Raw genomic sequence first — 72,089 nt, forward strand, 5'->3', positions numbered from 1 at the left:
AGCTTATAGGGTTTTTGTTTTCGCAGTAATCTAGGAGCCCACGGCCCCTCCATCATCCCCGCCGTCGTCCCCGTCACCGCCCCCTCCGACATCGAGGTGAGACTAGCCAAATCCTCTTTTAGAAAGATAATTAAACGATATTTCGGGTTGACTGTAAGTCTGTCGAGTCTCCACCATATATGAGAGGACGAAGAATCCCGACTGTTGTTGTGGGGGTAGCTTCTCCTTCGTTCCCGTGTGCTAGAAAATTTGGTGTAATGCACTCGAGAACGAAAGGAGGAGCTACCATACCATCACCGACGGTCGCAAATGTCAGAGAGGAATCAGTGAGGGAGAGTTCCACCATATATATATGAGAGGACGAAGAATCCCGACTGTTGTCGTGGGGGTCGCTTCTCCTTTGTTCCCGTGTGCTAGACATTTTGGTGTAATGCACTCGGGGACAAATGGAGGAGCGACCATCACCAACGGTCGAATGTATACAGCACGTGAGCTGAGAGTTTTCAAGAAAAGACTCGACAAACCGATAGTCAACCCGTGATGAATAATAATGATCTAACTTAGGTTTTTAGTACATATATTTAATTGTAGACGTTTAATATTTGAATTATGAACATAGGAAATGTCGTACTCGGACGACGAAAGTCTCCCGGGGGAGTGCGACTGGTGCCACGACGACCGAGGTCAGTGCGGCAGGCCTCTGGACGAAGATCGGCGCTTCAGTATTAAGCTGGAGGAGACCTTCGATGTTGAAACGGTACGCAAGGACGACAAGTGTTATTTTTTTCGTAATTAAGCACGACTTCAACTATTTCAACGTGTACTTTTCATCTTTTACAATTCGGCTAGCTTATCCCACGCCATGCAAGACGCTACGTCTTGGAGAGGATGGGTTTTAAAGACCATGAAAGTATGGAAACAAAGAAAATTCACCTAAGGACCCATCATGATATAGATTTTGAAGTAAATCATTATAATTCTGAGAGCGTAACCCATTTTGGTTGCAAAAATTGGGAAGCACTTTGCAAGATGTATGGTTTTGATGAGGGTATGCTTGTCACCATGGATCTTGGTGATCCTGGCATCGAGCAAGACAATATGGACATTTGGGTCCTTGTTGATACGCCTCCAGTTGTACCGCTATGTGAGTTTCTCAAACATAGTTATTAGCTTATTTATATTGTTCATTTCAAAATAGTTGACAGCTTATTTTGATTGTTCAAACAATGTGCGGAACATGGTAGACAGAACCTACTACCCCGATGGCTCTGAGTTAACTTATAAGGAGAAAACTCATCTGGTCGGATTTTGTACTGATCTTGAGAATTACAATATCTATTGTAAAACTCCTCCACGTTATGGTCAATACGTGCCACTAGTGCACGTGTTGAACTACGGTAACTACTATGGAGATACCCTGGTAAGATTTCTTACTATTACGGCATCCGTGCATCTTTTGCATACTTCTAAAACTAGTACATCATTGCTAACAATGAAGTTATTACTATGTTTTTCAACAGATAATCCCAGAGGATTGTGCGCCTCATTTGATGTATCAGAATGGTAGGCTTGATGTTTTGAACATACAACCAGGTCATCCTACGAATCTCAACTGTCCATACCGGATTTCTAAAAGAAGTGGAGACATGCAAATCAAAGAATGGAAAAAATGTATGGACAGTCGCAAGGAGGTTCTTGGAAGCAAAAGGAAGCGAAGCGCAAAAATTGGAGACAGGATGATCTCCATTCTCCATAATGGAGAGTCAGGGTCTATATTGTTTTATGCTATTTTACCTTAAAGAGGGTATTTCGGTCCTACCTAATATTGATGATCATGTGCTAAGAACAATTAAGTAGGGTTGGTTCGATGACTATGAGGATGATGATCGTATGACTGGTTATTAATAACGAGTAGAAGTTGTATGATGATGATTAGTAGGACTTGTTATTATATATGATGATGCATGATGCGCGCATGAAGAGTTATTATATATCAGTGGGTGAAATGAACATGGATTGGATTGAAGTGAAGGTAACATGCATGTGGTGCATGTCGAAAGTAGTACAATCCAAACTTGATCAAGTTAGGATTAGTACTACTTTCGACATGCACCACATGTTGCCTTCACTTCAATCTAAGCCATGTTTAGGCATAGCAGTACGTAGCGTTGGTAAACCAAGCACGAAGATATAAGAGAGGACACTTCTCTCTAATAGCTACCTAATAACAACCTAAATTAACCCCCAAAACCCCTAAATCAGCCCCTTTAAAAAAACAAAAACCTCAGCTCCAGTCAGATGCTGACGCGTGGATGCCTATTGGTCCCGGTTGGTGTCACCAACCGGGACCAAAGGCCCCCCGGCCTGGGCTGGCCGCAGCGGCCACGTGGAGGCTCATCTGTCTCGGTTCGTGTAAGAACCGGGACTAAAGGGTTAGGGCATTAGTAACGACCCTTTAGTCTCGGTTCAAAAACCGGGACAAAAGGCCCTTACCAACCGGGACAATAGGCCCTTTTTCTACTAGTGTAAAACAATGGAGCGAACCTGATAAACGACTCTTTCATGAGGAGAATTTTCCTGCCGCAGTGTCACATTGCGCACAACACCATTGGCACAGAAGATATGAACTGCCAACCCATTCCCACAATAGGAAAGGACTTTTGTTATTACATCCTAAAACCATGGATCCATTATTAGCATCTTTTTTAAAGGAACCGTTTCAATTAGATATTTTGATAGCTAGTATCTAGATACGATGATAAATTGTTGTTAGAGCACTGCTATGTCTCTTGGAGCATCATCAGGGTGGGACAAGTTACCTCTCCACCTTGGACTGTGATAACCTTAGGAATTAATCCAGTCGCAGCATGTCCTACAAAAAAATCCATTTCAGTTTAGAAACGTGAAATGTACTTAATGTTGGCAAACTGAATATAACATTGGTCTGAACTAAACTAACATGTAACATCCTACAAATATAATTTCAAAGCTCCAGTTATACTTCTGGAGGGAATAAAAACACAATATGAATGATTGCAATGAAATAACGCCTATACGGTATTTTAATATTTTTAATACATCCATAAAAAAGCTCTGTTTTATGACAAACATGTGGCTACCCTTACTACTTGCCATGATGGCATGAGCTCTAAGTGCAAGCAAGAACATATACCTGCTACTGCCATCTGTCGCTGCTTCTTGCTGGCCATGGAGCTCGGCGGCCATACCCTCGTCTGCTTGACTGGATGTGTTCCATGCTCTACAGGTGGTGGTGGTGGTAGTGGTAGCGGTGATGGCAGTGCTGGTGGCGCATGGGGGCTCCCAACGCCTAGGCGCAATCCCAACGTGGAGCTCGAGGGCAGAGCAGGTGCCAGCAAAGCAGCGGCGCCAGTAGGATATGGCGCCGGAAAGATAGTTGGCGGCAGGGTGCCATCCGTGGTGTTCTTTCGCGGGCGGCCACGCTTCCTCTTGGGTGGCTTAGAGCTCACACCCATGGCGTGCACGTGCGCAGCGCCGGCCGCGGGCCCCGACGGGCGTGGTGCGGAGTAGGAAGCTCCACCTTGGTGGCCAGCGGTCAGGCGGGCGCCAACGATGGGTTGTAGCTGAGGCTGGAGTGGGCTCCTGCTCATGCCTGCGCCATACTTCGTCTCACCCGCTCCAGACGACATGGCTCCTTTCATTTCGCCTCAGAAGAACGACACCAACACAAACACACAAGCAAACAAACAGAAAGCTCCACTCCGAGTGACCGTGCAAACTACTCCATCCCTAAAACATGAGAAATACTAGTGATTAAAACAACAAATAGCCTCCAGATTCCGCATGTATTTCCATGAACCACTCAAAAATTGAACAAACCTACGCAAGAAGATTAACTTCAAAGATTTTCTTTTTAAATTGAAGTCTACAACAAAAGAAGAGCCACAAGAGGACTCAGAGGACAAAAGAATATGCATAATCCCATTGCTTATATAGGGCGCGGGGGGGGGGGGGAGCGGGGGGAGGGATGAGTTTTCAAGGAGGACCCTACAAAGACATAGAATTCACATGAACTACTCACAATAATCTTTCGTCACTTTTGTGGTCTTGACATTACATTTTATGCTTATCATGTTCTGAGAAGATATTTTGTTTTCGATCTATTACGTGGTATTTTATTTTCCGGATGCCTACATATGTATCAACTAGGTGTATCCTTAGTAAATTTTCGAATTTTCTTGAGTGTTTATCTTGGATATGTTCAGATGATGTGCTTTTTTTCTGCCTAATTTTTCCCCATTTAATGTGTGCCATTTTTTATATTTATAATCACTTTATTTTCATTTTTGGCATGTTTGGATTTTAGTTATTGTCACACCATCTTTGGATTATTTTTCTTTCTATTTTCACTTTTTCTTATGTCATATTCGGATTTTTATTTATTCATATTTCATCTTTGGACCTTTCATTTGATGTTATTACATTCATGGAATTTCATGTAATGTTATGCCATTTTGGAATTCATCTAATGATATGCCATTTATAAATTTTCATTTAATGATAATGCCATTTATAAATTTTATTTAATGTTATGCCATCTTTGGGATTCATTTAATGATATTCCATTTATAAATTTCATTTCATGCTATGTGATCTTTGGAATTTCATTTAATATTATGATTTATTTGGATTTTAATTATTCTCGGGCCATCTTTGGAAAAATATTAAATTGTTATTGTTGTGCCATATTTGGATTTTATTTATTGATATGCCATATTTTGTTTTTCCACTTAATGTTATGCCATCTATGGAATTTCATTCAATGTTGTGCCATCTATGGATTTCATTTATTGTTATGCCATATTTGGAATTCATTTTATGATATGCCATTTATAAATTTTAATTTAATGTTCTACCATCTTTGGAATTTCATTAATATTATGCCATGTTTGATTTTTATCTACTATTATCTCATCTTAGGATTTTCATTTAATTTCATATAGTCTTTTTTTGCGGGTGAATGTCATATTGTCTTTTGGTTTTCACTTCTTACGATCCCATCTTCAGATTTTCATTCAATGGTTGTGCCATCTTTGGATTTCAATGTATCCATGTTTTCAGTCTATCGAGCTTTTCAAATGAATCATCTTTGGATATACAATGGGTATGGGTAGGTTGGAGTGGTTTGGTAAAGTCTGCACTCGCGCCAATGTTAGAGATGAGATGGTTTGGGTTACAAATGATCAGATTTTTTCATAGTAATTGCATCTTCGTTGACTAAAATACACGGTATTGGTAAGACGACACTAAAAATTGCAAAACAGGCTAGGAGAACACAAGTGTAGCAGAAATTTTGCAGGAAAAACTCCAAGGAAAAATACAGTTAGGGGCCTAGGGTCCTTTCACACACCAAATCTTGGTCTTTGTTGAGGTGCTCACTGGAAGAGAAGCGAAGCCTCCACCATTGCCAAAATTAGGGAAGTACCATCACCAATGAGGCTTTGAGAGACCAAGAATAGGCACACCACAAGAAATTATGCACATGTCACTATGACACACTTGTTGGGAAACAACCCATATTAACCTGGATCAGGACCCACTGCATCTCATGGATGATATAGTGGAATATTACTAGATCCATCTTCTTTAAACCACCACCCCTATCCAAATACATGATTGTTTTTTTCACTTGCTAGACTCTTAGAGGCAAAAAAATCCATTAACAAATGGAAAAAAATCTCGTTGCCCGGAGTAGACGATGAGACGAGGAGGCAATCAGATCTTCAACATCTATGATGCGGAAGAACCGAGGCAAAATTATCAGACACCCTAATTGCTTCCATGCTACAACACAAAACCTAATGATTCCTCCCTATATTTGCAAGAAGAGATATATGGTCCCCCCTCCTTCGGTCGCCACAAGGTCAATGCTAGGGATAGAACCAGTATCTCGGTGGAATTCACCAAGGGGTCTATTCCTTATCAAATTTTCTCTAGGGAGCAAAAGAGTGAACCCGGGTTTTCATGACTAGAAATGGATGAAGGACGGCACGACATGATCTCACCCAATGGATCGCAGGTGCAATTGGTTGTATCGTCAACATCGACATTCCAAGTTTTAAAATATTGAAAACAATGGACGGAAACCCATAAAATGCAAGAATTAGATTGCGTATGTTTTCTAGTGCTCTAGAAAACCCTCTATGATAGAACTATTTCACTTATTCATCATGCTCCAATTTACTCTTGAACACCTCTATGAAAGGCCATCACAATAAAGATTGTATGAACACAAAGATGAAAAAAAAATAGGAGAGAACTCACCGAGTTTGTGGTTGTTAAAGAGACTAGAGGCAGCGTCCTTTAACTCCATAATATGTTCATCATTGATCTGATCCACCATGGGATTAACCATCTTAGACTCAAATACATAATCATCACCAAGTTGATCCTCCATGAACTCATTAATCAGATCTCCGCGACTATCTGCCATGTGGTTGTCCACCCTGTGCTCGCAACCATGGTTGTAGGTTGGCCTACTTTGCACTAACATAATAAACTAAGAGAGTGGGTCCTCTGAAAATTCGATGAAGAAGTGACTTCACTACAACTTTGATAGCAGTCAAGGTCATGTCATGGATAGGCACGAGATGGAGATATTACATAGAGAAGGAAAAGTTTGTGATGAGGCTTGAGGGGAGAGGCTAGGTTTGACGAAGCATCGAGGGATAAGGGGCGAGGCTTTTTATAGTGCTTGGTATGCGGTGGTGTCAATTAATTAGAAATACTAAATATATGACACGGTCCTATGGTTGTAAGGCGGAATCCAACACGAGTTTTGTGTCGACTCCCCAATGGGTAGTTGGGTCTGACATTGCGTCATGTGCGTGATAAGTTTCACGGCTGTTGGTAATATACCAATTTGGGCCCTTCCTCACAGCACTCACGGCCCAAGCAAGTCAACCGAACTCATGATCCAGTTCCTCGAGGAGTCCTGGCCCAAAAATATAAATGACCAAAAGAACTACCTTTGAAGACCATCAATAAAGGAGAAACCAAGGCGTGCCAAGCCAAGAGATCATAAGAGGAAGGTAAGGACCAATCGAATGAAGGTGAAGTCGTATCCGACTAGGATACACAAGGGAGGAAGGCGTCCGAACCGACCCAGGGATGGGTATAAAACACCAGAGTGCCAAGACTAGGAGGGACAACTTCTACTTTTACATCCAGGAGGATGGAGTCGAAGGCCTAGTTTAGACCCAGATTAGAACCAATCTTGGACACACCCCGTCGAATCGGCCACCAAAATTTCTAGTGACTTAGTGTACAAGTTGTTGGACCCCCACATTACACTCGTTGATATCTACAATTCCAAACAAGAAGGACTAGGGTTGTTACTTGAGACGTCTCCAATGTATCTACAATTTTTTATTGTTTCATGCTATTATATTATCAATCTTGTATACTTCATATGCCATTTTATATCATTTTGGGAACAAACCTATTAACTCAGTGCCCAGTGATAAGAGGAAGCGAGGAAGACCAGCATCGGGTGAGGGACACCTTGCACTATGCTTTGGGCAACATTCCTTGCAAGTATTTGGGCATCCCTCTGGCAATCAAGCAGCTCAAGCGGGGAGACTGGCAGCCCTTAATCGACCAGGCAAGGAAGTTCATACCAGCCTGGCAAAGAGGACTCATCCAAAGGCCAGGCCGTTTGGTGCTGGTTAAGTCAGTGGTTGCGGCGAGACCTATACATCAGCTAATGGTTCTCAATGCACCATACTGGGTTTTTGAGGAGATTGATGCATGGATGAGATCCTTCTTTTGGGCAGGAAAGGACAAAGTGAATGGAGGGCAATGCCTCGTCGCTTGGAGTATGATCTGTCGTCCAACGTGTTATGGTGGACTTGGAATCAAAAACCTCAAGCTGCAGGCACTTGCTCTTAGAGTAAGGTGGGAGTGGTTGAGGAGGACGGACCCGGAGAGGCCGTGGCAGGGCATCCCGTTCTTGATTGATGCTGATGCTCGGGAGGTGTTCAATAGCTTGGTGCACATCACAGTCGGCAGTGGGGAGCGAGTCCTCTTCTGGAAAGATAGATGGATCAATGGCACAACGGTGGCTGACATTGCACCGGCCATCTTGCCCTTGGTTCCGACAAGAGTGCAGAACATGAGAACTGTGTGCCAGGCTTTGACCAATGACCAATGGGAACAAGACATACTCGGCGAACCACCATTCATGGCCCTGATCCAGCTCATGCATCTTCGTGCGGCAATTGCTGGAGTCCAGAGGGACCATCTTGAGCCGGACGTCTTCACTTGGCCATGCGATAGTTCTGGCACGTACACGGCCAGATTGGTGTACCAAAGGCTTTGTCTCGGCCTCATGAGATCGCCAACATATGAGTGCATCTGGAGGAGTGGGGCCATTCTCAAATGCAAAATCTTCGCTTGGCTGGCAACTCAATATAGGTTGTGGACTTCTGACAGGAGGGCGAGGCATGGGTTGCAGGACGACACAGCTACCTGCTTTCTATGTCTCCAAGAGGAAGACACCGTCGATCACATTATGGTGCATTGTAGCCACGCTAAGGAAGTTTGGCACCTCTGCTTTACCAAGGTTGGAATCGGCGTACCCTACCCGAACCAAACTGATACCTTTACCTTTTGGTGGCTTCTGGCGAGGAAGAGCGTTATTGCAAAGCATAGGAGAGGATTTGACACGCTGGTCATAGCCACAGCTTGGTCCATTTGGAAACAATGCAATGCGCGGGTGTTCGGTCGCTTTGGGCAGCAAAGGACACCTCAACTCTTGGTGGACCAAATCATAGCGGAGCTGAAGGATTGGAAAACCGCGGGAGTTGGTAGATTAGAACCTTTTGTGAGAGAGTAGTTTAGGTAATTCTGTGTGGTGTTGGTGTCACTAGCCGGTTGTTCGCACCCGTGTCTAGACTCTTGTAATTATGTTGCTCCCTTCTATAAAAACTAGCGGGGTCACCCGCGCATTTGCGCGGCTAGGTTTAGTAGTGTTGTTTTGTTTCTGTTTCCTCATATACGATTACAATTCGACATTAGTAGGATGTTAGGTATTACAATTATAGCCGGAATACATATTGAGAAAAAAAAGTTATTCAGATTGTTTACTATCTAGTCATTTGTGTCCATAGATTTTAATTTTACTTAGGTCACCACTACACAACATATGATGTACCATTCAAATTATAGGAAATCGTTGCAGACGATATGGATATCTTCAGGAAAAGTATCTGGAATTTGGTGGGAGTACCTCTTTTCATTGAGTGTACATATTAGTTAGCTTATAAGGCATGTTTCTTCATGCACAAAGCTACATTTTCTTGATTTTTATCTTCCACTTCTCTACATTTGTTAGTGTCTAGCTTCAAACAATAGTTTGCAGAGAAAATTTACATCGAGAATAACATCAAAACTTTGATATTTTGTAGATTAAAAGGTCTAAGACAATGTATGATTCACCATGCACACAATTAGAGTATCATAATGTTTTCTATTTTTCTCTTCTAAATCTCTGAATCCATTGGTGTCTATATTTCTATCAACGCCCTCTTTAGAAATTTAACGCTAACAACGATATCTAAACATTGTTCGAATTCTTTTTTATTTTCTCCTTCTTTGTGCTCCATATTCGTTTTATTGCAGTTGCGAATCTTGCTTTGTGAATACTCTTGCCTCAAAATGCTTCCACGTATGTTGATTTTTTTTGTGAGAGATGCGCATCTTGATTTTATCTATCATCATTTATATTTCTGGGCCATCTAAGGCATTATAATTTTATCTATCATCAGTTATATTTATTGTCCATCTAAGGCATTCACCAAAATAGCTAAATATTCTCACACATTCCATCTCGCTAATTTCTTGCTAATTGTGCTTATCTGGGAATATACCCAGATTAAAATATTTATCAGGCTTGCCATGCTCTGTTGCTTCCAATTTATTCCCGCACCCGCTTCATCATTTTGATTTGTGTGATAAGTTTACTGATGAAGGAATGGCATCATGTAGCTATTCTTATGATTGTACTTGTAGTAATTTGGAATTCACTCAATTTCTCATAGTAATATTTGCCGACTTGTACTAAATGTACTGATGGATTTATATGCTTCTTTTAAAAATAAATATTTAAGATATAATAGAGAAGATTTGTCTTGGAAATAAAACTGTTATTCTTCGTCATACAGACTTGATATATTCAAGTAGGGTTATTTCATAGGTATTATGCTTCTATTTTTGGACTATATGTAGACTGTATATCACAACTGGATTATTATTATTATTTGTTATTATCGAATTTAAAGGTTTAAATAATATAGTTATAATGTCTTACTTTACGCTAATACAACTGCTATAGACTCTCTTGAACCTTTAGAGAAGGTGTGAGGGTGCCAAATTCCTTACCTTGTACGTAAAAATTTGTAATTATTTCTAGGGACAGTATTGTGCTAGCTCGTGTGCATGCATGTGATATAGTAGTAGTTAATTACTCCAACATGGTGGATTGAGAGAAAAAAAGTAGGCTTTTGGCACTCGATACTTGCCTCCTATGCTTGACTAGTTTGTAAATTCAAGTTAAAATTGATCTGGCACAAAATGTCACGCCATGTAGGCAAAAAAGGGCCCCACATGTCATAAGCGTGCTCAAAAGAGGCTTATCCGCCGATCGGTGGTTTTTGCAAAATGTTTACGAGACATGATGCAATTTGTCAAGAAACTGTAACCTAGTGTTTTCTAAAAACCTAGCCCTCAAAGTGGTGGTTCTGTGCAATTTACTCTACTTTTCAGCCATCAAATCGATCAACATGTGTCATCATGTACGTGCATACCCGATGTAATAAGCTAGCTTGGGACGTACCTAGGGCGACGTATTATCTTGTACAATCCGCTCACTGTGCCTCCACTCCCTAGGGCGACGCAGGCAGAGCCAAGGCACGGTGGCTACGAACGGACCTTGCCCCAGACCTCAATGGATGCTGGCATGGGGTGTAGCCGGCGCGCGTTGGCGACGACGGTCGATGTGGGCAGCCGCGGGTTGTTGATGTCACACAGACTACGTACCTCTAAAAGAGCAAACTCGAACAGGAAAATACCGCAGCCGTGACGTCCTAGGGATCCGCCGCCTCTTGGGGATCCGTGACGGCGGCGCCCTGGTGATCTGCGACGGCGGTGTCCTCCGGATCCGCGATGGCAGTGTCCTGATGATCCGCGACGACGTCGGCGATCGGCGACGTCCTTGGAGATTGACGGCAGCGGCAGCGGCGATGCATATAATCCTAGACAAATGATCTCGCCAGGGAGAGGAGTGGCGGCGTGGGTTTTTTTCCTTTCGAGGGCCGCGTGGTCATAGGCGTCTCCTTTTTTTGAAGGCAAATCAAGGGTCGTTCTTGTTTTTGAAAGTCTAATCAAGGTATTCTTTATTTTTATAGCCAAATCAATCCGTGTCCTTGATTTTGGAAACCTAATCAAGACGATTCTTTATTTTTTATAGCCAAATCAAGATGAAATGGAGTAATTTCTTTTGGCCCAAATCAACGCATCATTCTTTTCTAGGAGTAAATATTAAAGAAGTGGTGGCCTAAAGTTTTTAGGGGAGTTTGGTTTTCTAATGAGAGGGAAAAAATCGAATGGAAGGGAGTGGTGGGATGTGAGGCAAAAAAAACCCGCGGGTACCGGCCTACCAACTCTCCTTTAGAGTAGAGAAAATACATTTAAATAGGAAAACAATATAAATAATTTTCACATTGTGATACGTGATTACGTGAGGGTGTGGCTTCGACGGTTGTGTTTTTTCCAAGTGAAGCCAAGTATGGGAGGGGATCGGTGGGAGAAATAAATCAGAGAGGGGGGTGATCTATTTGGAAGGTGATCTCATGTATATGGTATTATTTCTGAATTCTTAATTACAAAATATTTACATGATTGAATTGAATTAACACCGGCCAAAGCAAGCACGAATAAATGGAAGGAGTGTCGGACGAGATATTTACATGATTGAATTGAATCAACACCTGCCAAAGCAAGCATGGATAAATGGAAGGAGTGTCAGACGTGATTCGGTTTTAAGTGCTAAGAAGAAGAAAATAACGTGGGAGGGGCGGTGGGAGGTGGGACGAGAAAAAACCAGACGAAAAAAACCAGACGAAAGTGGTGGGACTATTCAACCAACTCGTCCATTAAGAATAGAGAAATCAATCAGGCCACGCAAATCAATAGAAAACTGATGTTGCGTGCTTCCGTGTGTCTCTGGAAACTCAGGCTGTATTTTTCCTTGCTGTGCACGCACGCGGCCGACTTGGATACACCAGTTTAGGCCCGTTTAATTTATTTATTTTTGAAATTCAAAAGGCAGGTTCAATTCTAGTGCGCAGGTTGTCTTTCCGTGCGTGTACCATTGATGATGATATGCATAGACGTGACAACTCCTTTTGATATGTGCAAAAAAGACAAAAAAAAGTGCGTGGAACGCTATTTAGAAATACTAAAATTTGTCTTTTTGGCGGAGCCAAAATAAAAATTATTTACTCGCAAAACATTGGGCGGCGCACATATTTTGCGTAGATGTACGCGTGATATTTTTTAAAAAAATTGTTGGCATTTTGAAACCCATTTTAGAAAAGTGGATACCCAGGTTCAGGTCGTCCTGACTCATTTTCAAAAATATACTTTAGCTATGTGTAAAAAATCATAATTTTCTTGATCCACCTAATAATAGTTTTATGCATAACTTATTTTGTATTTAGCAATTTAAGTTATACGTGGTGTTTGCACTAACTTTTTCATTTGTTATACTTATTTCTTATTACTGTATACCAACATACAGACATATAGTTGTTTTCTATAAATCAAAAGCTAATTTATTTATAAAGATATTTTTAGTCGAGGCCAATCAGTTACCAAGTAGATGCTTTATGTATTTGTTATTTTAGGAAACTTACGGATATATATACATGCTGATATCAACGTGACACCTGTGCATCCACTTCCAACATTGTGGGCCCACATGCTGGCCCGACCTCGAGCATGTATTTTGACTATAAATCTTATGTATGCGTATGTTTGTAGAAAAATTGGAATTTCTTTTGTAAATAGAAAAATATTTGGTGTAAGATATAGCAATTGTTATAATATATTTTTTTATCTTAGTACAATCTCTCTAACTTAGTATGAGACATTTTTTGACACTGTCATGGACTCGGAAAACATCTTATGAAAAGTTACACAGAGAATACTAAGCAATTATTCCAATATTTTCTTAATCTATATGTATCATTATTTGTCTATTCCTGTCGTAGTGATCAAATTTCCTAATTTAGTGTCGACATAATAGTTGGACATAACGATGTTATTAAAAAACGCAAATAGCTGTTTATCGCTAGACATGGTCTATATGCAGTGCATCGATATGTCCATAGGCCCGCTCATGTTTTTCTAATTGGGTGGCCCTTTTCTTAATTTGCTTGTGGGCAGGGGCACGTGTACTCTGTCTCCGTATTTGACTTGTTTAATTTTCTTTCAACCGGACTCTTTCTATCAATAGGTTCAATACGCTGACCTGTCAACAATAGCATGTTACGCAAAATCTTTTAAATCTCAGTCATTATTATTCTAATCGAACGGTCGAAATAATATTAGCATATGTGGACAAACGTGACGGCTTATTTGTCTTCTCTCTTAATTATATAATAGATAGATAGATATGAATGGCGTACTCTTAAAAAAAACAAGCAATCTCCTGGTCACCTTGGGTCCCACGTCCATGCATGTGGCGTAGATGGTTGCCTGGTCGAAGTGGATTTGCGCCTGGGCTGGATAGAGTCGCACTCGCGGCGCCGCGTGGTTGAAGCTGGCTGCTCCAGCGCATGGGATCGGCGCGCGCCTGCTGTGGATCGTGCACGCGCCGCCGGTACGACATTGAGCCGCGAAGAGGCCACAGGAATCTGACCTGCTCGCGGGATCGACTCTGGGAAGACTCGGGCGCTCTAGAGCACCGATCTGGCATGCTCGATGGCTCGTACAGGTTAGCCCTCCCGTGATTGATGCATGCGGCTGGTGCAGACGTAATGCTCGGTGCAGCCAGTGGCGTCTCGCCAATGTCGACGTCTGGCTTGGAAGATCGCCCTCCTGGGACGAATCTTGGCGCCGCCATGCGTGTCTGGTCGAGTGTGCAGACCGCCGTGCGTGGTTGATTTCGCAGTCAATGTCCACGAAGCCTTGGTTGAAGGCCAGTACCGACGTTGCGCGTGTAGCTTGTACCAACACGGCGATTGGTCTCATTTGGGTAGCTAAAAGTACTACGGGATGGAATTACAAAATTGATCTAATCTATACCATGGAACCGATCCAATCATTGATCGGTCCGGTGCCGCGCCCCTTGAGAGAGGAGATTAATCTCCCGGGGGCGGCGCGCTGCACATTACACTGTTCTTTTACATGTACATGATAACTTCAGACATTTTGCTTATCTCTCTCTCTATCTCTTTTTTCGCTTTATTTTCAAGTTGTGTCCCCCAGCGTGCGTCTCAAATGTATAGTTGGCTTAGAAGACGGATTCAACTATTCTCGCAGAGAAAATAAGAGAAGAAGACGAAGTTGGCATTAAGCATCAGTACGATTTCATCGGAACTCATCAGCTAAACATTGTGCAGCAACAGAGGCACAAACTCCAGCTAATATTGATCTGACGTGCGTACAATTTCAGAGAGAATGGGAGAAACGTTGATGATCATATGCTAGCATATGAATGAAATGACACATGACTGGTCGACAGTCTATGTAGCAGCAGATATTGCTCTGCTCAAGCAGTTGTGTGAGATACAGATTGATTTCCTTAGATGGGAAACTAATTCTACATGCAAACTGGATGTATCAAACAAAGCATAAGACATACAAGTGATATGATACCTGCGCGTCCTTTGAAAGAAGAGGAATTAACCACGTGGGGATCTAGAGTTCTGGCAAATGTTGCAAAATTCCTTTGTTCCAAATAAAGAGTAGCATAGTTTTGTGCTACTGGTTACCCTTGAGAGTGGCATTATTACGTTTTTACTGATCAGATGTGTGCAATATGACCATATATGAAAATTTCATAAATATATTATCGCAGAGTATCATCATATTACAAAAGCATATGGGTAGCTAAGCTGGAGATAGGATAAAAAGCTGAGCATTTGGATCTAGTAGAGAAAACCTAAGCACTTGGAGCGAGCTATTAACCGAAAAGTTAAATGACCAGGAGCAGAAAGCTAAGCATTGGGAACGAGCTAAGAGCGGAAAGCTAAGCATTTGGAGCGAAAAGCAAAGCATTTGGAAATACTAGAAAAGAGTAACCATTTGAAGCTAGGAGCGAAAAGGTTGGAATTTAAGCTGGCTCTTATTTGGAACAAAGAATCTGGTGTTGAATCTTTGAGTGGCACTCTAGTTTGGTGGGCATCCTGAATCACTTGATGATCCATTCAGACCACCTCTTGGAGCCTATTTTTCGTCCTTTTTCTAGTCGGCTAGAAACGTTCCAATGACCACCTGCGAACAAAAAAATCGAAGTATTAAGACAAAGCACAAGGTTCACACTAGCACTAGATCTGTATTTCATAAAGCTGTGTCATTTTCCAAATAAGCTACATATAAAGAGAAACACATAATGATTTAAATTAATATGTATAGAATGTAAATTATATGGCAGAATTGTGGTTTCACAGCAAATGTAGGAAGCACATATAGCTGTTAACTACTTCAACAAACAGAGCAACATGTAGTGAGAGCTATTAACAAACTATGATATAAAGATCTTTATCTTGTAGAAACATGTTACTCCCAGTGAAAGATGGTAACCTGAATAGGTGAAGCTGCAATCAAAGGTCCTGCTGACCCACCGCCGAAGACACGGCCATCGGGACTGGCAAAGGAAATACCCAATCCACCCTTTCGAGTGCTCAGTCCATTAGTTTTCGATGGCACATACAAGCCAGACAAAGAGATGATGTGAAAACAACCCTGCACATTGAGTGCACATAATTAGATATTGTTCAGATTTGGAAACATATCTAGAGGTCAAACAACAACATTTCCCTTACAGAAAACCAGAACTACAAAACGGTGTGTTTTGATTGTGATATGCTGGTAATGAAAATAATTATTAAAAAATCTAACTACTAGCCCACATTTCATTTTTCCTTATTGTTCTCTAGTTTTGGTGGACCTTAAATACATTTCTAAAGCCCACAAGCAAAAAGGGATTCTAATGTACAGTTTCCAAGCTAAAACAATGGAGCGAACCTGATAAACGACTCTTTCATGAGGAGAATTTGCCTGCCGCAGTGTCACATTGCGCACAACACCATTGGCACAGAAGATATGAACTGCCAACCCATTCCCACAATAGGAGAGGACTTTTGTTGTTACATCCTGAAACCATGGATCCATTATTAGATCTTTTGTAAAGGAACCATTTCAATTAGATATTTTGATAGCTAGTATCTAGATACTATGATAAATTGTTGTTAGAGCACTGCTATGTCTATTGGAGCATCATCAGGGTGGGACAAGTTACCTCTCCACCTTGGACTGTGATAACCTTAGGAATTAATCCGGTCGCAGCAGGCCCTACAAAAAAAATCCATTTCAGTTTAGAAACGTGAAATGTACATAATGTTGGCAAACTGAATATAACATTGGTCTGAACTAAACTAACATGTAACATCCTACAAATATAATTTCAAAGCTCCGGTTATACTTCTGGAGGGAATAAAAACACAATGTGAATGATTGCAATGAAATAACACCTATATGATATTTTTAATACATCTGCAAAAAAGCTCTGTTTTTATGACAAACAGGTGGCAACCCTTACTGAATAGTCGACATGGATAATTCCATGCTTATCAGACTCTGGTCAGCCTGCGGTGGTCATTTGTATATACGAGTATTAGGACTAAGATACCACCATATCCATCTATGCACCTTTTGCTACTCTACTTGCGATGATGGCATGAGCTCTAAGTGCAAGCAAGAACACTATATACCTGCTACTGCCATCTGTCGCTGCTTCTTGCTGGCCATGGAGCTCGGCGGCCATACCCTCGTCTGCTTAACTTGATGTGTTCCATGCTCTACAGGTGGTGGTGGTGGTGGTGGTGGTAGTGGTGGTAGCGGTGATGGCAGTGCTGGTAGCGCATGGGGGCTCCCAACGCCTAGGCGCAATCCCAACGTGGAGCTCGAGGGCAGAGTAGGTGCCAGCAAAGCAGCGGCGCCAGTAGGATATGGCGCCGGAAAGATAGTTGGCGGCAGGGTGCCATCCGGGGTGTTCTTTCGCGGGCGGCCATGCTTCCTCATGGGTGGCTTAGAGCTCACACCCATGGCGTGCACGTGCGCAGTGCCGGCCGCGGGCTCCGACAGGCGTGGTGCGGAGTAGGAAGCTCCACCTTGGTGGCCAGCGGTCAGGCGGGCGCCAACGATGGGTTGTAGCTGAGGCTGGAGTGGGCTCCTGCTCATGCCTGCACCATACTTTGTCTCACCCGCTCCAGACGACATGGCTCCTTTCATTTCGCCTCAAAAGAACAACACCAACAGAAACACACACGCAAACAAACAGAAAACTCCCCTCCAAGTGACCGAGCAAACTACTCCATCACTAAAACACGGGAAATACTAGCTATTAGCACAACGAATAGCCTCCAGATTCCGCATGTATTTCCGTATAAACTACTCAAAAATTGAACAAACCTATTCAAGAAGATTGACTTCAAAGATTTTTTTTAAATGGAAATCTACAACAAAAGAAGAGCCACAAGAGGATTCAGAATGGAGAAAAGAATATGCACAGTCCCATTGCTTATATAGGGGAGGGGGCGGGATGAGTTTTCAAGGAAGACCCTACAAACACATAGAATTCACATGAACTACTCATAATAATCTTTCATCACTCTTGTGGTCTTGACACTAGGGTTTATAATTTCTGAGAAGATTTTTTTTATAGTAATCATAATAATAAACCCTAGTGTTCAGATTTTTGTACACAAAGACATAGTCCAGGGGGCATAGTGCATTATTTCTGAGAAGATTTTTTTTTGAATCTATTACGTGGTACTTTATTTTCAGGATGCTTACATATGTATCAACTACGTGTATCCTTAGAATTTTTTTCAATTTCCTTGAGTGTTCATCGTGGATGTGTCCAGATGATGTGGTTATTTTTTCTGCCTAATTTTGTTTCCATTTAATGTTTGCCATTTTTAATTTTTAATTTTTGCCATTTTTGGATTTTATTTATTGTCACGCCATCTTTGGATTTTTTCTTTCTATTTTCACTTTTTGTTGTGTCATATTCAGATTTTTATTTATTCATATTTCATTTTGGACCTTTCATTTAATGTTATTACATTCATGGAATTGCATATAATGTTATGCCATTTTGGAATTCATCTAATGATATGCCATTTATAAATTTTCATTTAATGATATGCCATTTACAAATTTCATTTAATGTCATGCCATCTTTGGAATTCATTTAATGATATGCCATCTATATATTTCATTTCATGCTATGCCATCTTTGGGATTTCATTTAATGTTATGATTTATTTGGATCTTAATTATTTTTGTGGCATCTTTGGAATTTTTTAAATTTTTTGCTATTTTAATTTTTTGTTGTGCCATCTTTGGATATTATTTATTGATATGCCATATTTTGATTTTCTACTTAATGTTATGCCATCTATGTAATTTCATTTAATGTTGTGCCATCTATGGAATTTCATTTAATGTTATGCCATATTTTGATTTTTTTACTTAATGTTTTTATCTACTATTATCTCATCTTTGGACTTTCATTTAATTTCATATTGTCTTTTTTGCGGGTGAATGCCATATTGTGTTTGGGTTTTCATTTCTTACGATCCCATCTTTGGATTTGCATTCATGGTTGTGCCATCTTTGGATTTCAATGGATCCATGTGTTTGAGTCTACTGAGCTTTTCAAATGAACCATCTTTGGATATACAATGGTAAGGATAGGTTGGAGGGGTTTGGGAAGTGTGCACTCGCGCCAATGTTCGAGATGAAATGGTTTGGGTTCCAAATGATCAGATTTTTTCATAGTCATTGCATCTTCATTGACTAAAATACACAGTATAGGTAAGAACACACTAAAAATTGCTAAATAGGCTGGGAGAAGACAAGGGTAGCAGAAATTCTACAGGAAAATGTCCAAGGAAAAATACAGTTAGGGGCCTTGGGTCCTTTCACACACCAAATCCTACTACTACCACCAACCTTGGTCTTTGTTGAGGTGCTCACTGGAAGAGAAGCGAAGCCTCCACCATTGCCAAAATTATGGAAGTACCATCACCAACGAGGCTTTGGGAGACCAAGAATAGACACACCAAAAGAAACGATGCACGTGTCACTATGACACACTTGTCAGGAAACAATCCATATTAACCTGGATCGGGATCCATCGCATCTCGTGGATGAGATAGTGGAATATTACTAGATCCATCGTCTTTAAACCACCACCCCATATCCAAATCCATGATTGATTTTTCTCACTTGCTAGTCTCTTAGAGGGCAAAAAATCCATCAACAAACAGGAAAAAAATCTCGTCGCCTAGAGTAGACAACGAGCCGAGGAGGCAACCAGATCTTCAACATCATTATTGTGAGGAAGAACTGAGGAAAAATTATGATACACCCTAACTGCTTTCATGCTACAAGACAAAACCTAACGATTCCTCCCTATACTTGCAAGAAGAGATACATGGTTCTAGTCCCCCTTCGGTCACAAGAAGGTCGATGCTAGGGATAGAACTAGGATCTTAGTGGAATTCACCAAGGGATCAGCTCCTCATCACATTTTGTCTAGGGAGCAAGAGAGTGAATCCGAGATTTCATGACTCGAAATGGATGAAGGAAGGCACGACATGATCTCACCCAATGGATCGCCAATGCAATTGGTTGTATCGTCAACATCGACATTCCAAGTTTTAAAAGATTGAAAATAATGGGTGGAGACCATAAAATGCAAGAATTGGATTTAATAGGTTTTCTAGTGCTCTAGAAAACCCTCTATGACAGACCTATTTCACTTATTCATCATCATCGAATTTACTATTCAACGCCTCTATGAAAGGCCATCACAATAAAGATTGTATGCATACAAAGATGAAAAAATAGGAGAGAACTCACCGAGTTTGTGGTTGTCGAAGAGACTAGAGGCAGTGTCCTTTAACTCCATAATATGTTCATCATTGATCTGATCCGCCATGGAATTAGCCATCTTAAACTCAAAGACCTAATCATCGCCGAGTTGATCCTCCATGAACTCATTAATCAAATTCCCGTGACTATCTGCCATGTCGTCGTCCACCCCGCGCTCACGACCATGGTTGTAGGTTGACCTACTTAGCACTGACATAATAAACTAAGAGAGTGGATCCTATGAAAATTCGATGAAGAAGTGAGTTCACTACAACTTCGACAGTAGTGGAGGTGATGTTGTGAATAGGCACGAGATGGAGGTACTACATAGAGAAGGGAAAGTTTGCTACGAGGCTTGAGGGGAGAGGCTAGGTTTGAGGCAACATCGAGGGGTAAGGGGCGAGGCCTTTTGTACTGCTTGGTATACGGTGGTGTCAATTAAATTTTTGATAAATACTAAATATATGACAAGGTACTATGGTAGTAAGGTGGAATCCAACACGAGTTTTGTGTCGATTCCCTAATGGGCAGTTGGGTCGGACATTGTGTCATGTGCGTGATAAGTTTCACGGTCCGTTGGTGATATGCCAATTTGGACCCTTCCTCACAGCACTCACGGCCCAAGCAAGTCAACCGAACTCATGATACGGTTCCTCGAGGAGTCCTGGCCCAAAAAGATAAATGTCCAAAAGGACTACCATTGAAGACCATCAATAAAGGAGAAACCAAGGTGTGCTAAGCCAAGAGATCGTAAGTGGAAGGTAAGGCCTTGTACAATGCTAGATGCTTAAAGAGGTGCTTAGAAAAAGAAACCGGTTTTTTTAAGCACCGGCGCCTATTTCTATAGGAGAGACGCCTAGTTAAGCGTCTATCCTGTACAAATAAGCACCGGTGCTTAAGAAAAGCTTGGTTTATTTCTCCAAGTACCTCTCCTAAGCACCCTGCATTGTACAAGGCGTAAGGACCAACTGAATGAAGGTGAAGCCGTATCCGACTAGAATACACAAGGGAGGAAGGCGTCCAAACCGACCCAAGGATGGGTATCAATAGCAGAGTGCCGAGACTAGGAGGGAAAACTTCTACTTTTACATCCAAGAGGATGGAGTCGAAGATCTAGTTATTAGACCTAGATTAGATCCAATCTTGGACACACCCCGTCGAGATCGGCCACCAAAATTTCTAGTGACTTAGTGTACAAGTTATTCGACCCCCCCCCCCCCCCCACACACACACACATTGTACTCATTGATATCTACAATTCCAAACAAGGACTAGGGTTGTTACTTGAAACGTCTCCAATGTATCTATATTTTTTTATTGTTTCATGCTATTATATTGTCAATCATGTATACTTTATATGTCATTTTATATCATTTTTGTGAACTAACTTATTAACTCTGTGCTTAGTGCCAGTTCCCGTTTTTGCATATTTCTTTGTTTCATGGAAAAACCATATGATATGTCTCCATCATATCTACTTTTCCAAACAGTTTTGCTCTTGTTTTGGACTCTAATTTGCATGATTTGAATGAGACTAACCTGGACTGGCGTTGTTTCAGCAGAACTACCATGGTATTGTTTTTGTGCAGAAATAAAAGTTCTTAGAATCGGACGAAACTTTCTAGAGATTTGTTATGGAATAAAAGAAAAATAATGGAACAAAGATCCAGCAGAAGGGGGCCACCTGTTGCCAACAAGGCAATAGGGCGTGCCCTGTTACCTTGTGGGGTCCATAGGTGGCCGTCTGACCTAATTCCAGCGCTATAAAATCCTTTTGATCGAGAAAAAATATGAGAAGAAGTTTCATCGCATTTTTCTATAAGGAGCCGCCCCCACGTCATGTTCTTCATCGGGATGGCTGTTCTGGAGTCCGTTCGGGGCTCCGGAGAGGGGGATTCATCACCATCATCATCACCAACCCTTCTTCATTAACAACTTCATGATGCTCACCACCGGGAGTGACTAATTCCTTCGTAGGCTTGCTGGATGGTGATTGAGTTGGATGATATTTGTCATGTAATTGAGTCAATTTGTTAGGGTTTGGTCCCTAGTATCCATTATGTTCTAAGATTGATGTTGCTATGACTTTGCTATGCTTAATGCCTGTCACTAGGGCCCGAGTGCCATTATTTCAGATCTGAATCTATTATGTTTTCATGAATATAGGTTTGTTTTGGAACCTATCTTGCAAGTTGTATGCACCTATTACGTGTTATGATCCGCAAACCCTAAACTGACAACAATTGGGATTCACTCTGGTGATTAGTATGAGGAGTTCATATATTCACTATGTGTTAATGCTTTGTTCCGGTTCTCTATTAAAAGGAGGCCTTAATATCCCTTAGATTTCCTTATGGACCCCACTGCCATGGGAGGGTAGGACAAAAGATGCCATGCAAGTTCTTATTATAAGCATGTATGACTATTTACGGAATACATGCCTACATTACATTGATGAATTGGAGCTATTGTGTATCTCCCTAGGTTGTGACTGTTATATGATGAATGTCATCCATCACTGATTCAATACCTACGCTTTTCTCATTTTGATCTTTGCCAACTTACTATCGTTGCTACTGATGTTATAATCACTACAAAATTGCTACTATTACTATTCATGTTACTATTGCTACTATTATATACCATCACTATTAAAATTATCATACTACTATGCTACTAAACACTTTGCTGCAGATATTTAGTTCTCCAGGTGTGGTTGAATTAAAAACTCGATTTCTAATACTCATAAATATTCTTTGGCTTCCCTTGTGTCAAATCAATAAATTGTGGTGAAATACTACCCTCGAAGACTGTCGTGATCCTCTATACTTGTGGTTTATCACCATACCAAACGAAGTCCAACCACAATGAAACTTTACGGTGATTTTTTCTGGACTAGAAGAGACCTTATAAGCCTGGGGGGGCAGAAGATCTACTAGTGGGACACAAGCTCACATGGCGTGCCCCCAGCGCTACATGAGCTTGTGAGCCCCTCGGAGGTCTCCCTGGCCTTATTCCAGCGCTATAAATTCCTTAAAATCCATAAACCCCAAGAGCGAGATCTGAAACAATTTTATCGCCGCCGCAAGCCTCTGTTCTTCCACGACCCCATCTGGAGGACTCCGCCGGTACCCCGCCGGAGGGGGAATCGATCACGTAAGCCATCTTCATCAACCTTGCTACCTCCATGATGATCTATGAGTAGTTCCCATACCTACTAGTCCATAGCAATAGCTAGATCTCTGTGTGTGTGTGTGTGTGTGTGTGTGTGTGTTTGATCTTTGATACAATGATCTCTTCGGAGATCCATTCGATGTAATCTTTGCAGTGTGTTTGTTGGGATCCGATGAATTGTGACTTTATGATTAGATTATTCATTGAAGGTAATTGAGTGTTTTCTGAGATTTATTATGTGTGATTTTATTGCCTTGTATTTCTCTCTGATCTATCTATCTTATTTGGCCAATTAGATTGATTTATCTTTAGTGGGAAAGGTGCTTGGTAGTAGGTGCAATCTTGCAGTGTCTTTACTCTATGACAAGAGGAGTTGGCACACATTTGTATTGTTGCTAATAAGTGTAAAATGACGGGGTTTGAACATATTATTTGGTCTTACTTTGTCTACATTATGCCATCATGCTCATAGCATTACTTTGTTAGTTGTGAACTCAATACCTTAAAATGCATGCTAGATAGCGGTCGAGGGGTGGAGTAATAGTTGTAGATACAGATGGACACTAGTAAAAAAAGGGCTAGCCACAACTTCAGTTGGCGGCACGTCAATTTTAATCCACGCCACCATTATTATTTTTTAAATAGTGGTGGCGTTGGCATATTTGGTACACCATCAGTAATAGGTTACCTATGGCATGTCTTATACAATTCACGCCACTAGTATTTTAGATCCAGCAGACGGACGCTATAGTAATTATTGATGGCGTGCGACAAACATGCACGTCATTAGTATTTGGGATACTGCTGGCGTCGGGTGAACCGACATGTTATTAGTAACGAGATCATTCCATGTGAAAAAAAAGAAAAACCAATAGCGTGGTGGCAGCGAAGGGAGTTAGTCAGAGGGGAACAAGTCCAAGCCCTGGTCCGCACATCTATGGCCATCCAGGCCCAAACTTCAAATTATATTCGAGCGGTCGGGAAAACCAATCCAATGCCTCGTCAAAACGCTTGGAAGAAACCACTATCAGGGATGCAGGTACTAAACGTAGATGCTTCGTTCTTGGAAGAATATCACTCAGGCTCTGATGTCTACTACACAACCTTCTTCTTGTAGACGTTGTTGGGCCTCCAAGTGCAGAGGTTTGTAGGACAGTAGCAAATTTCCCTCAAGTGGATGACCTAAGGTTTATCAATCCGTGGGAGGTGTAGGATGAAGATGGTCTCTCTCAAACAACCCTGCAACCAAATAACAAAGAGTCTCTTGTGTCCCCATCACACCCAATACAATGGTAAATTGTATAGGTGCACTAGTTCGGCGAAGAGATGGTGATACAAGTGCAATATGGATGGTAGATGTAGGTTTTTGTAATCTGAAAATATAAAAACAGCAAGGTAACAAGTGGTAAAAGTGAGCACAAACGGTATTGCAATGCTAGGAAACAAGGCCTAGGGTTCATACTTTCACTAGTGCAAATTCTCTCAACAATAATAACATAATTGGATCATGTAACTATCCCTCAACATGCAACAAAGAGTCACTCCAAAGTCACTAATAGTGGAGAACAAACGAAGATATTATGGTAGGGTACGAAACCACCTCAAAGTTATTCTTTCCAATCAATCCGTTGGGCTATTCCTATAAGTGTCACAAACAGCCCTAGAGTTCATACTAGAATAACACCTTAAGACACAAATCAACCAAAACCCTAATGTCACCTAGATACTCCAATGTCACCTCAAGTATCCATGGGTATGATTATACGATATGCATCACACAATCTCAGATTCATCTATTCAACCAACACATAGAACCTCAAAGAGTGCCCCAAAGTTTCTATCGGAGAATCAAGACGAAAACGTGTGCCAACCCCTATGCATAGGTTCATGGGCGGAACCCGCAAGTTGATCACCAAAACATACATCAAGTGAATCATGTGATATCCCATTGTCACCACAGATACGCACGGCAAGACATACATCAAGTGTTCTCAAATCATTAAAGACTCAATCCGATAAGATTACTTCAAAGGGAAAACTCAATCCATTACAAGAGAGTAGAGGGGGAGAAAGACCATAAGATCCAACTATAATAGCAAAGCTTGCGATACATCAAGATCGTGCCAAATCAAGAACATGAGAGAGAGAGAGAGAGGTCAAACACATAGCTACTGGTACATACCCTCAGCCCCGAGGGTGAACTACTCCCTCCTCGTCATGGAAAGTGCCGGGATGATGAAGATGGCCACCGGTGAGGGTTCCCCCCTCCGGCAGGGTGCCGGAACAGGGTCCTGATTGGTTTTTGGTGGCTACAGAGGCTTGCGGCGGCGGAACTCCCGATCTATTCTGTTCCCCGATCGTTTTTGGGTATATGGATATATATAGGCGGAAGAAATACGTCAGGGGAGCCACGAGGGGCCCACGAGGGTGGAGGGCGCGCCCTAGGGGGGTGGGCGCGCCCCCTACCTTGTGGCTCACTCGTTTCTTTCCTGACATGCACTCCAAGTCTATCAGGTTGCTTTCCTTCCAAAAATAACTTCTCCAGAAGGTTTCATTCCATTTCGACTCCGTTTGATATTCCTTTTCTTCGAAACACTGAAACAAGGGAAAAAACAGGAACTGGCACTGGGCTTTGGGTCAATAGGTTAGTCCCAAAAGTGATATAAAAGTGTTTAATAAAGCCCATAAACATCCAAGATGGATAATATAATAGCATGAATACTTCATAAATTATAGATACGTTGGAGACGTATCAGCATCCCCAAGCTTAATTCCTGCTCGTCCTCGAGTAGGTAAATGATAAAAGAAATAATTTATGAAGTGTGAATGCTAGCAGGTGCACAAGTTTGATCAATGATAATTTCAATCACCTTTTCTAGCATCATTATATGTCATAACAGTAGCTCATATCATAAACTTTGCGTGATCAAGTAACAAATTATTCACATGTTAAAGTATAGATCATAAACTTTCTTGAAAACTAACAAACCGTGTTATTAGTCATCAAACAATTACAATTCATCTTATTTTCAGGAAGAGTCTATGTCAGAGATTTCATTCAGCAAACTTCACATACTCAACTATCTTTTAGTCTTCCATGATTGCTACCACTCGAAGCATATTTTTAGAACAAATAGCATCCATCGAACACAGAGAAAGATAGGGGCTTAATGTGTCGCCTCCCAACTTATTTATCATATAGATAATTGTCAACAATAATAATTCATGATAAAATATATTTGAATGGCCATATATGCTTAGATCTTTCCATCACATGATGCTTGCCAACTAAAGAGTAGGTTGGAATGAGAAGGAACACTACTGACTCTTGCATAAAAGTAAAAGATAGGCCCTTCGCAGAGGGAAGCAGGGATTTGCAGAGGTGCCAGAGCTTGAAGAAAAAACAGAGATGAAAATAATTTTGAGGTATGCTTTCATTGTCAACATAATGACCAAGAGTTCCCAATATCTTCCATACTACATACATTATAGGCGGTTCCCAAATAGAAAGGTAAAGATTTTTACTCCCCCTCCACCAACAATCATCAATCCATGGCTTGCCCAAAACAACGGGTGCCTCCAACTAACATCAATCCTGGGGGAGTTTTGTTTGCAATTATTTTTTATTTGATTTCGATCTTTTGATCATGGGACTGGGCATCCCAGTTACCGACCATTTTCTCTTGAATGATGAGCGGAGTCCACTCCTCGTGAGAATAACCCACCTAGCATGGAAGATACTGCTAACCCGTAGTCGCTACATGAGCGATTCGGGCATACAAAACAGATTATTATTTGAAGGTTTAGAGTTTGGCACATGCAAATTATTTGGAACGGCAGGTAAATACCGCATATAGGTAGGTATGGTGGACACTCATGGAAGAAACTTGGTTCAAGGGATTTGGATGCACAAGCAGTATTCCCGCTTAGTACAGATATTTTGGCTAGCAAAGGATTCTAAATAGAAAGCACCACATGTTAGAGGATCCATAACAATATAACTTCTATACAAATATACCCAAGCATAACTCATTATGTTGTCTTCCTTGTCCAACTTCAACTAATTTGCTCAGGTTTGAAAATAATTAATGGGGATCACAATCATAGAAGATGTCCAAGATAGTATTATATGTGAAATCTCTCTTCCTTCAATATTCTTTCATGAATTGTTCAAGTGACCAATATAATGTTTGCTAACCTTCAATAAATTTACCACCTCTACTTCTTATATGTGAAGGCATTACTCCCCATGGGAAAGGCATATGAAACATATATAATTTCAGATTTATGACATTCAAATCATTCAACCATTTACCCATAAGATATAAGTGAAGCACACGAGTAAATGACAAACTACTCCAAAAAGATATAAGTGAAGATCAATGAGTAGTTAAATAATTATGTAGCTATGTGAAGACTCTCTCTCATTTAAGAATTTCAGATCTTGGTAATTTATTCAAACAGCAAGCAAAACAAAATAAAATGACATGACGCTCCAAGCAAAACACATATCATGTGGTGAATAAAAATATAGCTCCAAGTAAAGTTACCGATGAACGAAGACGAAAGAGGGGATTCCTTCCGGGGCATCCCCAAGCTTAGGATCTAGGTTATCCTTTAATATTACTTTGGGGTGCCTTGGGAATCCCCAAGCTTAGGCTCTTGCCACTCCTTATTCCATAGTCCATCGAATCTTTACCCAAAACTTGAAAACTTCACAACACAAAACTTAACAGAAAACTCGTAAGCTACGTTAGCGAAAGAAAACAAAACACCACTTCAAGCTACTGTAATGAACTCATTCTTTATTTGTATTGGTGTTAAACCTACTGTATTCCAACATCTCTATGGTTTATAAACTATTTTACTAGCCATAGATTCATCAAAATAAGCAAACAACACCCGAAAAACAGAATCTGTCAAAAACAGAACAATCTGTAGTAATCTGTAACTAACTCAAACTTATGGAACTCCAAAAATTCTAAAATAAATTGGTGGACCTGAGTAATTTGTCTAGTAATCATCTTCAAAAAGAATCAACTAAATAGCACTCTCCAGTAAAAAGTTGAAGCTAATTTCGTGAGCGCTAAAGTTTCTGTTTTTTACAGCATGATCATAAAGACTTCACCCAAGTCTTCCCAAAGGTTCTACTTGGCACAAACACTAAATAAAACATAAAACCACATCTAAACAGAAGCTAGATGGATTATTTATTACTAAACAGAACCAAAAAGAAATAAACTAAAATAAAATTGGGTTGCCTCCCAACAAGCGCTATCGTTTAACGCCCCTAGCTAGGCATGATGATTTCAATGATGCTCACATAAGACATAAGAATTGAAACATAAAGAGAGCATCATGAAGAATATGACTAGCACATTTAAGTCTAACCCACTTCCTATGCATAGGGATTTTGTGAGCAAACAACTTATGGGAACAATAATCAGCTAGCATAGGAAGGCAAAACAAGCATAACTTCAAAACTTTAAGCACATAGAGAGGAAACTTGATATTATTGCAATTCCAACAAGCATATGTTCCTCCCTCATAATAATTTTCAGTCGCATCATGAATGAATTCAACAATATAACTAGCACCTAAAGCATTCTTTTCATGATGCATAAGCATAGAATTTTTATTACTCTCCACATAAGCAAATCTATTCTCATCAATAGTAGTGGGAGCAAACTCAACAAAATAACTATCATGTGATTGAAAATTAAGATCAAGATGACAAGTTTCATGGTTATCATTATTCTTTATAGCATACGTAATCATCATAGATAGGAGGCATGCTTTCATCATAGTAAATTTGCTCATCAAAGCTTGGGGGACTAAACATATCATCTTCATCAAACATAGCATCCCCAAGCTTGTGGCTTAGCATATCATTAGCATCATGGATATTCATAGAATTCATACTAACAACATTGCAATCTTGCTCATCATACAGAGATTTAGTGCCAAACATTCTATAGATTTCTTCTTCTAGCACTTGAGCACAATTTTCCTTCCCATCATTTTCACGAAAGATATTAAAAAGATGAAGCATATGAGGCACCCTTAATTCCATTTTTTTGTAGTTTTGTTTTATAATATAAACTAGTGATAAAACAAGAAACTAAAAGATTCGATTGCAAGATCTAAAGATATACCTTCAAGCACTCACCTCCCCGGCAACGGCGCCAGAAAAGATCTTAGTTGACGGGGTGTGAGTGCCGCTTACCTAGCCTCCCCGGCAACGGCGCCAGAAAAGAGCTTGATGTCTACTACACAACCTTCTTCTTGTAGATGTTGTTGGGCCTCCAAGTGCAGATGTTTGTAGGACAGTAGCAAATTTCCCTCAAGTGGATGACCTAAGGTTTATCAATCCATGGGAGGCGTAGGATGAAGATGGTCTCTCTCAAACAACCCTGCAACCAAATAACAAAGAGTCTCTTGTGTCCCCAACACACCCAATACAATGGTAAATTGTATAGGTGCACTAGTTCGGCGAAGAGATGGTGATACAAGTGCAATATGGATTGTAGATATAGGTTTTTGTAATCTGAAAATATAAAAACAGCAAGGTAACAAGTGGTAAAAGTGAGCGTAAACGGTATTGCAATTCTAGGAAACAAGGCCTAGGGTTCATACTTTCACTAGTGCAAATTCTCTCAACAATAATAACATAATTGGATCATATAGCTATCCCTCAACATGCAACAAAGAGTCACTCCAAAGTCACTAATAGTAGAGAACAAACGAAGAGATTATGGTAGGGTACGAAACCACCTCAAAGTTATTCTTTCCAATCAATCCGTTGGGCTATTCCTATAAGTGTCACAAACAGCCCTAGAGTTTGTACTAGAATAACACCTTCAGACACAAATCAACCAAAACCCTAATGTCACCTAGATACTCCAATGTCACCTCAAGTATCCGTGGGTATGATTATACGATATGCATCACACAATCTCAGATTCATCTATTCAACCAACACATAGAACCTCAAAGAGTGCCCCAAAGTTTCTACCGGAGAATCAAGACGAAAACGTGTGCCAACCCCTATGCATAGGTTCATGGGCGGAACCCGCAAGTTGATCACCAAAACATACATCAAGTGAATCTTGTGATATCCCATTGTCACCACAAATACGCACGGCAAGACATACATCAAGTGTTCTCAAATCATTAAAGACTCAATCCGATAAGATTACTTCAAAGGGAAAACTCAATCCATTACAAGAGAGTAGAGGGGGAGAAACATCATAAGATCCAACTATAATAGCAAAGCTCGCGATACATCAAGATCGTGCCAAATCAAGAACACGAGAGAGAGAGAGGTCAAACACATAGCTACTGGTACATACCCTCAGCCCCGAGGGTGAACTACTCCCTCCTCGTCATGGAGAGCACCGGGATGATGAAGATGGCCACCGGTGAGGGTTCCCCCCTCCGGCAGGGTGCCGGAACAAGGTCCTGATTGGTTTTTGGTGGCTACAGAGGCTTGCGGCGGCGGAACTCCCGATCTATTCTGTTCCCCGATTGTTTTGGGGTATATGGATATATATATAGGCGGAAGAAATACGTCAGGGGAGCCACGAGGGGCCCACGAGGGTGGAGGGCGCACCCTAGGGGGTGGGTGCGCCCCCCTACCTCGTGGCTCCCTCGTTTCTTTCCTGACGTGCACTCCAAGTCTATCAGGTTGCTTTCCTTCCAAAAATAACTTCTCCAGAAGGTTTCATTCCGTTTCGACTCCGTTTGACATTCCTTTTCTTCGAAACACTAAAACAAGGGAAAAAACAGGAACTGGCACTGGGCTCTGGGTCAATAGGTTAGTCCCAAAAGTGATATAAAAGTGTTTAATAAAGCCCATAAACATCCAAGATGGATAATATAATAGCATGAATACTTCATAAATTATAGATACGTTGGAGACGTATCAGGCTCTTGTGGAATGGTGGTGAGGGACCATAATGGCGGATTTATAGCAGCTGCAGCAACCCAAAATGTCTCATGTGACTGATGTAGTGGCAGCTGAGGCCGAGGCTATGCACCAAGGTATCATATTTATACGCGGTCTTGGGTGTGATAGCATTTTGGTCCAATCTGATAGCTCGATCGTCATGGATGCTTTAAGGATGAATGAAGGGTATGCTTTGGTGGCTGCAACAATTCTTGAGGATTGCCGTAATTTACTTGAAGATTTCAGAAAGCTCATTATCGAACATTGTAATAGAGAGTCGAACATGGTTGCTCATGAGCTAGCTAGCTTTGGGAGGGGTAATCCACCGACAGTGTGGTCGGATACACCTCCTTTTTTCGTTCGGAATGCTTTAGCAAGGGAGATTGGATATTTTGCCCCACTTTACTTGGGAATTAGATGATTTGCCCCATTTTACATAGGATTAGATCATTTGCCCCACTTTTCATTTTTCTTTTGATGACTTGCCCTTTTCAATTACTGTAATCATTTTCAATTTTGTATCCCTTTTTTCTCCATGCGAAAAGACACAGTTGCCCCTGTGGCTAATTTACAATTTGACACTATACAAATCTTTTTCTTTACAAGGTTGTATCCAACCGAAGCAACTAATTAACAGGGAACAAATCATATCTACTTTCTTTACATGGCTTTACCCAACGGAACCAACTACTAACAAATCATAGATTGATTCTGTTGCTTGTGTCGTGGTGTTCATGGCTAGTGGAGAGGTGGATCCACCACCGACCCCCAAGCCATCAACTCCGACGACCCCTGCACAGCGAGGCTTCACACAGATGGCCGCTGAGACGATCCCACAGACTGCCAGACAGGGAGGTGACTGTTGCGTCCATGGATCACCACGATCTGCTCCAGATTGGTCAGTATATTATCTCCCCTCCCTCCCACCCCACCTCACCCCAAACACACACAGTGCCACACGGATCCAAGGTTTGAACCTTTTTGCATGCCTCCTCGCTAGGCAGCCCCTAACGCTGCTACACTTGTAGTAACCCTGCAACTGCAACAATATGATGGACACATAATTATCAGGATTCAGGAGTATAAAGTTCTAAAATTATCCAAATCTTTAAACCATATGGATGAATACTTCTAGGAGGATCATGAACCCAATGACATGGGCATACACTTAGTTTTACTGGAAAATGAATATTAAACAATCTGTTACTTGTTTCCTAACATAACAAATGGACAATCAGGATGTCAGCGACCTTTTTTACCGATTGCAGGCTTTGATAGACCTCCTTATCGTTACCTCCCTGCAGTTGCATACATGTAGCATACTTTTAATAGTTGCTAACTAGTTAGATTATGCCCTTATGTTCCCTTCATAACTAAAAATCTTTTGTTTTCCAAGTAGGTCTCGGTCGGTGGCTAGCAATGATAGATAGGTATCAACTATGGAAGGAAGTGTTGATTGCTCCGAGATTGGGATAGCACCAATGAATGATGAAGAAATTGATGTTCCTATAACAGAAGAGAACATGTGCTCAGTGCTTGGCATCAATGATGAACCTGAGCATCGGAAAATTGTATCTGAAGCAGCTATGAAAGCCTCCATTGCAGATGTTGATGCATGTGTGGCTGATATTGATGAGGATTTACTTGCTGATGCGGCTCTTCCTGTGCCTGACCATATGCCTGAAGAGGATCACTTTTGGTATGATATGGAGCATCCTGTGATAGAGGAAGGATCTTTGTTTCGTTCAATGAACGAGTTTAGGATGCTCATGAGAACATTTGCTATCAGAAGCAAGTTTGACATCAAGACCAAGGATAGTGACACTACTAGATTTGTGGGTCACTGTAAAGGAAATGCATGTCCTTGGAGAATAACTGCTAGGACAATAGAAGATGGAAAAACAGCCAGGGTACAAACTTACCTAAGATGAATCATTTTTAATGTTGAAACTATCTTTTATAAATTACTGGCAACTAATGGTTGGTATTGTGTTTTCTGCAGGTAAACAAGATAGTAAAGCTTCATAAGTGTTCATCAACCGCTGCAGTGATTACAAGCATGGCAGACCAAGCATGGGTGGCAGAAAAGGCAATGGGGTATCTTCAAACTGAACCAAACATTGGTGCCAGCGAGCTCCGAAAAAAGCTACAGGCCGAGTACAAATGTACTATTGGGTATCATATTGTTGACAAGGGAAAAGAAAGGGCCAAGAATAGTTTATATGGGACCTGGGGAAAAAGCTTTCAGTCATTATTCAATTTCAAAGCTGAGATTGATAAAAGATCTCCCAGTAGCATTGTCGAGGTTGATGTCAAGAGGGAAGGAGGTGAAGTGCATTTCCGCAGATTTTTTATGGCACTTAAGCCGTGCATTGATGGCTTCTTGGCTGGTTGTAGACCATATGTCAGTATAGACTCCACATTTTTGACTGGAAAGTGGAATGGTCAATTAGCAGCATGTACAACACTAGATGGACAAAATTGGATGTTTCCTTTAGCATTCGGTTTCTTTGGTACGGAAACCGAGGGTAACTGGATTTGGTTTATGCAATAACTGCATAGGGCAATAGGTCATCTTCAAACTCTAGCTATTTGTACCAATGCATGCAAAGGGTTAGAGAATGCAGTTAAAATTGTGTTTCCTCAAGCTGAGCAAAGGGAATGCTTTAGGCATCTAATGTCAAACTTCAAAAAGAAGTTTCACGGAGATGTTTTTGGTCGCATGTGGCTAGCAGCCAAGGCTTATCGTCTGGAAACATTTAGTTATCATATGGGCAAGATATTTGAAGCTGAACCTGCAGTGAGTACCTACTTGTGTACCTATCGTAACTTAAAGTGGATGAGATGTGACTTCAACACAGAAATAAAATGTGATTACATTCACAATAATCTAGCAGAGTGCTTCAATAGCTGGATCAAAGGAACAAAGGAGCTGCCCATGGATGAGCTAGCCGATGCAATAAGCGAGAAAATTATGATACTTGTTTATAGAAGGAGAAGGATTGGGAAAATGCTCCAGGGAGAGATATTGCCTGCCATCATTCAACAAATAAATAATAGAACTAGGCAACTTGACCATTTGGTTGTTGGAAGATCAACCCGAGAAAGTCGTGAGGTCAAGGACATGTTGTGAAGATAGGCAGCCGTGAGTGCACTTGCCTAGAATGGCAACACACTGGAAAGCCATGTGAGCATGCACTTGCATTCCTTATAGAGACGGCAGATGTAAACTTTCAACCATATGTACATGAGTACTGTAAGTGCATCTAGTGCCACCCCTAGTTGGTTTTGGAGTATTGACGACAAACCTGGTTGAGGGACTAATGTGTTTGTGAGAATTGCAGGATAACACAGGTAGTAGTCCCTCATTGATTCGGTTTACCTACCGGAGATGACCCCTAAAAGTGTATGAAGACATTGAAGACAATGGTGGTATGTGAAGATATTCACATTGAAGACTATGACAAGAGAAGGCATTGCATGAAGACTATGGAGCGCGAAGACTTAGTTGTTTCGTTTTTTCCTTTTCTTCTTTGTTGAGTCGTAGGAACCACCGTACTGTTAAGTGGGGTCCCAGTGAACAAAGTCAGAGTGACTGAAGTAATGCTCAACCAAAATCCTATGTCTTCGAGCGAAGACAATGAGAGCAAATCTTATCCAGAGCTGGATGAGTCAGCTTTACTTGTAGCCCAAGTAAAGTTTCCGCGTGTGTTTGAAATCTGACCGTTGGAACACGTGTCAGTTCCTTAGTGACCCAGGGTCATTTCGGACAAATCAGGTCGGGTTGCCTAGTGGCTATAAATAGCCCACCCTCTACACCATAAATTGGTGGCTGCTCAGAGTTAGTACACGGATTTTGTCGTTTGAGACCAACCCACCTCCGAAGCTTTTGAGAGAGAGAAATCCTTGCGAGGACAAAGCCCAAACACCTAGAGCCAAAGAGTGTTAGGCATCACTGAAGTCTTTTTGTCCGCGTGACCTGAAGACTTGTTACACTTGAGGACTGTGAATCCTCCAGCCGGTTAGGCGTCGCGTTCTGAGCATCGAAGAGTCATTGTGGATCGCCGGTGAACGAAGTTTGTGAAGGTTTGGATGTCTACCTTGAAGACTTACCAGAGTGATTGGGCGAGGACTGGGTGTCCTTAGCTCAAGGGGAATAAGGCGAAGACGCGGTCTTCTGAGTTGAATCTCAGCCTCCCTAACCAGATGTACAGTTGTCACAACAACTGGAATTGGTCCAACAAATCCTTTGTCTTCACCAAGTGACTGGTTCTATCCTCTCCCTCTCTTTACTTACAGTCTGTATTCGTGAAGTCATTGCCTGCTTGCATTACCTGTTTGACTTCACTGTGTGACTTTCATCGTTGATTGGCTTCATAATATCTTCCGTCCTGATCTTTACTACCTAGCTGCTATTAGTCTTCGTACTTTCACTTCATTGAATACTTGACTATGGCTTGCCTAGTGTAGTCTACCTTCCGCTTCATATCAATAGGTTCATTTCTAGTGTTTGTCTTCGAAACTCTCATGTTTTGAAGACTTTCATAAAAATCGCCTATTCACCCCCTTCTAGTCGATAACTAGCACTTTCAATTGGTATCAGAGCAACGTACTCCCTTGTTCTGTGTGATTCGGTTTAACCACCTGGAGTTTTAGCTATGTCGACTGCTGGGATAATCAAAGTCTCCGCTACTTGCCCCATCTTCAATGGAACTGAATATCCCTACTGGAAGAATAAGATGTGCATGCATCTTCAAGCCATTGATGTCGACCTCTCGTATGTCGTCAAGAATGGCGTTCCCAAGACTGGTGAAGGTGTCACCCCTGCTGATGTCAAGAAGTTCATTCAACTGGATTCTACTTCCAAGAACATCATCTATGGTCATTTGACCAAAGGACAGTATGGCCGTGTGAGTGCTCTGGAAACGTCGAAGCTAGTCTGGGACTGGCTCTCCAAGGTCAACGAAGGCGTCTCAACCCAGAGAGATCAAAGGATCAGTGTTCTTCGCAACCTCTTCAACCGCTTCAAGAGAAACGATAATGAGAATGTCCAGCTCACGTTTGATCGGCTCACTGACATCACAAATGAGCTTCATGCTCTCGGCGCCACTGAGATCACCAAGCATGAAATCGTCAAGACACTACTGAGATCACTTGACAGCTCATTCGACACCCTTGCCCTCATGATACAAGAACGCCCTGACTTCAAGACACTCGATCCGTCTGATATACTTGAGACGCTCAACACACATGAGTTCCAGCTATCTGAGAAAAGAGATATCTATGGTCCCAACTACGGCTGAACTCGTGCTTTGAAGGCAAAAGCTATTTCCTCATCTGAAGAAGAATCTGACTTCAGTTCTGATGATCCTGAACACATTGGAAAGGAACTTGCCATGCTTGTGAAGAAGTTCCAGAAGTTCACTAAGAAGAAGGGCTTCAGAAAGTCTTCACAATCCAGCTCAAGAAATGATGAAGCTTCCACTCATGACTACAAGAAGAGAACATGTCACAAGTGCAAGAAACCTGGACACTACATCTCTGAGTGTCCACAGTGGGACAATGAGAACAAGAAGAAGAAGAAGAGCAAGTAATATGATTCTGATGACAAGAAGAAGAAGAAATCCTCAAAGTCTTCTTACAAGTCCTCATCCAAGTGTTCATCTCATAAGAAGAGCTCATCTGGCAAGGCTCGTTCTTTTGTCGGCAAGGAGATGGATTCATGGGAGGAGTCTGCTTCTGAGGAGGCGGAGGTGGAGTCTGAGGAGGAGTCCGACCCTGGCGTTGCAAGTCTGGCTCTAGCTACAGCCTACGTTGCCAAGTCCATCTTCAACACTGAAGACAATGGCTCCATCAATAACGCTAAAGCTAATGACAAGGACGACTCTGTTCCCACCTACTGCATCATGGCATGTGGTGCCAAGGTAAAATCACACGATGCTTACTTTCAAACATCAAGTGAAGATGACTCTGATTGTGAATCCAAACCCAGCTACAAAACACTTGCTAAAATTGCAACTGAACAACAAAAAGCTATGGAACATACTCAAAAACTGTTAGACAAAAGCGATGACCTGTTGGACGCTGAAATGACCCATTCTCAGTCCTTAATTGAAGACATAAAAAATCTTCATGTTAAGTACCAGGAACTTGAAAGTCGTCATGAAACGCTCTCAACCACTCATGAAAAGCTCTCCTATGATTATCTTCAAAGGAAGCAAGAGCTTGAGAAATTGAGAGCGGCTCATGAAGATCTTCAAAAAGAGAATGAGTCACTTCGCGCTGAACAGATCAGTTCCGCTCAGGAAGGATTTGAACCACCTTGTCTAAAATGCCTTGAGCGTGATAACGCTACTTCTGTTGCTGAATGTTCTACTGCTGCTACTGTTGCAATATCTTCAACTGCTGATGTGGTAACTAACCCCTCTGTGGAGGATACCACTACTATTGCTGATGAAAATGCTAGGTTGAAGACATTGCTTGAAACAGGGATGTACAAAAGTCTCAAAGGGCATCAGACACTGTGCGATGTCCTCAAAAAGCAGATTCTGAACCGAAACCCTAGGAAAGAGGGTGTTGGGTTCGAGAGGAAAATGAATGTTGATGGCTCCTACTGGAAGCCTGAGCAGTACCCCAAAACCACATGGGTTGCTGCAAAGGGACCTTCAGTGGATCCATCCACCTTATCTAGCTTCACTTGTGCTAACCCTGTTATCATTGATGAATCATTTGATGCAAACTATAAACTGTTTAAGAATCAGAATGGTGAAGTGTTTGCCAGGTATATTGGTACTAACTGTAGGAATGGGCCACCTATGAAGAAGATCTCGGTTCCCAAAAGTTGTCTCGAGAATCTTCCTGTGAATGTCATCATGACACCACCTGGGAAGAAGAAAAATCCCAGACCAAAGGCTTCATATGGTCCAAAGGCCTCATACAGACAGAGGACTCACCTGAGTCACCCTAACGCCAATGTTTTGCAGGGAAACCATACTCAGACTTATGAATATGAGCGTGTTTCTTCAAACCGCTATGTTCATAAAACTAAGAACTATTTTGCTTATTCATATGAGTACTATTCACCTCCTGCAAGGCTATTTGCTAGGGCTTCAAAGCCAAAGTTCTCAGACGGTGCACATAGACTCATTGCTTCTAAGCCACCCCTGAAGATGTGTGTGGTTAAGAAGAATTAACTTTCTTTTGGAGGGAAAGGTCTCCAGCCAGAAATCAAAGGCGTCTGATGCTATTGCTGGGGACCTAAAACATCTTGTAGGGCGCAAGATCAAATGCCCAAATGGTCTCACTATGTATTTTGTTCCTGAATCGTTTGCCAATCATCCTATCAGTCCTAATCTTGATCTGAGCTTTGATAATCCTCTTGCCCGTCAAATGTTTATGCTTCACAATACTCTTGGTCAAGCCTATCCCCCTTGACACCTCATGCTTCAGAATGGATTATGGACAGCGGATGCACTAATCATATGACTGGTGATCGAAGTCTTCTCATGGACTCAACCTTACGTCCATCTGACAAGAGTCACATCACATTCACTGACACTGGTAAAAGCAAGGTATTGGGTCTAGGTAGAGTTGCTATCTCAAAGGATCAGCACATGGATAAAGTGATGCTTGTTGAATCCCTTGGTTTCAACTTAATGTTTGTCTCAATGCTTTGTGACTTGAACATGATTGTGATATTTGGAAAATATCATTGCCTTGTACTAATGGAATCTGACAATTCTCTAGTCTTTGAAGGGTACCGGAAAGATGATCTATACATGGTAGATTTCTCAGTAGGGCCACAGCTTGCCGTATGCCTTCTTGCAAAAGTTTCAGAGTGTTGGCTCTGGCATCAGAGGCTAGGGCATGCTGGCATGAGGAACTTACACACTCTCGCCAAGAAGAAGCATGTCATAGGCATCGAGGGCGTCAAGTTCAAGAAGGATCACTTGTGCGGTGCCTGCGAAGCTGGAAAGATGACTAGGGCCAAGCATCCCTCGAACACAATCATGACGACATCTCAACCCTTCGAGCTGCTACACATGGACTTATTTGGCCCTACTCACTACTCTACTCTCACTACTACTGCTTGTCTTTATGGCTTCGTCATTGTTGATGATTACTCAAGATATACGTGGGTGCACATAATTCTCTACAAGACTGAAGTGCAGGATGTCTTCAGACGCTTCGCCAACCGTGCCATGAACAACTATGGCGTCAAGATCAAGCATATCAGAAGTGACAACGGCACTGAGTTCAAGAACACCGGCCTCGACCTTTACTTGGATACATTGGGAATCACTCATGAGTTCTCCGCTCCGTACACACCTCAGCAGAATGGCATCGTGGAGCGCAAGAACAGAACCCTCATTGAGATGGCTCGGACGATGCTTGATGAATACAAGACACCAAGGAAGTTCTGGCCTGAAGCTATTGATACTGCATGCCATGTCATCAACCGTGTTTATCTTCACAAGCTTCTGAAGAAAACATCGTATGAACTCCTCACTGGTAAGAAGCCAAATGTCAGTTACTTCAGGGTATTTGGTGCTAGGTGCTGGATCAAGGATCTACATCACACTTCAAAATTTGCACCGAAAGCACATGAAGGTTTTATGCTTGGTTACGGAAAGGATTCGCACTCCTACAGAGTCTTCAACCTCTTTCACTATAAAGTGGTTGAAACTGTGGATGTGCGGTTCGATGAGACTAACGGCTCGCAAAGAGAGCACCTGCCAAATGTGTTAGATGAAGTTCCACCCAGTGAATCCATCAAGCTAATGGGAACTGGTGAAATTATACCGTCTGAAGCACAGCCTGAAGAGGAACTTATCATTTCTGCACCTAATCAACCTGAAGACAATGCTCAGCCCAAAGACAATCCACCCAACGATGACAATGATCAACAAGAGCAAAATCTTCGTCCAGTTCATCCTCGTGTTGCAAATGAAGTACAGGTTGAGAAGATAATTGATAGCATCAATGCGCCTGGTCCACTCACTCATTCAAGAGCAACTCAACTAGCAAATTTCTGTGGGCACTTTGCTTTTGTCTCAATATCTGAACCCAAGAAAGTTGTTGAAGCCTTCATGGAACCTGAATGGATTCAAGCTATGCAAGAAGAGCTTCAAAAGTTCAAGCTGAACAATGTCTGGGAACTTGTCAAGCGTCCTGACCCCCGCAAGCACAACATAATAGGCACAAAATGGATATATCACAACAAACAAGATGAGCATGGTCAAGTTGTCAGAAACAAAGCTCGTCTCGTTGCTCAAGGATACACTCAAGTTGAAGGGATTGACTTCGATGAAACATTTGCTCCTGTGGCTAGGCTTGAAGCTATTCGCATATTGCTAGCCTATGCTAACCATCACAACATCTTGCTGTATCAAATGGATGTGAAGAGTGCATTTCTCAACGGCAAGATTGAAGAAGAAGTGTATGTTGCACAACCTCCTGGCTTTGAAGATCCAAAACATCCTGATATGGTGTACAAGCTAAACAAGGCACTATATGGCCTCAAACAAGCCCCTCGCGCTTGGTATGACACGCTCAAAGACTTCCTGAAAAGCAAAGGCTTCAAACCTGGTTCCCTGGATCCCACACTCTTCACGAAGACATATGATGGTGAACTGTTTGTGTGCCAAATATATGTGGATGACATTATCTTCGGCTGCACCAACCAGAAATACAGTGATGAGTTTGGACACATGATGCAAGAGCAATATCAGATGTCCATGATGGGTGAGCTGAAGTTCTTCCTTGGTCTTAAAATTCGTCAGCAAAGAAATGGCATCTTCATATCTCAAGAGAAATACCTCAAAGATTGCCTGAAGAAGTTTGGAATGCAAGACTCCAAAGGTTACACGACGCCAATGCCAACCAAGAGTCATCTGGGTCCTGACGCCAATGGTAAAGAGTTCGATCAAAAGGTATACTGCTCCATGATTGGTTCTTTACTTTATTTATGTGCATCTACGCCAGATATTATGCTTAGTGTTTGCATGTGTGCTCGATTCCAAGCGGCACCAAAGGAATCGCATCACTTAGCTGTGAAGCGAATTCTTCGATATTTGTCTTACACCCCAACATTAGGATTATGGTATCCAAAGGGCTCAGAGTTTGATCTAGTTGGATTCTTGGATGCTGATTATGCTGGTGACAAGGTGGATCGCAAGTCTACATCAGGCACATGTCACTTTCTGGGACGATCACTTGTCTGTTGGTCTTCAAAGAAGCAGAACCGTGTATCACTCTCTAGTGCTGAATCTGAATACATTGCTGCTGGATCTTGCTGCGCTCAGCTTCTATGGATGAAGCAAACACTCAAGGACTATGGCATCCATTTGAAACAAGTACCACTCTATTGCGACAACGAAAGCGCCATCAAGATTGCCAACAACCCAGTTCAGCACTCGAAGACAAAGCATATTGAAATTCGTCATCACTTTCTCAGAGATGATGTCATGAAGGAAGATATTGATATCATACACGTCAACACTGAAGAGCAACTGGCAGAGATTTTCACAAAGCCCTTGGATGAGAAAAGGTTTTGCAAGTTATGGTGTGAGCTAAATATCTTGGAATCCTCAAATGTCCTATGACCAGGCACACATCCTAACACTTATGTATGTTGATGACTTAGATGTACAACACACGAAGTAAAGTATATCTTCAATCAATGAAGACTTACATTCTAAGTGTGAATACATTATCGTGGAATTTGACTTCGGAGCGCCACGATAATTGTGCGCCGTGTCTGGGTCTAATACTTCCTATACGGTGGGTAACGCCACCACCAAATTCTTCTGTTTGAAGTGTTTTCTCATGGCGTTACATTTTCTATGTCTTCGCATTTGGTTTGTCTTCAATTTCAACATGTCTTCATGATTATCTTCACTATGTTGATTTGGTTGCATTCTGATATATACATATATTAGTGTTCTCTCCTCTACAACATTCACTTATAGCTATGTCTTCTCGTTTGAATCTTTTGAACTAAGTGAATGTGATCGGACCCTAACCTCTCTATGCTTTCTACCTCAAACTCTATCTATCCAAATCATATGCATTCTGTTGAAACTGTCGAATGTCTTCTCTGCGTCCTTGTCAGCAGAAGATACAGAGACAAACATTAAATCTGTTTTAAATGTTCAATTCTTATTGCCTGAAACCCGGAGAAGCCGAAACGACCATCCGACAGTCCAGGCGGGCGTGGGAACGTGGGACAACTCCCAATGTGTTGCATGTTCGCCACGTGTCCCTCAGATGTGAACCGCCAGGGGCACCTGCGTAATTACGCTGTGTCGTCCCTTTCCCTATAAATACCCGTCCAATCGCGGTCAAAATCCTTCTTCCACCTCTCCACCTCGACAAACCCTAGCGCCACCGCTAGCTCTCGATGACGCCGGTGACGAAGCGCTTAGCTGTCGTGACCTCTCCGACGCCGTCTTCACGCCGGCCGCGGACATCGTCTTCTCCGCCGCCGCCATAGGTGTCCTCCGTCGCCAAGTTAGGGCACGGAAGATCGAACTGCTCGGCCTCATCTTCTACTCCGTCTAGCAGTTCATCGTGTGGTAAATTAAAACCCTCTTTTTATCATCCTTTTGATCCTATAGATTCATCCTTTCTACCAAAAGTGGTTTCTGCCTCCACAAATTTGGATCTATCCTGTCTGCATCTCATATAATGCCTAGTATATTAACTTATGCTTCACACATAGTTAGATTCCTCACTTGTACTTATTCTTGGATTCGTACAAATCTGGAACCAACTCTCAACATATAAGTGAATGTCTTCGCACTATGAGGTCAATGTCTTCTAAAACTGATTTATCTTCAAAATCTTCTGAGAATGCATATGACCTCTTCCCCTTCCCTCACATCTCTAATGCTGTCACAGGTACATATCCGTGGGAGAATCCCTTGGTTCTCATAGTCTGCATTCATTTGCAGAATTCTTACAGCATCACATCAACTCTCCCGAAGCCAGTTCCTGTCTGACCAGCAGACGGAAGCCTTTGACAGTATTGAAGCCATTCAGTCTGAACTTCATGGCAACAGAGAAGTCTGCAAGGAAGGGTGGCAGACAGCGCCGTGGGAACACCTCAAGAGATTTGCCTCCTGACCTCTATGAGCTGTACAAGACAGATCCAGAGGAGGACTACAATCAGCGAAAAACCCGAATCCAATGGATTCGAAGATATTGGGCAGAACAATGGTACAAGTACAGGTTTGTGACCCCGGAATATGCTGAGAAGAATGCCATCAAGCGACCCTGGGGAGACATCTTGTACAAAAATCTTCCACCCAGGTCCAGAGCTGAAGCCATTGAACAAGGCTTCTACCCTTGCATGGTCCGTGGACCACAGCCTGCAGATGCCGACCCATCTTCATTGCTATGGTGTCGTGATGACAATCTGTTCAAGCGCAACTTCCAGTTTGCCAAGAACTCGGCCAAAGAAAACAAGAAGTCGCGGGGATTAGACTTCAATCCAGGCCCCTTTGCTCCTCGTGCCGATGGCACACGCGAAGCTGAACCCAATCTTGTTGGGCCCTTCTACAACCTAGAAGGTCTCATCACTCATATTATGGTTCAAGGGACAGTCGTGGATGAACCTGCAGACGACGCTGATTCTGACGAAGCGCCTGCACCACCGAAGGCAAAGAAGCTGAAGAAACCTAAAGCTTTGAAGCCTTCTCCTGCACCAAAAGCTTCGCGGGTGAAGCCTCCGGCCACTGCTCCTCCTGCACCAAGTGTGCAGTCTGAAGATTTCTCACGCATCTCCAAGTCTGAGAAGAAGAAAAAGAAGCCTATGCACACCACTGGTCCAGCTCTGACCCCTACTGCTGTTCTGAGGAACGAGAATGACGCCATTGATCTGTCAAGTGACGACGATCTTGCTGATGACGCTCTTGAGGAGCTGATAAAGAGCAAGCAAGAGGCAGAAATCTTCAATGATTTGCCTCTCTTTGACGTGGAAGTTTTGAACAACTTCATTGATGAGTGGTTTGACACCCCCAATCTCAGCTTTGACGATCTGCAACTTCCCATTGGCCTAAGCGTCTCCTTCCATGGCGCAATTGCTCCTGAGCTGGCTCTTGCTCAGAAAATTGTTGAGCTGAAGCACAAGATCGATTATGAAAAGGCTCAGTTCAAGAAGCACATGGCCAAGCTCAGCGTGGCAGACGTCCAGAACTTCAAGGTCATGTTGCATGAGCTCAAGGAAGCGTTTCACAAGAAACGTGATGAAGCCAAAGGTTCTCGTGAGCGCATGAAGATTCTCGCTGCCAAGTGTGTTCAAGGTTACAATGAAGCTGAGAAGCGCAAGGCACTTGGGCGTCCTGGCATCGACCCTAAGATGGCTGCCAAGCAGAAGAGGAAGCCATCTGTGGACCAAGCTGAACCATCCAGGCGGGAAGAGCCTCGCATTGTCTTCCCAGCCAGTATGACAGGCGTGAAGCCTAAGGTCCCCACAGTGGCTTCAGAGCTTCAGAAGACAAGGGCAGCTGAAGCCAAGGCCAGAAAGCGCAAGATCAAGAACACCACTGATGATGCTCCACCCACCAAGAAGCGCAAGACCAAGAAGAGAGATCGGGCTGCTCCCACAGAGCCCCTTGTAGTCGAGCCGATTTCTGTTGCTCGTCCTGAATCTGCACAACAAGAACGTCGAATGATAGTTCATGAGCCTGCTTCCACAGAGGCTCCTGAAGCTGAAGACATTCCAGCTGTTGACCCCACCGCAGCTGAAGACATTGGTCATCATGACAATGTTGAAGATGATGAAGTCCTTCCTCAGATCGAGCACAACGTGGTATCATCGCCTATTCTTACGAACAGCGAACTCATCAGCATTGGTCGTCCATTGACGCCAATTGCTCAGGATGACTCATCGGCTGAGCACCCACAAGAATCCCCCCGTCAAGAAGAAACACCAATTACTCCCCCAACACAGGTCACCACTCCGGTGATTGAAGATGAAGACTTTGTGGCCCAACCAACTCCATCTCCACAAGCGTCGCCAGCGTTTTGCAGGCTTCGCAAAGGACCAAGGCCACAGGTCACTCTATCAAGTGTTCCAGAAGGAGAAGAGCGCCAATCCGTTTCACGCCAAGTCTTTCCTGAAGCCTCTCCAACTATGAACAACCCCGAGACTGAAGCCAATATGGCTGAAGATATTCCGGCTGCATCAGCCGATGACCAAGAAGAACCAAGAGAAGAAGAAGAACGTGTTGCTACACCCCAACTAACCAAGTTGTTCTCGAGGAGAACGTGTCTGACCCTCCAGCTACTCAAGTGGAGTTTAACAACATTGAGGTGACCACCAACACCAACACTGAAGCCAATGACGTTGTCATGGCTGAAGCTAATGTGGCGCCTAAAGTCAATGTGGTGCCCGAAGTGATAGCACCTGAAGTCAATGCTGCACCTGATGCCAATCAGCAGCCTGAAGCCACTGCCACTGCTCCGGTACCGCCTCCCAGGCCACATACTATTGAGCAAGCATACAACTATGGTCAGCTGGTCACTGTCAGATGGCCTATTCTGGTTCCTCCTCCTGCTGCTGGTCCGCAATTTGACTATCATGTCGAGCACAGGCCACAGGTCCAGAAGCCAAAGCCAAGACTGCCCAGGTTTCCAGGTACTGCCACTTCACCAGGGTCCTTCAATGCAAATGGCTTCATTGCGCACAACACTTTCTTTGATAGCGCCAAGAACCCCTATTCCAAGCCAAGGATTTCATCAGATTGGTTCTGGAGCTATCAGCAGCGCAGTTATTATTCATGTGTTCTTTATGATCAAGGGCGCATCTTCCCTCATATGCGTCTTGACTGTGAAGCCATTGCTGGACTGCCATGCCTTGAAGAAGCCCTTGACTGCTTCCGTGATGCTGGATTGCTGAACTTTGTGACTGATAAGGAGCATTGGAATAAAGAACTTCTGCTTCAATTTTATGCTACCCTCCACATTCGCGGATACAACATGGATCCAAAGACTTGGGTCCTTGAGTGGATGACAGGCAATGTCCATCATGAAGCCAGACCTTTTGACATCATTGAGCTAACCGGCCTGCCCACTCTAGGAGAATTATATGAACCTGGTTGTCAGCTTCACCGCAATGCTTTGGAGAGTATCTTCCATAAGCCAGAGCCCAACATGAGCCAAATGCTGAGCATGATGAAGCCTCTGCCACATGACGCTGATTACCCAAAGGAGTTCTATGTCGAAGACCTAGAGTATCTGCCCCGCACTATTTATCACATCATCAGGCAAACTCTATGGCCTGTCAAAGGACATTCGTCAGCAGCAAAACTTGAAGGAGCAATGAAGACTTTGGTCTTTTATATCTTCAACCGCATCAGCTTCAATGCTCAAGACTTCTTTATCAGGCAGTTGGCTGCATCAGGCTCTGATCTCTTTGGACTGAAGTTCTACGCTCCGTGGGTCATGCGCCTCATCAACCTACACTCAACTGTCAACTATCAGCCCTCTACTCGCAACCATCTGATCTTTCTGCCAGAGGTTGATATGTCAGTTGAAGCCATATACCCAGAGCCTGCCAAGGAGCCTGTTTGTCTTCACAATGCTGATCACCAAAGCTTCACGCAACCCATTGAAGGAGTCCAGGCAGTCACTCGTGTTTATCCTTTGGCTGGCAATACACGCTTACCTCACCGTGCTCAAACTGAAGCCACTGAAAGCACTATTGCTCAAAGGCCTCAGAAGCGATCTTGTGTTCTCAATGACCGAGAACTTCTCGCTGCCCTGCATCAGAAACAGGATAAGCGTCACTTCTGGCTGAAGCGGCAGATGCAAAGCCTCTTGGTGGACGTCAATCGCATTCGCAATCTTGCCACCAAGAATGCCTTTGTTACACATGAAACCTGTCGGAGTTCATGGAAGAGTTTGACATTGCTGAGTGCTGAAGCAGATCTTCAAGACGATGGCTTCACTGAAAGATTCAAGTTTGACTCCACTCCTCCTAGGAATGCTGTCTTGCGTCGAACTCCGTCTCTTGAAGACTCTGATTATTCCTCCTCCGCTGCAACGGTGAATGCCAGAGTGATCGATGATCAAGATGATGCTACTTCACCACCTCCAACTTCAGCGCGTATCGACACTGCACCAAGTTCGTCTGCACCGCCAAACCCTGACGCCGACCCTGCATCTTCTCCTACTCCTTCTGGGAACGAGTAGAGGCTCTATGTCTTCAAACCTTTTTGGTCCTTACTAACAAAAGGGGGAGAAGCATATGAGTTGATAGTCTTCAAGCGGGTCCATATGGGCGGTTGCTTTATATTTTGCCTAGTGTTTACAACTCTCGTTTTTGATACATTTGGTTCTTTGAGTTGTAACACTTAAACTTGATGGTCGTCTGCTACTTGTTTGCTATTCTGTGATGCGATGATAAATTCCGCATGTGCGATGATAAATCCCGCACGAAGTCATATTGCAGACGTCCATATTTCATTATGCATGACATTATCTTTGTTATATCAAATCATGCATGATGAATTGTCTTCATAAGTTGAAGAGGATCTCCACAAGTACAACCTGCCATGTGCATTTGCATTCCAAAAGCAAATTACTTATATGCACATCTTCAGGGGGAGCCTTTTGCTACTTATGAAGACAATACCTTTATCCTTTACAATTTCACATACTTTTATCCCCGTTGAAAACTTCAACCAGTTTGTCATCAATCACCAAAAAGGGGGAGATTGTAAGTGCATCTAGTGCCACCCCTAGTTGGTTTTGGAGTATTGACGACAAACCTGGTTGAGGGACTAATGTGTTTGTGAGAATTGTAGGATAACACAGGTAGTACTCCCTCATTGATTCGGTTTACCTACCGGAGATGACCCCTAAAAATGTATGAAGACATTGAAGACAATGGTGGTATGTGAAGATATTCACAATGAAGACTATGACAAGAGAAGGCATTGCGTGAAGACTATGGAGCGCGAAGACTTAGTTGTTTCGTTGTTTTCTTTTCTTCTTTGTTGAGTCGTAGGAACCACCGTACTGTTAAGTGGGGTCCCAGTGAACAAAGTCAGAGTGACTGAAGTGATGCCCAACCAAAATCCTATGTCTTCTAGCGAAGACAATGAGAGCAAATCTTATCCAGAGCTGGATGAGTCAGCTTTACTTGTAGCCCAAGTAAAGTTGCCGCGTGTGCTTGAAATCCGACCGTTGGAACACGTGTCAGTTCCTTAGTGACCCAGGGTCATTTCGGACAAATCAGGTCGGGTTGCCTAGTGGCTATAAATAGCCCACCCTCTACACCATAAATTGGTGGCTGCTCAGAGTTAGTACACAACTTTTGTCGTTTGAGACCAACCCACCTCCGAAGCTTTTGAGAGAGAGAAATCCTTGCGAGGACAAAGCCCAAACACCTAGAGCCAAAGAGTGTTAGGCATCACTGAAGTCTTTCTGTCCGCGTGACCTGAAGACTTGTTACACTTGAGGACTGTGAATCCTCCAGCCGGTTAGGCGTCGCGTTCTGAGCATCCAAGAGTCATTGTGGATCGTCGGTGAACGAAGTCTGTGAAGGTTTAGAAGTCTACCTTGAAGACTTACCAGAGTGATTGGGCGAGGACTGGGTGTCCTTAGCTCAAGGGGAATAAGGCGAAGACGCGGTCTTCTGAGTTGAATCTCAGCCTCCCTAACCAGATGTACAGTTGTCACAGCAACTGGAACTGGTCCAACAAATCCTTTGTCTTCACCAAGTGACTGGTTCTATCCTCTCCCTCTCTTTACTTACAGTCTGTCTTCGTGAAGTCATTGCCTGCTTGCATTACCTGTTTGACTTCACTGTGTGACTTTCATCGTTGATTGGCTTCGTACTGTCTTCCGTCCTGATCTTTACTACCTAGCTGCTATTAGTCTTCGTACTTTCACTTCATTGAATACTTGACTATGGCTTGCCTAGTGTAGTCTACCTTCCGCTACATATCAATAGGTTCATTTCTAGTGTTTGTCTTCGAAACTCTCATGTTTTGAAGACTTTCATAAAAATCGCTTATTCACCCCCCTCTAGTCGATAACTAGCACTTTCAAGTACTACTCCGGGAGTAGGTTCCGAGCTGCCTATGCTGGAGAGATTGAACCAATCACGGACAAGTCTCAATGGCCTCATGTTAATCTAGATTTTGAGATGGTCCCACCGGATTTAAAGACCTCCGTTGGGAGACGGAGGAAGCAGAGAATCAAAAGTTGCCTTGAAGACGATGGTGGCAGCAAACGGAAGAAAAAAGGTGATAATGGCAAAACAAATGACAAGAAGGAGGTGACAAAGAGAAGGAAAAGGACAAGGAAAAGAAGAGATTTGGCAGCATAAATAGGTAAAAAGAATGTGGGATAATTGGGCACAGGAAAGCAACTTGCAAAAAAAAATGAAGCTAAAGAGAGGTAACCCATGCACTAGTATCTCCTTTATATTAGTATCGAATTAGTATTATTAAACCAGTTCTAACATCCGGTATGATTGAACTTTCTAGTGATGTGTCTGCTCACGAGCTCGCTCCAGTTGTTGTTACGGCACCTACACGCACAACAACAATCACACTGCCTCCCAGCCTTCATAACAGCCCTGTGCCTATCACAAGGAGGTTCCTATTAAATTTGTCATATGCACATTTGATTCATGCAGAAGATAAATCCTACTTTTATAACATTGGTGTGTAAACATGTAGGAGGCTTGCTATGGCCATAGCTGGAGACGATGCATCACAGCCATCTGGAACAAGTACTGTTAATTCTACAACATCATCTACTTCTCACTTCCCTTCACGCTCTACGACATGCAAGAAAAATTGACCCCAAAGAGGAAGAAGCTCTAATTTTAGTGCATTCAATTCTAGTTAAATTCGTAGAGGTGTTGAAATTTGTCAATTTCAAAGATATTGGCTCATAATAATATTTTTTTGCTTGATGTAAACTCGGATTAATTTATCATGTCACTTGAACCAAGCAACCTTTTTGTGGCATCAGTTCGTGATTTCGGTGTGATATATTCTCTCAATTCCATGTGCTAAGTGAACATATGTTGTCAGTCTTTTTTTTAATCTATGAAGATGTTATATGCTGTCAATTTTCAACGAAATGCATATGCCAGGAGGCACATCATATATATAGATCTCTGACAGTGACTAAAGAAGATCCAGCAAAAGATGAAGCATATATATTTTCAATGTGATACAACTAAAGTCTGAAGCATCTGAAGGAGATAACTGAACAAAGCATTTTATATAATGTACCTAGCTTCATGATTGAAGCAGTACCAGCCGATAGGGTAATTAGTACTATCAACACTGTCGTCCAGCTCCATTAAAAAAACACTATCGTCCAGCCATAGCTATTACCGGCAATGAAACGAGCTGACATACAACAAAACTGTAAATCCACAAATCATTGAAAAAGATATACCCTCCGTCTTTTTGACACTAGGAGCCACGGAACCCGCTGGTCCGCCGAGCTGCGGCGGGAGCCCCGGCAGTGTGCTGATGCAAGGAAAAAAAACTCTCTCTCTCTACTCCCGTAAGAAAAAACTCTCTTGCCTCTTCTCTCTCCTCGATCCCCTTTCTTCACCTCACCGCGGCCGCCTGATTCCGGTCATCCCCGGAGTTCCACGCCGGCCAGATCCCTTCCCCGAGGTCGCCTCTGCCCGCTCGACTGCCCCTACCGAACCCTAACCCACCGCCGCCCGACGGCAACCCAATCTCCGGATCCGGTGCCCGTGACGCGCCTCCCACAACCCCGCCGTGCGCCGCTTCCCCCGGCCACGGCTGCCGCGCGACGACGACGACGACGCCCTTGCCCTCCTCTTGCGCCTCCTCTTTGCTCCTCCTGCGCTGGCAGTGTAGCCGAGGCGTTGGTGGTGCACAATGGTTCTCTTTGGGCCACAACGCCTGAGGTGGCAGCTGCGGAAGAGCAGCAGGTGATTAGTCTCCTTATTCTCCCATTACAAACCTTGATTGATCTCCTTAATGTTCAGTTCTATGCATGCGTAACTGGTATGTCTTCAATTTCTATTAAGATTACCTACTATCATCAAGTACATAGTGTAGATTATGTCATTTTAACTGATTACGAGTATTTGAACGGTTAGTACACCACTGAATCTGAATATCAACTATAATGCTTGACAAAATGTTGGCAGGTCAGTTTAACTTACAATATATACCACAACTCATAATAATAACTTGCAGAGTTTCTTGGAAAAGGTTGCTTGGTGCATAAAGTTAGAAAAGCCCGCAGTATATACCACAACTCAAAATGCTTGACGAATCATAATTTCTTAATTAATAACTGGAGCACAACAAGGGAAAAAAGAAAGGCAGTACATGGAATGTTGCACAGTTTCTTTTTTTGTGTGCGAAAAAATAGAGTAAAAACTGTATTACAGAGTTACCTTAAATTTGTATGAATACGAGTTACTTCTATAGCAGTATAACACAGTTTTTCCATTTTTACCTTAAATTTGTATGAATACGAGTTACTTCTATTTGTGCTCCAGTATACTCTGTACGAGTTACTTCTATAGAAAGAAATAAAGTGAATTTTCTTTTGGATATCTTCATCATTTCTAACTTTATAAAAATAGTAGTGTAGCAGTGTTAGTTTACTGAGAAGTTTGTTCATGGCCAAGATAATTTATGCGTCACAAGAGAGTTTGTTGAACTATAGTATTTTGTGCTGCAGAATTTGTGTGTTCATATACTTGTATGACCAAATTTGGACCCCAAGATGTGCCTCGATTTTTACAGAAAATATGGAACCAGAATTGCTGGCCTGAAAGTATGCCCCAATACATTTAGATTGCCATCTTTCTTGTTCAACTTTCTATTAATCTTTACCAGTTATGCACAAAACAATTTTGTAGTTTTTATAGTGGTGCCACACTGAAAAGTTTAGTCTTGGTGACATTATAATTCCTTGAGCTCAAATAGATCCTTGCCAGCATTTAGTATGCTATTGGAGTAAAGGCGGTGCCTATTAATCTGATTGTGTTGGCACACTATAATGAAGCTATGTTTTCCCAAGAAATAACCATGCTGTAGGCTTCTAGGGTGGCTGTACTATCGACTGGGTGTTGTTTGCATATGTCCCTATCAGTATCAGGTTCATTCTTGCGCGTTTGTGGATAGTTTTTTTTGCCTTCGTGTGCTAATCAACCATCTCTGCGCTTGCTGCAGACCAAGATTCCGAGGAAGGGAGCCGTCATCAAAGGGAAGATCAACAACGACTTGGTTGACAAGTGAGTGCTATCTGCGTTGTGCTGGTTGCCATATAACTTCAATTGTAATTTCATAAATAAATGTAAGAAGCACCTGACTGCAATTAGAAATTCAGAATTTCCCCTGTTGTTAGAGCTGGGCATTTGTGTGCTACGCCTGCAATGACTAATTACTCTTGTGTACACGGTTAAGTGGCCTTCATTTTAACTTGATGCTACATTTATTCCTTTGTTTTTAGGAGCTGATAATAAGCACAAGTTGTTATGTTCTATTTATATTCATGTTCATACTTGAAAAAATAGCAGTATCTCTATATAATATTTAGTGTCACATAATTTCAGTAAAAACAACCCAAAATAGTTTTAGCATGGCCGGCCAATTCCTGCTCATCCATACACACACAGCTGGCCAGCCGATTAACAACAAAGGATTGAAATATGCAGCTATGAGTACAAAACGACCAAAACCCATTGCTTGTAGTATTACTAGTGTTTTTCTTGTGAAATTCATATTGTATATCCTTCTCTCTTTCCTTGTGTTGATCGTTATATACGGAGTTGTACTTCTGGGTGTGCTTATAATACCCTCTCATAGGAATGATGACATCGACACGGGGTTGTGGTGGCGGCGGCGGCGGCAACAACGACGACGAAAATACATCAACACGTGGCTACGATGGTGACGAAGGAGATACATCAACACGTGGCTACGACGGCGACGACGATGACGAAGATACATCAACACATGGCTACCACTACTAGGGAAAACCTTATACACAGAGGTATAGCAGTAGCGCTGGTTAGAACAGAGCGCTATTGCTAGTTACCCGTAGCGCGTGTCAACAAAGAGCGATGCAGCTATGGTTGTAGCAGTAGCGCGTCCGCAGGTAAAAGCGCTACTACTATAATTCCCACACGGGTGCCGGTAGGCTAGGAATAGTAGTAGCGATGCTGCAAAAAGAACGCTATCGTTAAGTGCCTTGTAGTAGCGTGTTTTTTATATAGAGTGCTATTGCTAAAAAAAGAAAATAAAATGGAAAAGAAATAGAAAAGTAAATAAAAATGAAAGAAGTAGAAAAAGGAGAAATGAAAAAGGAAAATGTAAATAAAAACAAAACAAAAAGAAAAATAAAGGAGAAAGGCATAGCAGTAGCGTTTGTTGTCAGAAAGCGCTACAGTTACTCTAGCAGTAGCGCGTTTTGTACTCACACGCTATTGCTACGTCCTTAGATAAAAGGAAAAAAAGGAAAATAAATAACTACTTTCTATAGCAGTAGCGTGTTTTCGTAGAGAGCGCTATAGCTAACTTAGCTATAGCGCTTTTTGCCTACCCGTGGTACTACTATTTTGACTTAACCTCGCGCGGCTCAAAATTTTGCTAAGTCATTTCCCTCCTCTTCTCCCTATCCCCCAACTCCTCCGTTGACACCGTCGATCGCCCTGCTCGATCGAGGCCGCCCTTGACCTCACCGTTGCCGCCCTCGACCTCACCGCCGTCGCCTTCGACCTCGCCTCCGCCGCCCTCGACCTCACCGTCGCCGCCCGAGCCCACCTAGGACCGCCCTCGCCGCAGCCAACCGCAAGGCTCTCCCTCTCCTCTCCCCTGCCCTCCTCTCTCTCTCTCTCTGTGCTAGGGCAATTCATATGTTGCTGCTGTGATGTTCATATGAACTCTAGGTGTTCATATGAACCCTAGATTTGTTTAGGGCAATAGGCATTTTTTTAGCATTTAGGAAAAAAGATTAGCAAATTTTTAGGAAATTAGCTAGTGCAATTTCTTTTAAAATGCCTAAACAGTAATTCCATTTAGCTTTAAATTAACAGATGGTATATAAATAATAGAAGCATTTATCTTTAAATTAATAGAGGCTATAAACAAAAAACATTAGCATTTAGCTATAAAAAATTATTTGGACTATTTGAGTTATTTGGAGTATGGACCTGAATCTGGTCCAAATTTCATTCAAATGAAATTTGAATTATTTGGACTATGGACCTGAATATTTTTGAAGAAATTGAGTGTACGTACTAAGGTTTTGCTGTGGAAATTTTGGTGAGGTCAGAAGGGTTAGAGAAAATGGAGTTCCTTTGCAATTTCTAATAAGGTCAAGTATTGTTAGAATATATGCTCTAAAACAATTTGGATGAAAAGAAAATAATGTGTGTGTGTGTGTGTGAGGAATAGCTAGAACAGAATTTGGGTTCTATTCTAGGCAGAGAAGTGTTTAGTGAGGTCATTTTGCAAAGTTTTTTGGTTTTTGAAAAGACCACTATTTTTCAAGGAAAAGAATTTAGGCATGTTTTATTTTGAAGATAATCCCTTCCTAGACTTTTAGCTTTAGACAAAAAATGAAAGTATTTAGCTATAAATAAAAAACAGTAGCTATGGTATTTAGCTATAAATAAAAAACAGAATTGTTTTTCTTTTTAGAAACTTGGTTAAAGTAATTGTTGCTATGTAAATGAAAAACAAGATTGATGTTATATGATATATGTCATTGATGTTCATTTGCATATTTCATTATTGTTGATTATATCTTTTCATTGAAGTGGTCATGTTATATGCAAATTCCTCAATAGTGTTTGCTCATGTTATATGCAACATTGAAGTGGTTTGATTGTGCCCAAGTGGCCTTTTGTTGTTTGCATGGAATGATTCCGAGTGGCCTATGTTTTGCCAGAATGTTGATTCATTTCCGTTCTGGCAAATTTTAGGCGCTCGATTTGTCCACTTTGTAGCAAAGGTCATGCCGAAATTTTTCGTGAATTTTGGCATGACTTGTGCTACAAACTAGGACATATCGAGTTCTCGGGATTTGCCGCACCGGGAATGAATCAACGTTCCTGCAAAACATAGGCTTTTTTTATGTCATTATTCATTTTATTAGGTCTATAATTAATTGACTAGATTTAATTGTAGGAAACATGGCTAGCAACGATGAAGGACAGGGTTCTGGTGATTGCAACGTCTACGAGGCGTCAGACGCTTATTTGAACCTTCTCGACGAGCAACGGTTGTTGCAGGGCCCATCTGTCACATCCGAGACTGAGACTGACATCGAGACCGGCACCGAGGCTGGCGCTGAGACCCAGACCGACACCGAGACCGACATGGAGACTGGCGAAGCCGGTATAGAACCGAAACCGAAGAGGCAATGGCGCCTAAACTAGCTCATCACTACTAGATTGGTGGTCACAAAGGTGGACGACGGCAATTTTGAGCCAAAAGAGCATGCGGAAGCGCGTGCGTGCTACGACAATCAAATAGGTTGCATCATACGGGCAACCGCCACCATCAACGATGCGAAACTAAAGAAGATACCTGATATGAAGCACTCCCTTCTAACGAAGCTGCACAAGGTATTCTTGTTCCTGGGCCGGGATGAAATCAAATATAAAAATGCAGATAAAGACCCGGCAATGAAGAAGATAACAGATGCGCCATGGGCAAGTTTAGCGGCGCGTTGTCCGCCTGAAAAGTAAGGGTGAAACATCGGATCATCGACAAAGAGGAACCCAACAATTTCGGAAGAGCAATTTGAAATATTCAAGGCGGCTTGCGTTGCCGAAGCTGCCAAAGAAAAGTTGGAGTACATGAAGGGGCTTCAAGAGAGGAACATGGGGTGCCACCACCTCGGAAGCCGTGGTTACGCGGGGAAGAGGTCCATATGGGCCAAGGAGGACGCGGAACACGAAAGTCTGGGCATCCCAGACCCCTTGGCAGAGTTCACCATCCCGCAGGAGCGTGACATCATCAGGGCCCGGTACCATTGGGACCCAGTCAAGAAGGTTTTGGAGACGGACGCGGTCACGACGGAGTTCATGAGACTGTTGGTAATTTTTAATTTACCCCCTAATTTTAGCTTCTGATCAATTCGGCTGCACGTTTATTCATATTTGTAAACGATCCTTGTTCCTTTTGCAGAAAGAGCAGCTCAAAATTGTGGCCAAAAGCGACTCGCCATCTGAGGTGTTGGCGAGGCCCAAGTGGGACACCCCATTCAACCGGGCCTTGAACATATTGAAAGGACTCACGGTGGACATTCGGCCGTCGTATGGACGCGTGCACGACGTCGGAGACGGTGCCACGTGGAAGAAGTACTATCGTGAGACCACAGAGGAGAGGAAGGAAAGACGGAGGTTAAATGAAGAAAACATCGACAAGAAGGTTGAGATTGCGATTGAAAAGAAATCAGCTGAGACAGTCAAAGCAGCGGTAGCTGCCGCAAAAGAGGAGATTGCAGCTTCGTATAGTGCACTACAAAAAAATACACTTCCATGATGATACGTATTTGTCACAGTAGGTCACGTTTTCTGTCATGCATTTACATCCATGACAAATTTATGACAGAATCAAGATAGTCATACCTGTGCTGTCGTAGAAGTGTTCCATGACATTACCAAAATTATCATCATGGAAGTGTCCACTTCCATGACGATAAATCACGCGTCACAGAGGTGCTTTCGTCAAGGGTGACCGACACGTGGCATCCACCGTAACGGAACGCCGTTAAGCTATCGGGTCCAGTTTTGGATCCGATAACCCGTTAAAAGCCCGGACCAATAGGGATTTTCCACGTGTAAAATCATCATTGGCTGTAGGAAACACGTGAAAGCTCCGCGTTGGCACAGGTGTCACTCATCCAATGGGCGAGATGTGCCTATGATATGTTAACACGTGGACCGGCCCAAAAGTGGCCCATAAAGTTTAAATGGGCCGGCCCAACTAAAGGCCCACAAGATTTTGCGGACCATAATGGGCCGGCCCAGCTAAAGGCCCACAAGATTTTGCGGGCCATAATGGGCCGGGCCAGGTAAAGGCCCACAAGATTTTTACGGGCCATAATTGGCCGGCCCAGGTGAAGGCCCACAAGATTTTTGTGGACCATAATGGGCCGGCCCAGCTAAAGACCCACGAGATTTCGCCGACATTAATGGGCCGGCCCAGCTGTAGGCCCACAATATTTTGAGGACCCTAGTAGGCCGGCCCATTAACTGGCTACCATGTTTTGGGCCAAATGCCGACCCATATTTGATCCGGTCCATTAATGGCCTGCCACGTTCCGGGCCTAATAATGGCCCATATGAGATCCGGCCCGTTAAAAGCCTACCACGTTCTGGGCCAAATTACGGCCCAGATCAGGTCCGGCCCTTTAAGAGGCTTTGGGCTAAATTATGGCCCATATCAAATTCGGCCCGTCAACTAGACGCTATGCTTTTGGGCCCACTTGCTAAAGGCCCATTTAGTAATTCGGTCTGATATTAGTTTCGGTCTGTTAAGGGCTCGTTTAACATTTCAGCCCTATATTAATTTCGGCCTGTTAAAAGACCGTTATATAGTTGGGCCTAACTACGGCCCGGTTTGCATCCGGCCTGCTCGCAGCCGATAATCTGATTGGGCCAAACAAGCACCGAGACAATTTTGGCCTGTTATAAGCCCATGATTTGATTGGCACATTCATGGGCCGGGGTCTATTTCGGCCTGCCGCCGCCCATGAGCTGTTCGGCACGTTTCAGGCCCAACCTACTTTTCAGCCTCCTAAAGGCCCATTGAGTTTTCTTGGGAAAATAGGGCCGGTGGTTTACCCGGCCTATTAAAGGCCCGAAACTACTAGTGGGCCATTTTACATTTAGGCCTGTTAACGGACCAAGATGACGGGGCCCATGATGCAGATCATACATGGTGATTTGCATGACGACCCGATTATGTACCGTAATTTTACGGTTTGGCCAGTTTACTACGAAGACAGGATATATACACTACTAGAAAAGGGCCTACTAGTGGCGCACCAGTTTTGCCTACTAATGGCGCACTACTGGTGCGCCACTAGCATCACGCCACTAGTAATTTTTACTAATGGCGCACCGCTGGTGCGCCATTACTGGTGCGCCATTAGTATATGCCACGGTGCGCCATTACTATCGGACTTAGTAATGGCGCACCACATAGAAGTGCGCCATTAGTAACAATTTTTTTTCAAATATTTTTTCAGAATTACTAATGGCGCACCGCTGGTGCGCCATTAGTATCTGGAAGTGCGCCATTAGTAACAATTTTTTTTCAAATATTTTTTCAGAAATATTTTTTTAAAAAAAAATCTCAATTTTTTTTTATTTTTTTTCAGAAATATTTTTTTCAAAAAAATGTTCAATTTTTTTTATCTCGGGTCACTATGGCTTAATCTCAGGTTAATATGCTTAATTTCAAGTCAAATCGCACTAAGTGGTCAAACTTCCCGGAAGGTCACCCATCCTCACACTACTCCAGCCCGAGCACGCTTAACTTCGCGGTTCTATCCAACCCCAGCACCACCTCACTTAACAGCCACTTGTTGATATATCTATCATATCAATCCTATTAAACCTTGTTGATGTCTAGGACATTGTTCATATTCATGAGTATGATGAAATTTTGAAAAATATTTCAAACTTCCCTGTCATATTACGAATCAATTTTTTTAAAAAAAAAATCCAAAAAATAATTCAAAACCAATATTTTGTTCTGTTACTAGTGGCGCACCTAGCAACCGGTGCGCCACTAGTAAGTTTGAAAAATTTTGAATTTTTTTGCCTCTAGATCTTGAAAGCCCCGTATCTTTTTTTCTGTTAGGTTTTTGAGGATTTTGAAAATGTTTAACGGGGTTTCCCCGTTAAATTCTGATGTAACTTTTCGAGTAGATGATTTTTCATATAAAAAACTTTTTCATTCGAGTTCGTATGCAAAAGTTATGCCCATTTTAAGAAATTCCAGAGAGATTTTGCAAATAAAGTCGAAATTCATATTTGTTAATTTTCCCAACAACTAGACCACATATCACATGGGAAACTTATTTTATTTTATTTTATTTGACATTTCCATCATTTTCTTTATTTTTTTTTAAACTGAAAAGGCGGTCCACGGGGGGGGGGGGGGGGGGAGGGTGCATTCGGTGGAATGGGCCAAGTTACTAATGGCGCACCGTGGGGGTGGTGCGCCATTAGTAGTTCAACTAGTAATGGCGCACCACCCCAACCGTGCGCCATTAGTAGTTTTTCAAAAAAAATAAAAAAATTTGAAATAAAATTTGTAACAAAATTACTAATGGCGCACCTGTGAGTGGTGCGCCATTAGTAGTTCAACTAGTAATGGCGCACCGTGGGAGTGGTGCGCCATTAGTAGTTTAAAAGAAATTGAAAAAAAAATTGAAACATAATTACTAATGGCGCATCGTGGGATGGTGCGCCATTACTAGTTGAACTACTAATGGCGCACCATCCCACGGTGCGCCATTAGTAGTTTTGAAAAAATAATTTTTTTTACTAATGGCGCACCAACACATGGTGCGCCATTAGTATATAGTAATGGCGCACCACATGTCTGATGCGCCATTAATGGCCATATCATCTATAGCCCTTTTTCTAGTAGTGATATACAGTAAAATAACTGCAGCATCGTGAATAAGAAAAAAACCTAGACTATACAATAAAGAAATTACGACATATTACATCCACTGGGCATCAAAGTTCGCCACTATGATAATAAAGCACAAGCAGACAACAGATTACATACACTGGGCATCAAAGATCGCCACCAGTGCAACTAAACACGCCGACAAAATAATATACAAAACCGACAGCACTTCAATAGAGTTCAAGAAATGTTAGCCCTGCTCGGGAGCTGCAGCGCAAGCAGCTGAGCAAGCTGGTGAGACTGCACTTGTTTGACACTTATATCCTCCTCACTCTGAAAGATAAACAAGCAGACAAATGACAGGTCGCGTGGGCCAGTGACGGTGCAGAGGCTTGAGGACGCCGCGGAGGTGGTACGTCATCGTGTCAGCAAGGAGGACGAGCACGTCCGTCGCTACATGGTTGCGTTGGAGGGCAGGTTCTTCAGGGATCTCACTGGAGCTATGATCCTATGATGATTCCTTCTCTTTGGGTGTCCACCGCCCGCGCCGATACCCGTCGTTCGCTAGGGTTTTAGCTGTATTAGTGACGTTATATGTATGATACTATTCGAGGTGTATTAGTGATAATATTCGACGATGTACGGACGAAAGAGATGATTTAGTTTTGCTTATTGAATGCATGCTAATTTGAATACTAATTTATTTTACGATTTGGTTTTGCTTATTGAATGCTCAAATTGGAAAACTACTCTTACTTTGAATGCTAAAATTGGAGAGCATTATGCAAGGCGTATGCATTTGATTAGTTGATAACTTATAGGGTTTTTGTTTTTGCAGAAATCAAGGAGCCCCTCCATCATCACCGCCGTCGTCCCCGTCACCGACTCCCCCCGACCTCAAGGTGAGACCTGCCAAATCTTCATGGCAATATGAGTCCTATAAGACATTTTGATATGTTTTTTTATATTTTGAACCATTGAAATGCAATGACCATCAAGTTTGAATGCTCATATGATGTAGATATAAACATGTATATCTTGTGTTGCTCAAATTGGATATGTGCTTGCCCAAGTGGCCGGCCATGTTTGCAGGTTACACCTCCTATAGTGACCTATGTTTTGTCAGAGTGTTGATTAATTTCTGTTCCGGCAAATTTCAGGCGCTCGGTATGTCCTTTTTTAGCAAAGGTCATGCCGGATTTTTCCGTGAATTCTGGCATGACTTGTGGTAGAATATGTAGGATATATCGAGTGGCCTGGATTTTCTAGAAAAATAATTAAACGACATTTCGGGTTGACTTTAAGTCTGTCGAGGCTCCATCACCGAAGGTCGAAAAATCAGTGAGGGAGTGTATCCACCATATATGAGAGAGGACGAAGAAGCCCGACTGTTGTCGTGGGGGTCGTTTCTCCTCCTTCTCCGGGTGCTAGACCTTTGTTATGCACTAGGGGAAGGAGGAGTAACGACCATCACCGACGGTCGCAAATGTCAGAGAGGAACCAGTGAGTGAGAGTCTCCACCACATATGAGAGGACGAAAAATCCTGACTGTTGTCGTGGGGGTCGCTTCTCCTTCGTTCCCGTGTGCTAGACATTTTGGTGTAATGCACTCGGGACGAATGGAGGAGCGATCATCACCAACGGTCGAATGTATAGACCATGCGAGCTAAGAGTTTTGAAGAAAAAGACTCGGCAGACCGATAGTCAACCCGTGATGAATAATAATGATCTAATTTAGTTTTTGTAGGACATATATTGAATTGTACAAGTTCAATATTTGAATTATGAACATAGGAAATGTCATCATCGGACGACGAAAGTCTCCCGGGGGAGTGCAGCTGGTGCAACGACGATCGAGGTCTGTGCGACATGCCTCACCTGGATGAAGATCGACGCTTTAGCATTAAGCTCCAGGAGACCTTCGATGTTGAAACGGTACGCAACGACGACAAGTTTTTTTCATAGTTTAAGCATGACTTCAACTATTTCAACGTGTAATTTTCATGTTTTACAATTCGAGTAGCTTATCCAATGCCAGGCAAGACGCTATGTCTTGGAGAGGATGGATTCTGAAGACCATGAAAATTTTGAAACAAAGAAAGTTCAACTAAGGACCCATCATGGTATGGATTTTGAAGTAAATCTGTACAATTCTGAGAGTGCAACCCATTTTGGTTGCACAAATTTGGAAGCACTTTGCAAGATGTATGGTTTTTATGAGGGTATGCTTGTCACCATGGATCTTGGTGATCCTGACATCGACCAAGACAATACGGACATTGGGGTCCTTGTTGATACGCTTCCAATTCTACCGCTATGTGAGTTTCTCAAACATAGTTATTAAATAATTTATATTGTTCATTTCAAAATAGTTGACAGCTTATTTTCATTGTCAGCTTATTTTCATTCTTCAAACAATGTGCGGAAGATGGTAGACAAAACGTACTACACCGATGGCTCTGAGTTAACTTATCAGGAGAAAAATCATCTGGTCGCATTTTGTACTGATCTTGAGAATTACAATAACTATTATAAAACTCCTCCACATTATGGTCAATACATGCCACTAGTGCACGTGTTGAACTATGGTAACATCTATGGAGATGCCATGGTAAGATTTTTTACTATTACGACATCCGTGCATCTTTTGCATAAATTCTTTTAAAACTTAACTACATTGCTAACTACAAAGTTATTACTATGTTTTTCAACAGAAAATCCTGAAGGATTGTGTGCCTCATCTGATGTATCAGAATGGTCGCCTTGATGTTTTGAACATATAGCCAGGTCATCCTACGAATCACACCTGTCCATATCGGATTTCTAAAACCAGTGAAGACATGAAAATCAAAGAATGGAAAAATGTATGGACAATCGTAAGGAGGTACTTGGAAGCAACATTGTGCGAAAGGCAAGAATCAGAGACAGGATAATATGGAGAGTCAGGGCCCTATCTTGTTTTATGCTATTTTACCTAAGAGAAGGTAGTAGGTCCTAGTTAATAATACTCATGATCATGTGCTAGGAACAACTAAGTAGGATTGGTTAGATGACTATGATGATGATATGGTATCGAGTAGAAGTTGTATGATCGATGATGATGAGTATGACTTGTTATTATGATACCAGTGATGAGTTATTTATTATTATGATCGATGATGATGAGTATGACTTGTTATTATGATACCAGTGATGAGTTATTTATTATTATGATCGATGATGCATGATGCTTAATTGTTACATGAGCATGATGAGTTATTATATATATCAGTAGGTGAAATGAGCATGGATTAGATTCAAGTGGAGGCAACATGTGGTGCACATCGAAAGTACTACTAATCCAAACTAGATCAAGTTTGGACTAGAGTAGTACTTTCGACATGCACCACATATTGCCTCCACTTGAATCTACTCCACGTTCATTTCACCCACTGTTATATATAATAACTAATCATGGTCATGAAATCATATGATGAAAGTACTGTATATAAAACCACACAATGAAAATAAGCTGTATTTTTAAAAATACAGGAAAAGTTAGTAGCAGCGCTTTTCAGAAGAAACGCTACTGCTACTTACTACTAGCAGTAGCGCTGAGCCAGTGAAAGCGCTACTCCTAACTAGGTATAGTAGTAGCGCTCCCTTTCCAGCGCTACTGCTACTAGTTAGCTGTAGCGCCTTAGTGGTAGCGCTGGTACAAGCGCTACTGCTAGCTATAAAACAAGCGCTACTACTAGGGTTTTCCCTAGTAGTGGAAGATAGGGGCATATAGTTTCGCCTCCCAACATATTCACCTCAAGGGTGATGTCAACAATAATAACTCATGCTACCCATATTCAAATGGACATATGTGCCTAGATCTTTCCTCACCACATGATGCTTGCCAAAGGAGAAAATAAAAAGGAATAGAGAGAAAACTTTGACTCTTTGCATAGAAGTAAATTCATAAAAGTAAAAGATAGGCCCTTCGCAAAGGGAAGCAGAGGTTGCCATGCGCTTATTTGTTTGTATGCTCAACCCCTTAGTGCAAAATAACGCCACGTTGCATTGCCCCTTATGATAGCGACCTTTATTATGCAGTCTATCGCTTTTATTCTTCACCGTCACAAGTTCATGCAACGCTCAATTTTCTCTTACACTAAATGATCTCACACATTTAGAAGCAATTTTTATTGCCTTTTTGCACCGATGACAACTTACTTGAGGGATCTTTCTCAATCCCTAGGTAGGTATGGTGGACACTTGAAAATAAGATTTGGGTTTAAGGGTTATTAGATGCACAAGTAGTATCTCTACTTAGTGCGGAATTTTTGGCTAGCAAGATAGGGGCCAAGCATCACATGTTAAAGAATCTATGACAATATGACTTCTATGTGAATATGAACAAACATAAATCATTAAGTTTTCTTCCTTGTCCAACGTCAACAATTTTGGCATATAATATTTTGATGGGGGCTCACAATCACAAAAGATTTCTAGGATATTATATTTATATGTGAATTGATACGTCTCCAACGTATCTATAATTTTTGATTGTTCCATGCTATTATATTATTTGTTTTGGATGTTTAATGGGATTTAATATGCTCTTTTATATTATTTTTGGGACTAACCTATTAACCGAAGGCCCAGTGCAAATTGCTGTTTTTTTGCCTATTTCAGTGTTTCGCAGAAAAGGAATATCAAATGGGACGAAACCTTCGCGAGGATCTTTCTTGGAACAAACGCATTCTAGGAGACTTGGAATGGAAGTCAGAGACGCAATGAGGCGGCCACGGGGCAGGAGGGCATGCCCAGGGGGGTAGGCGCACCTCGCACCCTCGTGGGCCCCTCGTAGCTCCACCGACCTACTTCTTTCTCCTATATATACTCTTATACCCTGAAAACATCCAGGGGAGCCACGAAACCACTGTTCCACCGCCGCAACCTTCTGTACCCGTGAGATCCCATCTTGGGGCCTTTTCCAGCGATCTGCCGGAGGGGGATTCGATCACGGAGGGCTTCTACATCAACACGATAGCCTCTCCGATGATGTGTGAGTAGTTTACCACAGACCTTCGGGTCCATAGTTATTAGCTAGATGGCTTCTTCTCTCTCTTTGGTTCTCAATACAAAGTTCTCCTCGATATTCTTGGAGATCTATTCGATGTAATACTCATTTGCGGTGTGTTTGCGAGATCCAATGAATTGTGGGTTTATGAATTTGATTATCTATAAATATTATTTGGTTCTTCTCTGAATTCTTATATGCATGATTTGATATCTTTGCAAGTCTCTTCGAATTATCTGTTTAGTTTGGCCTACTAGATTGATCTTTCTTGCAATGGGAGAAGTGCTTAGCTTTGGGTTCAATCTTGCGGTGCTCGATCCCAGTGACAGAAAGGGAACCGACACGTATTGTATTGTTGCCATCGAGGATAAAAAGATGGGGTTTATATCATATTGCTTGAGTTTATCCCTCTACATCATGTCATCTTGCCTAATGCGTTACTCCGTTCTTATTTACTTAATACTCTAGATGCATGCTGGATAGCGGTCGATGTGTGGACTAATAGTAGTAGATGCAGAATCGTTTCGGTCTACTTGACACGGACGTGATGCCTATATTCATGATCATTGCCTTAGATATCATCATAACTACGCGCTTTTCTATCAATTGCTCGGCAGTAATTTGTTCACCCACCGTAATACATGCTATCATGAGAGAAGCCACTAGTGAAACCTATGGCCCCCGGGTCTACTTTACATCATATAAGTTTCCGATCTACAATTCTCGTTACTATTTACTTTGCAATCTTTATTTTCCAATCTATACAGCAAAAATACCAAAAATATTTATCTTATTATCTTTATCAGATTTCACTTTTCCAAGTGGCCGTGAAGGGATTGACAACCCCTTTATCGCGTTGGTTGCAAGGTTCTTGATTGTTTGTGCAGGTACTAGGCGACTTGCGTGTAGTCTCCTACTGGATTGATACCTTGGTTCTCAAAAACTAAGGGAAATACTTACGCTACTTTGCTGCATCACCCTTTCCTCTTCAAGGGAAAACCAATGCATGCTCAAGAGGTAGCAAGAAGGATTTCTGGCGCCATTGCCAGGGAGATCTACGCTCAAGTCAAGACATACCACGTACCCATCACAAAATCTTATCCCTCGCATTACATTATTTGCCATTTGCCTCTCGTTTTCCTCTCCCCCACTTCACCTTTGCCATTTTATTCGCCCTTTTTTGTTCGCCTCTTTTCGCTTGCTTCTTGTTTGCTTGTGTGTTGGATTGATTTTTTGTCACGATGGCTCAAGACAATAGTAAATTGTGGGACTTTTCCAATACCAACAATAATGATTTTATTAGCACTTTGACTGCTCCTACTATCGATGCGGAATCTTGTGAAATCAACACCGCTTTGTTGAATCTTGTTATGAAAGATCAATTTTCTGGCCTTCCTAGTGAAGATGTCGCTACACATCTAAACAACTTCGTTGATTTGTGTGATATGCAAAAGAAGAAAGATGTGGATAATGATATTGTCAAATTGAAGCTATTTCCGTTTTCGCTTAGAGGTCGTGCTAAAACTTGGTTCTCTTCTTTGCCTAAAAATAGTATTGATTCCTGGAATAAGTGCAAAGATGCTTTTCTCTAAGTATTGCCCTCACGCTAAGATCATCTATCTTAGAAACGATATTATGAATTTTAAGCAACTCAAGCATGAGCATGTTGCACAAGCTTGGGAGAGGATGAAATTAATGATACGTAATTGCCCTACACATGGTTTGAATTTATGGATGATTACACAAATTTTTTATGCTGGATTGAATTTTGCTTCTAGAAATTTGTTAGATTCGTCCGCAGGAGGCACTTTTATGGAGATCACTTTAGGAGAAGCTACTAAACTCCTAGATAATATTATGGTTACTTATTCTCAATGGCACACCAAAAGATCCACTAGTAAAAAAGTTCATGCTATTGAAGAGATTAATGTTTTGAGTGGAAAGATGGATGAACTTATGAAATTGTTTGCTAATAAGAGTGTTTCTTCTGATCCTAATGATATGCCTTTGTCCACTTTGATTGAGAATAATAATGAATCTATGGATATGAATTTTGTTGGTAGGAACAATTTTGGTAACAACGCGTATAGAGGAAATTTTAATTCTAGGCCGTTTCCTAGTAATTCCTCTAATAATTATGGTAATTCCTACAGCAACTCTTATGGAAATTTTAATAATATGCCCTCTGATTTTGAGACTAGTGTTAAAGAATTTATGAATTCTCAAAAGAATTTCAATGCTTTGCTTGAAGAAAAATTGCCTAAGATTGATGAGTTGGCTAGGAACGTGGATAGAATTTCTCTTGATGTTGATTCTTTGAAACTTAGATCTATTCCACCTAAGCATGATATCAATGAGTCTCTCAAAGCCATGAGAATTTCCATTGATGAGTGCAAAGAAAGAACCGCTAGGATGCATTCTTGGAAAGATTGCTTTGCGAAAGCATGTTCTTCTAGTTTTCATGATAGTAATGTTGAAGATCTAAAAGTGATTGATGTGTCTCCTATTAATTCTTTGTTTTCCAATATGAATCTTGATAAAGATGGGACTGGAGATGAGTCAACTTTAGTTAAAAGGCGTCCCAATGATTCAGAGTTTTCAGATCTTGATGCAAAAATTAACAAAAGTGCGATTGAAGAGGTCAAAACTTTACATAACAATGAACCCACTATTTTGGATTTCAAGGAATTTAATTATGATAATTGTTCTTCGATAGATTGTATTTCCTTGTTGCAATCCGTGTTAAATTCTCCTCATGCTTATGATCAAAAAAAAGCTTTTACCAAACACATCGTTGATGCTTTAATGCAATCCTATGAAGAAAAGCTTGAATTAGAAGTTTCTATCCCTAGAAAACTTTATGATGAGTGGGAACCTACTATTAAATTAAGATTAAATATCATGAATGCTATGCTTTATGTGATTTGGGTGCTAGTGTTTCCACGATTCCAAAAACTTTGTGTGATGTGTTAGGTTTCCGTGAATTTGATGATTGTTCTTTAAATTTGCACCTTGCGGATTCCACCATTAAGAAACTTATGGGAAGGATTAATGATGTTCTTATTGTTGCAAATAGAATTATGTGCCCGTAGATTTCATTGTTCTTGATATAGATTGCAATCCTACATATCCTATTATTCTTGGTAGACCGTTCCTTAGAACGATTGGTGCAATTATTGATATGAAAGAAGGAAATATTATATTCCAATTTCCATTAAGGAAAGGAACGGAACACTTTCCTAGGAAGAAAATTAAATTACCTTATGAATCTATTATGAGAGCCACTTATGGATTGCATACCAAAGATGACAATACCTATATCTATTCTTGTTCTTATGCCTAGCTAGGGGCGTTAAACGATAGCGCTTGTTGGGAGGCAACCCAATTTTATTTTCGTTCCTTGCTTTTTTTCCTGTTTATTAATAAATAATTCATCTAACTTCTGCTTATATGTGGTTTTATGTCTTAATTAGTGTTTGTGCCAAGTAGAACCTTTGGGAAGACTTGGGTGAAGTCTTTGCGATCTTGCTGTAAAAAACAGAAACTTTAGCGCTCACGAGATTAGCTGCCATTTTTACCGGAGAGTGCTTTTAGGTTGATTATTTTTGCAGATGATTAATAGACAAATTCCTCACGTCCACAAATTTATTTCAGAATTTTTGGAGTTATAGAAGTATACGTTTGATTCAGATTCCTACAGACTGTTCTGTTTTTGACAGATTCTGTTTTTCGTGTGTTGTTTGCATATTTTGATGAATCTATGGCTAGTATCGGGGGGTATGAACCATAGAGAAGTTGGAATACAGTAGGTTTAACACCAATATAAATAAAGAATGAGTCCATTACAGTACCTTAAAGTGGTGATTTGTTTTCTTATACTAACGGAGCTCATGAGATTTTCTGTTTGAGTTTTGTGTTGTGAAGTTTTCATGTTTCTGGGTAAAGATTTGATGGATTTTGGAATAAGGAGTGGCAAGAGCCTAAGCTTGGGGATGTCCAAGGCACCCCAAGGTAAAATTCAAGGACAACCAAAAGCCTAAGCTTGGGGATGCCCCGGAAGGCATCCCCTCTTTTGTCTTCGTCTATCGGTAACTTTACTTGATGCTATATTTTTATTCACCACATGATATGTGTTTTGCTTGGAGCGTCTTGTATGATTTGAGTCTTTGATTTTTAGTTTACCACAATCATCCTTTCTGTACACACCTTTTGGGAGAGACACACATGAATCGGAATTTATTAGAATACTCTATGTGCTTCACTTATATCTTTTGAGCTAGATAATTTTGCTCTAGTGCTTCACTTATATCTTTTAGAGCACGGTGGTGGTTTTATTTTATAGAAATTATTGATCTCTCATGCTTCACTTATATTATTTTGAGAGTCTTTTAGAACAGCATGGTAATTTTCTTGGGACAATTCCATTTATCCCCCTAACTTGAGCCACCACCTGGCATTTGCCCCTAATTTTCACGTATGCTCAAAAATACCCCTCTTCCGTCAAGTCACCTTACAGAAATGCCCTTGCCGCCCGGTCAAAGGGGTTTGACCGTCTGGTGAATAGTAACATGGGGAACAGTAAATTGGAAAAAATAGCAAAAAAATAATAAAAAATCTGAAATTTTGTGGGATCGAAGATACTTAAGGGCGCAAGGTGTTGCAATTTTTTGCGTTGTTTGGACATTCCAAGAACTCGTGGCAAAGGAAAAAATTTAAATCTATACGCTCTGAACAGTAAATTTAAAAAAATAGCAAGAAATACTTAAAAAATATGAATTTTATTGGCATCAAAGAGGCTTGGGTGCGCAAGGGGCTTGCAAATTTTTGTGATCAAATGGCATGCGAGGTGCTCTAGCAAAAAAAAACAAAATAGTGCATTTTTTCAAAGTTTTTTTCTGCACCAAATTTTGTTTTTTTCTCCACGAGCTCCTACAGTGTCGAAACGCAAAAAAAAATTGCACGCACCTTGCGCACCCCAGCCTATTTGATGCCAAAAAATTTCATATTTTTTTGAATTTTCTTGCTATTTTTTTGAATTTACTGCTCACAGCGTACATTTTAAAGTTTTTCGTTTGACACGAGCTGCTGGAATGTCCAAATTGTGCCAAAATTTGCACGCGCCTTGCTCCCTTGAGTATCTTTGACCAGACGGTAACGGCACAGAAGGGCATTTCTATAAGGTGACTTGATGGAAGAGGGGTATTTTTGAGCATACTTGAAAATTAGGGGCAAATGCCAGGTGGTGGCTCAAGTTAGGGGATAAATGGAATTGTCCCAATTTTCTTTGGCTATAAAATTAGTACTAATATGATAGGCATCCAAGATGGGTATAATAAAAACTTCCATATAGAGTGCATTGAATATTATGAGAAGTTTGATACTTATTGATTGTTTTGAGATATGAAGATGGTGATATTAGAGTCGTGCTAGTTGAGTAATTGTGAATTTGAGAAATACTTGTGTTGAGGTTTGCAAGTCCTGTAGCATGCATGCATGGTAACCGTTGTGTAACAAATTTGAAGCATGAGGTGTTTCTTTGATTACCTTCCTTATGAGTGGCGGTTGGGGACGAGTGATGGTCTTTTCCTACCAATCTACCCCCCCCTAGGAGCATGCGCGTAGTGCTTGGATTTATGACCTGTAGATTTTTGCAATAAGTATGTGAGTTCTTTATGACTAATGTTGAGTCCATGGATTATACGCACTCTCACCCTTCCATCATTGCTAGCCTCTTCGGTACCGTGCATTGCCCTTTCTCACCTCTAGAGTTGGTGCAAACTTCGCCGGTGCATCCAAACCCCGTGATATGATACGCTCTATCACACATAAGCCTCCTTATATCTTCCTCAAAACAGCCACCATACCTACCTATTATGGCATTTCCATAGCCATTCCGAGATATATTGCCATGCAACTTTCCACCGTTCCTTTTATTATGACACGCTTCATCATTGTCATATTGCCTTGCATGATCATGTAGTTGATATTGTATTTGTGGCAAGGCCACCATGCATAAATTTTCATACATGTCACTCTTGATTCATTGCCCATCCCGGTACACCACCGGAGGCACTCATATAGAGTCATATTTTGTTCAAGTATCAAGTTGTAATCCTTGAGTTGTAAATAAATAGAAGTGTGATGATCATCATTATTAGAGCATTGTCCCGTGTGAGGAAATAAAAAAGGGATTTTTATTTCTGTGCCCCTGGTTCCTTAGATCCTACTCATTCATCCCCACTCTGTTAACTTTTGCTCACTTTTCCCCACTCCCTTGCCCGAAACCCTCAGAACAAGTTGTAATGGACGTTGCCGTCGGGTCAATGCCTTTGACCGTTAACACTGACGAGTGGGGCCGCGTATACGTGGGCGCATGTAAGACCGCGGTCGTGGGGTAGCACGTGTCCATGGACATGCCCGAAACGTCCCATCATATAAAGAGGGGCAACCTCCTCCATCGCCCCTACCATTTCTCCCCAAATCCCCTCCCTGCCGCATCGTCTTCCTCTCCCCCACCGGTGTCGTCTCGCTCTCCTCCACTGCCTCGACCGCACCGTCTCGCTCTCCCCCACCGCATTCTCTTCCTCACCTTCACCCAGAGATGGCAGAAGCCCGTTGCGACGCCGGCGCAGTGGCCGGAGATGTGGTCGAGCAGCAGGGCGCGGTGACCGCGTATGTCGGCGGCGTCCACGGCGGTGCGGGGAAACTCGCAATTTTAGCGGATGTGGAGAAGAAGGTGGCGGGCTCCGCCTCAGCGCTGCAGAAGGTGACGGTGTTGAGCGGCGCAGTCAATCCCGATACCCCCCATGCGCAGCCTGGCGAGGAGCAAGAGGTATTTGCACTTGATTTTCTCTAGGATATTAGCTTGTAGAGTTAGTTGGATTGGTTAGATTGTGGATTCATACCGTAGTTCAGATGGTTAGAGTAGTTGGTTTGACGGATGGGCCAGGGTTTTCTGTATTGGGGGATGGGGGTTTTGTACTAGGGTTTATTGGATAAATTCGTTGCAAAAATGCTAGATAGATCTGCTTATTAGATGTGCTTCAATGCTACACAGATGTATTCTTATTAGATTTGTTTT

General features: G+C 42.0%; 3 protein-coding genes across 4 annotated transcripts; 2 read left to right on the forward strand and 1 right to left on the reverse strand.

Moving 5' to 3' along the window:
• Nucleotides 1-15,507: 15,507 nt before the first annotated feature.
• LOC109747788 (AT-hook motif nuclear-localized protein 2-like) lies at nucleotides 15,508-17,544 on the reverse strand. Its single transcript, XM_045231322.1, has 4 exons — nucleotides 17,037-17,544; nucleotides 16,565-16,617; nucleotides 16,291-16,419; nucleotides 15,508-15,537 (listed from the first exon to the last, which is right to left on the reverse strand). Exons 1-4 carry the CDS (start codon nucleotides 17,542-17,544, stop codon nucleotides 15,508-15,510), a joined length of 720 nt encoding a protein of 239 aa, XP_045087257.1.
• Nucleotides 17,545-32,769: 15,225 nt separating this feature from the next.
• On the forward strand, nucleotides 32,770-33,884 carry LOC109747787 (uncharacterized). Its single transcript, XM_020306811.1, has 2 exons — nucleotides 32,770-33,240; nucleotides 33,333-33,884. Exons 1-2 carry the CDS (start codon nucleotides 32,770-32,772, stop codon nucleotides 33,882-33,884), a joined length of 1,023 nt encoding a protein of 340 aa, XP_020162400.1.
• A 16,290-nt stretch (nucleotides 33,885-50,174) lies between these two features.
• LOC109747791 (uncharacterized) lies at nucleotides 50,175-57,055 on the forward strand. Of its 2 annotated transcripts, none has more exons than XM_073503368.1 (4): nucleotides 50,175-51,269; nucleotides 52,528-52,589; nucleotides 53,164-56,402; nucleotides 56,494-57,055. In XM_073503368.1, the coding sequence occupies exons 3-4, from the start codon at nucleotides 56,163-56,165 to the stop codon at nucleotides 56,848-56,850; spliced, it is 597 nt and encodes a 198-aa protein (XP_073359469.1). In that variant the 5' UTR covers nucleotides 50,175-51,269; nucleotides 52,528-52,589; nucleotides 53,164-56,162; the 3' UTR covers nucleotides 56,851-57,055. The 2 variants fall into 2 exon arrangements, with proteins under 2 accessions (XP_073359469.1, XP_073359470.1); XM_073503369.1 differs by lacking the exon at nucleotides 50,175-51,269 and adding an exon at nucleotides 51,287-52,129.
• The last annotated feature ends 15,034 nt before the right edge of the window (nucleotides 57,056-72,089 follow it).

This window comes from Aegilops tauschii, chromosome 7 (genome assembly GCF_002575655.3).
Source record: "Aegilops tauschii subsp. strangulata cultivar AL8/78 chromosome 7, Aet v6.0, whole genome shotgun sequence".
Classification (NCBI taxonomy): domain Eukaryota; kingdom Viridiplantae; phylum Streptophyta; class Magnoliopsida; order Poales; family Poaceae; genus Aegilops; species Aegilops tauschii.

Excerpts from the sequence above, each read along its gene's own strand:
- LOC109747788 (XM_045231322.1), bottom strand. The coding sequence starts at position 17,544 with ATGTCGTCTGGAGCGGGTGAGACAAAGTATGGTGCAGGCATGAGCAGG. Across the intron at positions 16,618-17,036 it reads GCGACAGATGGCAGTAGCAG|GGCCTGCTGCGACCGGATTA; the intron begins GTATATAGTGTT and ends TTTTTTTTGTAG. Across the intron at positions 15,538-16,290 it reads ATGAAAGAGTCGTTTATCAG|GTGGTCATTGGAACGTTTCT; the intron begins GTTCGCTCCATT and ends TTTTGTTCGCAG.
- LOC109747787 (XM_020306811.1), top strand. The coding sequence starts at position 32,770 with ATGGAAGGAAGTGTTGATTGCTCCGAGATTGGGATAGCACCAATGAAT. Across the intron at positions 33,241-33,332 it reads AAGATGGAAAAACAGCCAGG|GTAAACAAGATAGTAAAGCT; the intron begins GTACAAACTTAC and ends TGTTTTCTGCAG.
- LOC109747791 (XM_073503368.1), top strand. The coding sequence starts at position 56,163 with ATGAAGGGGCTTCAAGAGAGGAACATGGGGTGCCACCACCTCGGAAGC. Across the intron at positions 56,403-56,493 it reads CGGAGTTCATGAGACTGTTG|AAAGAGCAGCTCAAAATTGT; the intron begins GTAATTTTTAAT and ends TTCCTTTTGCAG.